A 72,089-nucleotide genomic window follows, 5' to 3' on the forward strand; every position below is an offset into this window, starting at 1 on the left:
TTAATAATGCTTGAGACGCTTTAAGAAAAATACAGTCAGCATGCAAGGAATGAAATAGGAGGGCATGCAGTGTGCCCTGCAGCTTCCACTGCTCCAGATGGGACACCTGCCACTATTAACAACGTGGAAGACTCCATGAGTCCCTCAGTGCATCTGAGTTACCATCTCATGTCGGGTGTCGGACATCAGTCAGTGTTTTTTGACTGCAGATGCAGTCTGCGTTCTTCTCGGGAAAATACCTCTAAAGTGCTGTGTCCTCTGTACCCCTGTGCACACTTTTGGTGGCCATGTCATCGTAATGTTCAGGTCCGAATACCTCATTTGCAGCCTGGAGTCAACTTTTAGAAGCCTTATATGGTGAATCCTATTCTGGAGATTCACATAATCCTGTTTTTCTGATCCCATATTTGATTAGGAAATTTATAGAATTTTTTGTTTCCAAGTTTTACATTTATTTATTGAATATTTCACTTAACATTCTCCCCTTACCTCACATCAACTGTGAAATCTGGGGTAATTCTTGTGCTTTCCCACTTTTTTTCCAGCGGTTCGCCAGGTTTTTTTTAGGAGTAATTTAAATATGCTGATTAGCTTGAAAAGTTAATTCACAAGGAAAAGGTGTTCATTACGTTTGCATGGGATTTTCCTGGTCAAGTTTTTAATGAGCTCTTGCTAGCATTCACCATTGTAACTTTGAAGCAAATTTAAAACTAAAACTGCCACTGCGTAACAACTCATGACTGTGTACATTACTACGGTGTGCATATCATTCATAGGTTTCAATTTGGTAAAGATTTTTGATCAGGTGTGAAATATACAGGCATAACTTACCAATTTTTACAGATGCAAATCAGACTTGCACCTGGAAAATGTTGTGTGACCATTGCATTGCTCCATAAGTTTAGTCGATAGGAACTGTTTTGTCACTTTTGCCTATCCCGAAGAAATCGATACTGCAAGAAAATGAGTGTTTTTGTGCTCATGTTTTATTTATTTTTGGCACATGTGATGTGAGGCTTAGCTAGGTCGCACAGTGTGATCTAGGGCAACATTACGCTGGTGGCGGTGCTGTTTTGTTTTGTATGTTATCACATTAGCAGCACAGACCTGTATCATTAAAGCGGCCTTTTCTCGCGTAGCCTGGCACCGTCTTGCCCGAGGAAAGCGTTGGCACAGAGATCACTTTCTAATTTTGGAGAGCAAACATATCTTGTGTGTGCTGGTGGTGTGCCAGTGGAAGCAGAAATAGACACTGTGTCTATTTTTGCTTCCACTGGCACACCACCAGCACTTGGACAGAAAACGAAAGAGGGAATCCCGTTTCCTGTGGTAGAATGGGCACACCCCTCCTTACTATAAGGAAGAAAGGCAAGCCGCCACTGTGCACTGGTGCGGAAACCTCAAACGGCGCGTGCAGAGCAGATTTGCTCCTCACGGCCTCTGTTGCTTGTAAATAGAGTTGTGCAGTTATGAAGCGCTGTGGTTATACTGAATAAGCAGCTACCTATGTTATATGAAAGCTCTTTAATAATGTAATACCTGCACTTTCACAATTGCTTTATTAACCTTCCTGCTTTCTCAAATTTGCTTGAAAATGCACCATTTTTCCACTATTTTTTCAAAATTTTCTCGGGGGGAAATCCCCCCGAACCCTCCTTAGGGGGTTCGGGCTCGCTCGCTTCGCTCGTTCGCTACGGTGCAGTATGATTATCAGTTTCCGCCACACCACTTTCAAATGTCACCAGCCGCCACTGAGGCCAATGCCTCTGTGCACATGGCATATTAGTGTGATGCTAGGGCTTAAATAAAAGTCAAGATTCCAAATATGCATGTAGTCGGCACTCCGTGCAGGGGAACTCACCTGTCTACGATGCAGGGAACATCCCTATCATAGTGCATTGACAAAATATTGACACTCAAAATATCCCCATACCAAAATATTGTGACCAAAATATAGATGTCAAAAATATCAACATACTTTACTTATAATGGTAAGTACAAACATGTTGGAAATAAATATCGATGTAATTAATATAGTTATATAAAATATAGATTTTTAAATATATATCAAATACACTAATAAATATTAAATACATTAACTAGTAAACTTCTTTAAAAAATGTTTTAATATATATGTTAATAAAAATACCAAATAAGCTTAATTAAATATGTTAAACTCACATATATATTAATTAAAATATATTTAAATATATCTACTTACAAAAAAGATATTAAACTAATAGTTGTAATATTATATTATACTTTAAAAATAATATAAAAATAAATAAATATTTACATACATATATCATTAATATAAAATCTTTAAAAAACAAACCGTTATATTTAAATACAAAAAGAAACATTTAAAAATACTTTACAAGTAGCAAAAATTATTTTACACATTCAAAATCTGAATAAATAGAAATATTATAATTTTAAATAAACAAAAACATAATAATTATACCAATCTATGCAAACTATTAAATTTATAATATAAAAAAGTTACTACTCCCACGTCACACAATGCAAAATTATTAAAACTGGTTAAAATTTTCAAATCTCCCTCCAATAAATGCAACAGTAGTAAAAACGTTGGATTGCGGGTAAGTAATATTTACTGTACTCATTCCAGCCGGAAAAATAGTAGTAAAACTGTTGGAGTGAGAAGGGATATATTTATTATTCCCTCTCTAATCACTACAACAGTAGCAAGAGTGTAAGATTGCGGATAGGTAAAATGTACTATTGCCACTCCCGTCAGTACAACATGAGGAAAAGTGTTTGATAGTGAAGGGGTAAAATTTACTAATCCCACTCCAATAAGTGCAACAGTAGGGATAGTGTTGCATAGCTGAGGGTTGAAATTTACTATTCCCACTCCAGTCAGTACAACAGTAGGTGAAAGTGTTGAAAAGCGGAGGGGTAAAATGTACCATTCCCACTCCAGTCAGTACAACAGTAGGAAAAGTGTTATACTGCAGAGGGTTCAATGTACTATTCCCACTCCAGTCTGGTCAACATTGAAAACAAACAAAATATCTTCAACAAAATAAAATTATTTTAACAACAAAGTTAATAAAAAATATATAAATATGTTGGAAAATAAAAGAAACATATATTCAATATGAAAAATGTTAACATATCACAATCTTAAATACAAATCACAAAAACCTACACATAATATTATAAATAAAATGCAAAAATAATGTTCATACAAATGAACCCTCTCACACCAAAAAACTCATAACCTACACCTACAAAATTCTTTACACTATTAATATAAATATTTAACATCAAACACATCTTCAATAATGAAATAATTATAATTGATATACTTTCCACAATAAATTCCCACAATGCACACAACAATTTCATAACATTTAACAAAAAATATTTACACAATTAACATCATTAATTATTAAATTAATCATTAATATTATTACAAAAATAATAATAATTGCTTAAAATTAATTTACTTCCCACACCATACCCCTATAAAACCCCAAACCCACATCTAAAATCTAAATAAATACATTTATTTGCACACTTAACATGATGAATTACCAATAAAACAAATATTAATAATGAGAAATTCAATTATAATCATTAAACTTAATTAACTTCCCCCACTTTACCCGTATAATTGCCACAACATGCACCTAAAATTCAACGTTAAAAAAATGTATTACCCAATTAAAGTACATATACTCCTATAAACCCAAAACACATCACAACAAACATCAACACGACATAATTAATTTATATTAATTAACAACTAAATATTAATTCGGAATGCCAAGAAATCCGCTTTCAAGGACAGACTGGATAACAACGCCCACAACAGCAAGGAATTATTCAACATCGTCAAGGAATTTACCAACCCTTCAGCCAACTCCAACGACATCACCCCCTCTCAAGCCCTCTGCGACCCCCTAGCCTCATTCTTCCACAACAAAATTGCAGACATCCACAACAGCTTCGACAACCGACCCGAAGACCAACCCTCCCAACCCCCTTCAGGACCCCCACCCCCCCTGAACATCCTCAACGACTGGAAGCCTATCTCCACTGAGGACACCATCCGTCTGATGAACTCTATCCACTCAGGAGCCCCCACAGACCCATGCCCTCACCACATCTTTAACAAAGCAGACTCCATCATAGCACCGCACCTCCGAGACGTCATCAACTGCTCCCTCAACTCTGCAACCTTCCCGGAAAGCTGGAAACATGCCGAACTCAGCGCCCTCCTGAAGAAACCCACAGCTGACCCCACCGAACTCAAAAACTACCGCCCTATCTCACTCCTTCCATTCCCGGCCAAAGTCATCGAGAAAGCGGTCAACAACCAGCTCGCTGCATTCCTCGAAACCAACAAATCCCTCGACTCCTCACAATCCGGCTTCCGAGCCAAGCACAGCACTGAAACCGCCCTCATCGCAGCAACAGACGACATTCGAACTCTACTGGACAATGGAGACACAGTCGCCCTCATCCTCCTCGACCTCTCCGCAGCCTTCGACACGGTCTGTCATAGCACCCTTTTACAGCGCCTCAGAAACATCGGAATCCAAGGAAAAGCACTGGAATGGATCACTTCGTTCCTCACCGGAAGAACCCAGAGAGTCCGCCTCCCACCATTCAAGTCAGAGTCCACTGAAGTCATTTGTGGCGTGCCACAAGGATCTTCTCTCAGCCCCACCCTCTTCAACGTATACATGAGCCCCCTTGCGACCATCGTTCGCCAACACAACCTCAACATCATCTCCTACGCTGACGACACTCAACTGATCCTCTCACTCACAAAAGACCCTAACACCGCCAAAACCAACTTACACGAAGGAATGAAAGAAGTAGCCGAGTGGATGAAGCACAGCCGTCTGAAACTGAACTCCGACAAAACTGAAGTCCTCATCTTAGGCACCTCCCCCTCCACCTGGGATGACTCTTGGTGGCCAGAGGCCCTTGGAAAGGCACCCATCCCGACAGACCACGCACGGAACCTGGGCATCATCCTGGACTCCTCACTCTCGATGACCAGACAAGTCAACGCCGTCTCATCTTCTTGTTTCAACATTCTTCGCATGCTCAAAAAAACATTTCGCTGGATCCCCACCGAAACTCGTAAAACGGTCACCCACGCACTGGTCACTAGCCGCCTGGACTACGGAAACACCCTCTACGCCGGTACCACCGCAAAACTCCAGAAAAAACTCCAACGCATCCAGAACGCCTCTGCCAGGCTCATATTAGACATCCCGCGTAAAGAACACATCACCTGAAAAACCTCCACTGGCTCCCCGTAAATAAGAGGATTACTTTCCGCCTCCTAACCCACGCACACAAAGCACTCTACGAACTTGGACCTGAATGCCTCAACACACGACTGTCCTTCTACACCCCCTCCCGTCAGCTGCGATCCTCCAACCAAGCTCTTGCCACTGTACCTCGCATCAACAAAACAACCATGGGAGGCAGATCCTTCTCCTACCTGGCAGCTAAAACTTGGAACTCCCTTCCCACTCACCTTCGCCTTACTCAGAACCACCTAGCATTCAGAAAGCAACTTAAAACTTGGATATTCGACAAGTAATTCCCCACCCCTCCGTAAGCGCCTTGAGACCCTATGGGTATGTAGCGCGCTATATAAATCTTTTTGACTTGACTTTTTTTGACTTTGCCCCGACACGCACCACACACAGTACAGGTGTGCGGGGCAAGCGTGAAAGGATGCTGCATGCTACAGCCAGCCCGAGCTGTGCAATTAGAAGACATAAAAATAAACCAATCCAGCTAGTTTTTTTTTATTTATAGCGCATTGAAGGACTAACCAGGCATACCGATAGCTTTGGACGCCCAACACATGTAACTCACGGCAACCTGCAGAACAGCCGTAAAACTCAAGCAGCACACCCCAGCTCGATACGCCAGGCAATGGCTTCCAAAAGGACAGTCTTAACATTCTGGGCGCTAAGTCCCGGTGTGTTTTATTTTTTAAATCGAACACTATTCTGTTGCTACAAACATATTTTCCGAATACCACGCCTGAATTTGCTAATATAAATAAGGACTGGGTCCCCAAAACCTGGCCATTGAGGGGGCAGGGGGGTTCACAGCACAAGCCGCACAAGATGTCCCTCTCTTAGAATACTAAGACTTTTGCCACCGTTTATCACCATCAGGAGACTTTACATAAGCATGAAAATCAAATGCAATTAAATATTTAACACAATAATGAGAGTTGTGAGTAGTTTAAAGAGGTATATGCATGACTCAACTGAAAATGTGAGTTATTGAGCCACGCAAAGCCACTTTGGGAGGTCCTATGTGGCTTCATAAATATCAAATGAAGCAGCACAGCACAAATCGCATTCTGCAGCACACATAGATGGAGGAAAATGCCTTTCAGGATTGTTTTTGTGCAGGAAGAAGTACCTTCCTGCACAAAACCAGTCCTACATGCAACACAGGCAGCCTTGCACCATGGAGCAAAGGTGCCTGTGTTGGTGTTAGCAAAACACACAAGATGATGGACGGAATGTTGCACAATGGCAAAACATTCACCCCCAGTCAAAGATCTGGGTTTAATCCATCGTTATTTTGCTCACCAAGCCACCCCAGTTCAGACATGGCCGTATGCAAATCAGTCTTGACCCTGTGCCTCATGGGAACAGTCCAGCCCGAACTGCCAAGCCATGTCTACCCTGGAATGGAATCAAGCATCCTAGGACCGGTTTCTGGCTATCAGCCGCCTTCAGCCAGGATAGCTTGACTCCAGTGGCTTAGTGAGCATGGGACCCACGTCTGGGCATACCCTTCCCAGATAGGGTGAACAGCAAAACACACAAGAAGACCACACAAGAAGACCACCACAGAAGAAAAGTCACGAATGCATTGTTTTCTTTTAAATACGGTGAATTCCTGCCCTTTCTTTGTCATGCAGCACGGTTTAGCAATATGACCTAGTGCACTGCTTGACAAATTTCCTAAAGATGCCACTTATTATCAAAGTATGAACTTATGACACATCCTTTTAGACTGAACTCATGTGCTACCATTTCTAAGTGCCCCTGAAATAATTTTCTGTACCAGCTGCATATCACAGCACCTTATAACCTTATAAACTGATATTCTATATTTTGTAGGAGTCATATTATCGTTCTAATTGATAGTTCCAAACATATCTGTACCGTAACATAGCAGACAATTTCATTTTTGCATTATTAGGAGCGTACCAGTTGTTCTTATGCACTCATCAGTTCTCAATTAGCACTTCTGCGTATCCCTATCAAGTTTGCAGCATACTTGCTTATCTCATATGTAGTAGGCTTTGTTCCACACGGCAGCTATAGGACCGGGGGAAAAAAATGCTTTGCATTGAAAAGGGTTGTGCACATAATTTGTGAATCAAAGTCCCAGCTTTCAGTGTAAAAACAACAGCAACCTTAATACAGAGTACACAGTTAGTGACTGCTTGTGCTGTGGATCCTTTAACACAAATGCAAAGTTAACAGCAAATTGCAAAATCATTTTGTTAAGCGCAGTTGACAAGCACACAACTTTTAGAGTTAGGAAAAAGAGTTTCTTACAGACAAAAGGGTGCAAACTTTACAACTGGCCAGGAGCAAAAAACTAACTAAACAAACTGTAATCGGGTAGGGTGAAGGCAGAAAAGGGTTTTGCATTGCACTGCAATTGGCTTTCACCTGTGTGATGTAAGGTATAATCAAAACGGTTGCTGCTCAAGGAACTGTTTAAAAAAAAAGTTACAACTGCCATCCTCATACATATTAATAAGGTGGCAATTGTCGTGTTATTCATCTCTTAAAATTGCGAATTATGGAGTATATTACGATGGCGGGTGGACAAAGTCCACCCACCACCGTAACGGTATGCGGGACCGTCCGCCAGGAGTGCAGCAGTCCTGCACCTGCAATTGGAATGCTACCGCCACTGTGGCTATGGCATCACCCATTCCCAGCATTGAGGCGGGCGGTGCTTCCAGCACCGCCCGCCACAATGCTGGGAATGCACGTTGTGCATTGGCATGCACAAGGTGACATTCACTGCGCAGTGCCTGCCACCTTTTCCATACCAATGCAGAGGGATACCATAGGTACCCGCCATGTGCACCACCTACCCCCAAACATCCTGGGGCCCCGCTACGAGCCCCCAAAAGCAAAAAACACATGCCTGTCCATGGCGGCAATGCTGCCATGGAAAGGCTGCTCTGTGGCTGGCGGTGTCTTGCAGACACTATATAGAAACAATGTGGACTATCCCACTATGTGTGTGCGTATATTCTTAGTCACTTGTATTAGTGGCCTAGAGACTGGACCCATTGGGTGTTGTTAAAAGACCCCTTACACACCAACCTGGTTAGTGTCATGCTTCATCATCGGGGTCCCAACCAGGCGGCCGAATGCCACCTGGCTGTGCTTTGACGCCTGACTACAGCAGAGCGGATGTTGTGCAACAGTGTGATGTGAGTGAAGGTGAGCTAAAAAATACCTCTGGGAATCCTTACCTAATGATTTATTCTTGGCGGCCCAGGGTAAAATTATGTGAGATGCAACTACAACTGGAACTCTCTTCCTTATGTGCGGCGGTCTACATGTTTCAGTCCTCTCTAGGTATATCACGGGACTTTCTTCAGGATCGAGAGGTGAAGTGAGTGGCAAAAAAAAGTGGTGCCACGTGCTACAGAGTTATACCTACACACTCGCTAAGGTGTGTGGTGCATAAAATTAATAATAAGTGTCCAAGTACTCACGGGCACTTATCAGTAGCAAAAAAATTAATTGCTACAACATGCTATGGCAGTTTGCGGGGTGCACTGCTTTTGCCGTTTTGTGGTGCTGTTTCCTCCGCCGATACACCTGCTGCGGGTCCCTTCGCATACTGGCTGGTGCAGACACTGCCACAATATCAAGCCCCTGTTCCACCCGGTCGACTTGTCGACGGGCTAAAAAGCGGTGGACGGTCTTCCCGTCCGCCGCGGACCCACCAGCCATCCTAATATGGAGGGGGGTCATTCAGGCATGGATGGTGGGCGGATCGCCCCCGCCGAGCTAGCGGTGGCTACTGCCGGCCCGGCGGGGGCGATCCGCCCACCATCCAAATAGACCCCATTGTTACGTAGTCCTCCATAGGACAGTAGAGCTCCACATCAGCCTTTGCAATGTTTTGACATTGCTAACCCATGTGCAAGCTATGTGTTGACATTGTCACCCCACAATACCCTCTATCTTGAATGTGAATACAGACATGGAGGTCTGCTATCCAATGCAGGCACCCTTTATGTGCGAGTGCAATGAGGATCTCTCACTACATAAGTAAGACGATGGTCACAGCACAATTCAGAATATTCCTCCGCTACCAATCCTTTTTCAATAGCAGGCCTAAGGTGCCCAGAAACGCTATGCGGATTTCGACCATTATCAATGCTTTTTATGCACTCCAACCCAGATTAAAAATGATGGGGTCAGGCTGTGTTTGGTTTTTTTGCATGAAGAATCTGCATAGTAAAAATGTCTGCAGCAGATCTTGCTCCCTGTCACACACCTGCAAAGGGAGAAGTTTTCTCTGAAAACTGTGAACAGATGGTCCACAGGGTAATCATTGGCCCCTGTCCTGTACATATACCTAGTGTTAGATTTTCATCTAAAGTCCATACACTGAAACGTAGTTCCTGTCACATGCATTGGGCAAAGTCTCACAGTGAAATATAGGGGGTGATGCTTTTATTCATTATGATGGTCAATCAATCTTCATTACATCACATATTTCCAATTACATACTCCTCACTCATACTTCTGCTATCACTTACTCCTTACTCAGCTGTATTCAATCACTGAACACCATGTCTACGTATCACTTCTCAGACACCACATAAAAGTCACTCACTCACCTGCACATTTCTTTATTATCGCTAACTTGTTTACACAACTTCTTTTGCCCACATCTGAATAAAAAAACCTGTACTCTCTCATTTATGCCTATGCAGATCAACAGTTCTCAATATACATTCTGACTGATCTGTAATCACACACTCAACCCTCTGCATTTGCTCACTATTCATTCACTTTCCCCTAAAACCATCACATGCTCAGAGGTTTGTAGGCATTCCTTCCTCCTTTGCTGACTCACACCTCTTTAATTTGTTATATCAGAGGTAGGGCTTCACTCTTCCTGTGAGTGATTTTTTTCTGTGAGCCTGCTGGTTCCAGGCTGTAGAAAGAAAGTGGAGACTTTCGGGGTTATTCACAAACATAATATACACTTTTGAGTAATTTACGCATGTAGGTTTTCTCTTGAACCTTTGGGTGACTTTACTCTTTTTGGCTGCTATCCAAAATCTGAGTGTAAAGTTACTCAAGTGCAGACTTACACATCTCCATCACCTTTCAAATGAAGCCAAATTTACAAGTGTAATTTAAAGAAACAGTAGTAAATCCAGCACCACACACTGGTACTACAACACCCTCCCTAGAAAATAATAGGTTTAGGGGCTTAAAGTTTTTGAGAGCCTATGTGAATTCCCATGGGATCAGGTACGTATTAGTGCTCCCTATGAGCTCCATTCCCAATTAAACAAGGTACGGGTCAGGGTTGCTCACTCCTTCTCCTATTGTTTGCCTAGGTCATGGAGCCTCATTCTGAATGGCTAAGGAAGGATGTACAACTTCAAGTGTTTTATTGGGGTAATGGTCAAGAAGAGAGAGTGTCCATATCTGCAGATGGAATGCTTCTTTTCGTACAATAACTTAATGGCTCCTTCCCATGCATAATGGATATTCTGGACCCAATTACGAGTTGGGCGATACGGCGCAGGGACAGCACCACTGCCACACTGCCGCCGGATGACCAAACCCATGGTGAGGCCGTCTGATAGTTTAGGAATTTTAGTAAGACTTATAGGTCCATTGTCAACAACTGCTAAATTTGCATGAGCTTCGCTGCCATGAGGCTCCTTTGCGCACACACTGCAAGCATCTATTTCGCAAAACTGTATTTGTGCCCCTTTACACATGAGAACAGTCTGCCTTGCAGGTTCTTTGCTGTGCTCTAAGGTTTAGTCTGCACACGATGTTCAAGGTTAAACAAAAATGCCCCTTGTTATTCTGTTCTGGTCTGTCCCTCGCACCTAGACATAACAGCCTGCACACAGCTGCACCTCTGGAAATCGTGTACTTTAATATTGCAACCACAACCTGTTTTTGCACACCTTTCCAGAGAGAAGACCTGTGTTTGTCCTGCGATGTGAACATTGCATCTAAGCCCTGAGGTATGGGCGTCCGCTGACAAAGGCCAGAGGTCTTCTGTTTTATGATAAACTATCTCATGTCACAGGGATGGTTGTTAGGTCGTTCCGTCCTTTTCCATTGTTTTCTATAACATGACATCCCTGTTTGTATTCTATGGAATTGTAACAATGCTGACAATATTGTGTTTATGGATTCTGCTGCTAGTATTGGCTCGTGTACTGCACCATAGAGCGCGTTAGTTGAAATAAACATGTTAAACTATACTGCATCCCTGATTACTCGCACTGTGGACAAGTATGAGGGGGCCAAGCGAAAGAGTGTCTGGCTCCCATGATTCCCAAGATAGAGTTACGTGATCTGGGTTGTCTAATCATTGGTAGCTTCACTGTAGATGGAGAACGAATGAGACACCGTAGCTAGTCGGTAAGGGATTTTGGGTACAGATGTGTAGGTTGGTACACCACCTATTCACTGAGGTCCTGTTTTCCTGTGCATAGTTCTGTATATGTGCAGAATCCCCACAACATGGAGCCACCAGCCTTTGGTCTGGTTCTTATCTGCAAGACGCTTGAGTAGGTCTTGTGTCTGTCCATGATACCCTCACATCTGCCTCTGGAGTGGCTGTGACGGGACAACCTCCTATATTGAAGTTTTATAGGTTCTTTAAAGCTTGAAGTAAATTAAAAATGGTTACTCTCTCTTATTAGCCCTTCCTGTGCTGCCTGTCTTTAAGTTGTACATCCTACTTTTGTGATGGGGCATGAGATTGCAGCACACAGACGTGCCCCCTCTCAGTGACTACTTAAGGAATTTTGGGGTCCCTGATGCAGGGGTCGATTTATTTTTGTTTTTGAAACAGATCCTACGTATCCGTTCGAAATCTTTTATTCTTGGGTCACCTTACCGGCAGTTAAAGCGGATGATAATCTGTTTCAAGAGTATACTGCCTTTGCGGTTCCGGTCAAGTATCGTCCATATCAGACCCTAGAGGTTCCGCTATTGACTTGGCAACACCGAATTTGGTTTAATGGCGCCTTCCTCACACATTTACACCTGTCTGTTTAGGTGCTTTATGAATTGAATGAGCCTCATGGCCGGTGTTAGCTGGGTATGCACCGCACCCGCCGGGTTAATAAACGCTAGTATCAATGAGTTGCAGGTGTTGCATACTTCCTTAATTTGTTTTCATGGAGCTGTTATACAGTTTGTTTCCCATGCTTTTCAGGCAGCTCCTCCTGGGGTTGTCACGGACCCTGCGGGGACTGGTGATGTGACTATCAGTCCTGTTATGGTTAATTCAGTAATGGGCAACCGTCCAACAAATAAGAATGAACTACCTTATTGGCTTGCCGAAAAATGTGGACAGCTTGAGGCTGTTTTTTTCTAATACCTCTCCTGTAGAGAAACACTGAATTTTTACTATTAGTTTGCCTAAGGATTTGATTCCAGAGTTAGCTGATTGTAACACCTGGGGAAAGGTGTTTGCAGCTCTATACTCGAAGTGTTTCGGTACACCATCCATGATTTTCCTCCCCTTCATGATAAAGCGCGTTCAAGATGAACACGGCACTGAAGTGGCTGTGGAACGGGGGATGCGTCTGGTGGGAGTATTCAATGCGGTGGCTGATTTGATTCTTGCCAATGTCAAGGGCGGTGCTGTAAGCTTCCAAGTCACTAACGGTTTGGCAGCTGTCCCTGAACTGGACAAACCATGTGAATTACCAAGAATTATTGCACAGGCTTATAAAACAATTGGCTGCAATAGTTTGGGAAACAAACCGTTAATCAAGCGCAAACACAGGCTCAGCCTAAGGTTCCATCTGATACAGATGGACGCCCAGTCTTTTCTAAAAAGAATTGGAGAAATAAGAAAAAGGGGCAACAACAACAACAGAAACAAGGCTTGCGTACTAGTTCCCTGTTAGAAATGGGGGTCTCTAGTTGGCAAGGGCTTGCACCTTTGTCCAAGTAGGCACCCTTCTTCCTAGTCAGGATAAGGGAGTTACACTACTAAAATAACCCCTGCTCACCCCCTTGGTAGCTTGGCATGAGCAGTCAGGCTTATCTTGGAGGCAGTGTGTAAATCATTTGCACATAACCAACAGTAATACAGTGTAAGGACTACAAAAGTACACCACACCAGTTTAGAAAAATATCAATATTTTTATATACTCAAGGCAAGGCCAAATACGGAAAAAAATCCACAATACAGTACTTTAAAAATAGATTGTACGCATGATATCTTTAAATTCAAAAAATACGTTGAAAACGCAGTTCCAGCTGACCACGTTGGTACGGGCCAGCAACAGCGTGATGGAGCTGCCCGTGGAAAGCGCCGGGACACTCTTTTAGAGTAGCCGTGCGCTATATAAACTTAGTTTAACATAACATAACATAACAGACTCGGTTACAGTACCTTTCTTATTGCGGCTTACACGGAGGTGCAAGACGGTCATGGCATCCATCGCGGTGGCAATGCAAACAGGAAGCGGTGCAGGACGCGGTGTCCTCTCAATGCGGTGCAGGCAGCGGCTCGGTAACGATCGTCCAGACGGCGCCGGTGAGGCCAAGGCATGCGGTGCAAGGCGAGACGGTGCTCGATGTGGTGCTGGCAGGTTGTGGTGCAAGCCACAGAGCAGGTTGGTGGGAATTGGCATTGGCCAAGCCGGACAGCTGTGCGTGACGAGGCGGTCACGAATGTCGAGCCATCGGCGACCATATCCACCGAAGTGAAGCTAGGCGGTGCGGGCTGCGGTGTCCACAGGTTATGGTGCAAGCAGCAGCTCGGTGGCGGCGGTCGTCGGTGAGACCAGGTTGGCGGAGCAAGATGCAGATGGTGCAGTCTGCGGTGCCTTCAGGACACTAGGTCAGCAACGGAGTCGGTGACAGAGTCGGTCACGGTTCCCTCTCCTCTGTGGCAACTAAAACAGCAGTTCCAGGAGCAATCCCCAGAGATTGGTGAAGTCTTTGCAGTCCCTGAGACTTCTGAACAGGAGGCCAGCTCGATTTCAAGCCCATATAGATACACAGCACAAGTAGAGAAAGTTCAGTCCAGTCCCTTCACTGCCTAAGGCAGAAGCAGCAGCTGCAGGCCAACCTAACAAAGCAACAACACAGCAAAGGGGCAGTGCTCCTCCTAGCAGCTCTTCTAGCTTGTCTTCTTGGCAGGTTCCTTGATTCCAGTGAGTTCTAAAGTCTTGGGATCTGGGCCTCAATATTTATACAAGCAATTGCTAAGTCCTCTGAAGGCAGAGGGTCCTGTACCTAGTCCAAACCAGTTCTGGTCAGTCTTGGAGCACTTTGCTTACAAGGCTCCTGATTTTCCTTTGACAGTGTACGCCAGGGGCTTCAGACGCACCACAGGAGGTGGAGCCAACATTGTGTTAGGCAGGCACAGTCCTATTCAGGTCCCAGGTGCTCCCCTCCGAGCAATCTACATGTACATGTGTCTATTCAGCCCTGTGCTGACTCACCCTGTCTCCTGGAGCCACCCCACCCTCTGTAACTGATAATCCAGACACGCAATACACAACCTTGCAGAGGCAGGTTGGATGGGTAGGCAAGAAAATACCTACTTTCTAAAAGTGGTATTTTCAAACACAGAATGTTAAAACCAACTTCCCAGAAAGATGTATTTTATCATTCTGACTTCAGGCATACTAAACTCAAATATCTATCATGTTCCGTGAGTCAGTTAGGATTATAGGATGTTATAGTCAACTGCCCACTCTGGCATATGGGGAACAGGTAGCCTTGCAAAGGTGAAAAATGAAGTAGGCTGTAATTCACTATCAGGACATGCCACACACATCAGGGCATGTCCTACCTTTCACAAACAATGCACCCTACCCATAGTGGTACCTTGGGCCTACCTTAGGGGCAACTCACAGGTAGAAAAGGGAAAGTTTAGGGACTGGGAAGTGGGTACACTTGCCAAGTCAACATGGCAGCCCCAGGCTGCACACAGGCTCTGCAATGGCAGGCCAGAGTTACACTTTACGGGCTGTTTGTGTGGGTGGCACAATCCAGTGCTGCAGCCCACCAACAGCATTTGAGTTATAGGCCCTGGCACTCGCAGTGCACTTTACTAGGGACTGACACATAAATCAAATAAGCCAATCATGGAAAAACCAATCCATAACACATTTTACAACAGGAACACTTGCACTTTACCACTGATCAGCAGTGAGGAAAGTGCTCAGAATCATTATACCAGCAAAAACAGAGTCAAAACCGGGAGGTCAGAAAGCAAAAAATCAGGGGAAACACTCCAAAAGATGCCAAGTCTAACATTCCTCAACACATGAATCTACTGCGCGTACTTATGACTAGCACGACCGCGCCAAAATTAAGACTCCTGATAGATTTCAAGTCCCTGATCGGCGTTCTACTCGTTCTTCACAGGACACATCGGCTCACAGGCTGGTGGTGGGGATCACCAGGATCCTGGCAACAGTCAACAGGTTGCAATGGGACGTAAACAACCTTGTCAATTTGACTCCAAGGGGAAGCAAGAAGAGCAACCACATTTCCGCGCCCCTTTAAAAAAAAAAAAAGTTGTCGCTTTAACAGCGAGATAAGCCTCAGACAGTGAGAACACTACTACTGGATTGGACTTGGACGGTAACCCTGCTAGACAGCACAGCGGAAGTTACAATAGTGCGGGAGGCACTGCGTCCTTGTCTCGAGGTGACAGCAACTGAAACATTCATTACTGTGGAGACAGTTGACACACGGTAGCCCCCCGGATCGGCTGTATGAAATAGTTTTTCTTATAGAGTGAAACATTGAACGTGTAAATACTGGGATTTTTGGGGAGAATCAGACCACTTCCTATGACATTTTGCTGGCGGAGTGGCCCCCACCTTTTGTTCTGGCCGTGTCTCGCGGGAGGACGAGATACTTCTGAGTGTTTCACATTACGTTACGTTCCCAAAGAGCATGCAGACGCCTTTGCAGCTGAGTGGGCTTTGGCCCTTGCTCCCCTGTGTACTGCAATCAGGTGTTGTCTCTTTGTTAGACAGCATAGACCCAGATGCATATTCGTATGTTAATGATATCTACCTCACTGACATCGACTTATGGCCGCATCTATGCAGAGTTCACCGCATAATTTTGCATTTTGCAGATTACGGTTACAACCTTAATTTTGCCAAGTCTCACATTGCATGTTATGCAGTTCTCTTCTTGGGCTATGAGCTCAACAATGAAGGTCGAGGCCTGGCTCCTCATTTCCTGGAGAAATGTGCACGGTTGCAATCTCCAACCACACTGAAAAAACTTCAGACCTTGCTGGGATTTTTAAATTTCAGGCATTCTTATATTCCCGAATAAGCCCAGCATGTCAAGCCAATTTATGCCTTGATACAACCTACTTTTTCAAAAGCCAGCTGGTAATCGGAACATTATGCTATATAACTTTCTTTGCAATCTGATTTGCTTGAATCTAAATACTTGTTGATGCCTGATAACCACACTAACCTGGTGAGACCAATCGTACCAGGCGCAGTGGGTTTCACTTACTTGACGTACAATGAAGGGGACACAGTGTCAATCGCATACAAATCACATTTGTATACTTCGACCGAAATGAGGTTTTCAACTATCGAGAAAGTTTTGACAGCTTTCCAAATGGCGGTTCTGAAAGAACGCGCCCTGGCCCAGGAAAAACTCATTTTGGTAGTTACACCTTACCCTGCCTTAGAGGCAGTAACAAAGGCAAGTGTGCCAAACTCAAAAGCTTTACATCCCCGTTGGATACAATGGGCTTCTTCATTGACGTCCCCGGATGTCACTTTTATCTTTGACGCTTCTCTTCAGACACAGGAGTTCTTGCAGTATGAACATGTTCATCCACCTTCTTTGTCTTTACTTCCTTTGGAAGACTATGCGTGTATTATTTACACCGATGGTGCGGCTCAACCGGCCACAGTTTCTAAACATGCTTATACAGCAGCATGTGCTATAGTTGCAGGTACAATGGTGAATGGAGAATTCAAATCTTCTATGGTGCACATGCAGGCACTGGGAGACTGTAATGCACAATTGGCTGAGCTGCGTGCCTTCGTTCTTTCGCTCGAGTTTGCTGATCCAAAAGTTTTGACTCTTATTGTCTGCAATTCTTATTACTGTGTTCAATCTTTCAATGACAACTTATTCTTTTGGTCACAAAATGGTTATCGAGATTCTAAAGGCAGCACAATGAAGCATAACATTATTTGGGCTTGAGTGGCAGATCTTAAACAGCGTTTGCCACTCACACATGTTATACACACTCTTGGCAATCAGCGTGTCGGGGCACACGCTGTTGGGAATAGTTTGGTTGATGAAGCAGCCAAATCTGCAGTAGCCACGTGTTCCATAGCAGCCGTTACTAGATCCATGACAAAGATTGATAATGACATTTTGACAGTGATAGCTGCAACAAAGGAGGGCCTTAATTACTCGCAGGGTTTCCCTTCAAAATATTCTTATCAGTTAACTCTCGAACAAGTTCCTTTTGCTAGAATACCTGAAAGTGGAGTTCCGCTGATTCCCAAAGCAGACCGCAGACACACTTTAATTAAAACCGCACACAATGGCATGGCTTCGGCACATGCTGGGGGGTCTGCTACTGTCTGTATTTTGCAGCAGAGGGACTGGTGGCATGGTTTATATAAACAGGCCCGCAATTATAAGCTTTATTGTGATATTTGTCAGCAGATTAAGCCATCTGTGGTAACACATCCTCCACAAAGACCACTTAGCATTGCTAATCGGCCTTTTGCTTGTGTGTACCTTAATCACTATGGTCCTTTATCTTCAGGCACTACTGGGGGTTTGCTGAAAGCAGTTGGCAGACTCAAGATTTGGTTGGCCAATGCGGTGGAGCATTTCTATGGCCCACTAGGTCATAAAAGAGCGAGAAAATCCCAGTCCCAGCCCTTGTTTTCAAAGGAGCTAAAAGAACAAAAAACATCATGTAAAAAGCTAGAGTGCTACTGGAGACAGGCATACTGTCCTCTAGCCAAACCAGCTCTCAGGAAGGCTCAGAATAACTATTATTATATGGTGAAGATGGCCAAAGGCCACTTTTTTGCTGAGCGTATTGTCCATTCGAAAAATAATTCAAAATAAATATTTTCAATCGTTCAAAGCTTCCTAAATCCATGTGTTGAACAGATGACTTCTCCAGTCTCTAATGCTTGGTGTGAGCAGCTTTCGAGGTATTTTATTGACAAAATTAAAGCCATACAGGATAGCTTTGGGACTGTCAATCAGCCTCAGGAGATTCATTCCTATCACAAATCCATAGTTTCTGTCCCATCCCGCTGTCTGATACACTGACAATACTTAAATCACTTAAATCAGGCTCTGATACTGACCCCTGCCGAGCAAGGTTATTGGCGGCAGTTGCAGATGTAGTCAACCCAGAAGTCAACAAAATTGTCAATATGTCCCTTTTGGCTGCTATGATCCCACCTGAGTGGAAACAGGCAAAACTCCTCCCCTTGCTGAAAAAACCTTTAGTTAATCCCGCCACCCTGGCTAGCTACAGCCCAATCTCACTTCTCCCGGCTATGGCGAAGGTGTGTGAGAAGGCCGCTCATAAGCAGCTCTCTGAGTTGGTTGAGACCTCTGGCACCCTCTACCCTGCTCAGTCGGGCTTCAGGGCCTCTGATAGCGCCGGGACAGCCCTGGTTGAGATGGCGGAGGCTATTAGAGAGTGCCTGGATGCCGGCAGCAGAGCAGCTCTGGTGCTTTTAGATCTCTCTGCCGCGTTTGACACCTTGCCTCACCAACAACTATTGGCAAAGTTGTCTTGCATCGGCATCTCGGACCAGATGTAGAAGTGGATAGAATCCATTCTAGCTAACAGATCACAGCAAGTGTGGCTGCCCCCTTTCTCCTCTACTCCAAGAAATGAGACCACGGGAGTCCCTCAGGGCTCTACATTGAGCCCTCTTCTGTTTAATGTCTATATGACACCCATTATTTACTCGGTAGAGGAGCTGGGCGCTAAGATCATAGCTAATGCGGATGATACCCAGCTCCTCTTCACGTGGAATAAAACTGACTCCTCTCTGATCATTGCTAAAAACTGTCTTGCTGAGGTCTTTAAATGGTTAGCAAAGGTCCAACTGAAATGCAATGAGGAGAAATCGGAGGTGCTCCTCTATGGTTCCTTCCCCCTGCATTTCAGAGAGGACATTTGGCCAGTGTGCTACCCCCTGCCCAACTCTTCTGGGCATCTGGCGAAAAATTTGTGGGTTTGGTTTAGTGAGGGCTTGAAATTTTTTCCTCAGATCAATAAGCTGGCGGGTGTGTCCTTTGGCACACTGACACATTTAAAGAAGTTCCTGCCCCTCCTGCCCAAAGTGGCTAAAGAAATGGTGACCCGTGATCTCACCCTGTCAAGGCTGGACTTAGCCAACGCCCTGTACATTGGTCTCCCGGCACACCAGCTAAAGAAGCTGCAGATTGTCCAGAACGCGACAGCCTGAGCTTTATTAGGTACGCTAGGCATATCCAGCGCTAGTAAGACCCTTCAGGATCTGCATTGGCCCCTGGTTGAGCAGCGAATACTTTTCAAGGCTCTTACACTGGCTCAGGGTGCCCTCTATAAGGCAGGGAGACGCTTTTCATTCTATGTACCACCCCGACATCTACATTCTTCAGGCCAATGCCTTGCTGTTGTTCCTAGGTATCACCTGACCAGACTGGGCAGCAGTTCCCTTTCTGTCAGAGCGGCCCATGGCCTGGAATGCCCTGCCCTTTGAATTTCAAAATATTGTGGACCTCAGGTTGTTCAAAAAACAGTTAAAACCCCGATTATTTAAGTTCAGTTCAGTTCAAAATGTAAATTTATTTGGACCATTGTCCTTAAACAGGGAAAAACATCATAAAAGGAATACATTTTTCCATAAAAACTTTAAAACAGTGTATAACTTATATCTCATTAAAATAGAACACACGCGACTTAAACTAATCACAATTCCAATTTTGTTTAACTTTTTGCATAAATCTCCCCAATGCACAAGCAATATCTGAATTCATCATTTCTGTTGGGAGGACACTTGCAGAAAGTCTGTTATATATACTCTATTTTTTTTAAATGGGGCGTAAGATCTCTTTCCGTGGTTCTAAAAACTTTGGGCAATCCAATAAAATATGCATGATATGGCATGTAGTTCCCAATAGTGTGTTTATAATTAACAACAATCCTAACACAAGGAAGGGTGACTGCAAAAAAGAAACCTGTCAATGCATTTCAGAATAAAATTCTGTTCTTTTTAATAGATTCTCCAATTAAAAACAGTTATCATAAACAAATTATCTTAAATTTACACACAAATTATATACAATTCATAAAATATTGTCACATAATTTTAAAAAACTGGTGGGAACACAGAATTCATAAAATATCACATAACATTAGACCTAATAACGAAAAAGTGGCAATCAATATTGTTCCCAATATACACTTACAGTTCCCAGTGCTATCTATCGTCTCTTTTATTACTCTAGTATTACAATAGCAAAGATTCAATCCAATTCTTAATCTTAGGACTTCTCTCCTCAGCCTCCTGTTTGGTAGTCTAGCAATATAAGGAAAGTGTACATCTTTTAGCCAGGATTGGGTCATAAACTGTACTGACTTTTTCGTCGCCAGGTAATCTTGGTCCTCGGCTCAGGTTACTTAATTTCCAACTTCCCTAAGAGCCCTCCTCGCAACCTCCATTTGAAAGGTCACAGGGCTTACATCCAGTCTCAGCAGTTTGCCAGTTAACCTAAGGGAATTTCTAACCCCTTTAGCCCATGATAGGTCACTCATCATGGCATCCCTCCTGCACCATTGCGAGACTTTATGATCTTCTTCAGAGCCCAGGTGCTGCCAGATTCTAACTAAGGCCATACAAACTGTTATCTTCCATGAGGTTACACATGTTTCTAACCTTACAGCTTGCACCATTGCACATTTAGGGAGTGAAAATAGATTTTTCAAAGCTTTACCCTCCTTGGCGTCCCAACCATGTTTACCGCCCAAAAACAATAACTCGGCCCCATATAGACATTGCGGAGGGACCATAGCTAAATATGCCTTTAAAACAGCCTTTAAGATTTTTCTCCATAGATTCCGTTAAATTTCTTTAGGCTGTTTATCGAGGCTGCTGACCTTATTTTTAATGCATCAAGGTGGGTCGTCCATTTCAGATTTTTCTGAAACCACATGCACAGATACCTATATTCCTCTACTGTTTCCAGCTTCACAGAACCTAAAAACCAGTAATACCTTATTTCCCTTCGCCCAAAACATAAAATCTTTGGGCCCGATTCACAGAACTAACTTAAGACAAAATCCTAACCTTACTACCATTTTCGTATTCACAGAAGGCACTTACTCATTTTGGTATTCACAGAAGATACTCACTCATTTCGGTATTCACAGAAGTTAGGAGTCCTAACTTTAAGACTCCTAAATGCCTTCTGTGAATACCGAAAGTCTTAAAATTAGGATTTTCCTCAATTTAGTAGTAGTAAAGTTAGGACTCCTAACTTTAGGACTCCTAAATGCCTTCTGTGAATACCGAAAGTCTTAAAATTAGGATTTTTCTCAATTTAGTAGTAGTAAAGTTAAGAGTCCTAACTTTACTACTACTAAACTGAGAAAAATCCTAATTTTAAGACTTTAGGTATTCACAGAAGGCATTTAGGTGTTCTAAAGTTAGGACTCCTAACTTCTGTGAATACCGAAATGAGTAAGTGCCTTCTGTGAATACCAAAATGAGTAAGTGCCTTCTGTGAATACCAAAATGGTAGTAAGGTTAGGATTTTGTCTTAAGTTAGTTCTGTGAATCGGGCCCTCCGTTTTATACATGTTTACTACTAAGTTTTTAAAACTACAGTACTCATAGAAGTTATTCAACTTTCTTTGTAACCCGATCTCTGTATGGTCGAAAATCACGAAATCGTCTGCATATAAAAGACATGCTATATGTTACCCATTTATCTTAGGGCTTGCCCCCCTCGCTCTACCTAAAATTAAGGGTAATCTGCTATAAAAAGTGAAAAGAGTTGAGGGGCCAAAACACACCCTTGTCTCAACCCATTTCCAATTTGGATTTTTCTAGAGATACTCCCATCTGTGTCTAAAATAATCCGTGCCCAGTTTGCAGTGTGCAAAAGTTGTATTAGGCTCAACAAGTATCTAGGAATATCGTAACCAATCAACGTCTCCCACAACTTCCCACAGTCCACTAAATCAAATGCCGCGCGGAAGTCCACGAAGCAACAGCACAACCTACCATTCTGTTCCATGGACTTCCCTGCAATGGACCGAAGTGCGAAACAGTGGTCGACTGTCGATTGGCTCTCCTTAAACCCCCCCTGTTCTGGGGGTACAACTTGATTCATCTCTGACCAATCCTTTAGTCTTTCCAGGATAAATTTGGCAAATACTTTTTCGACTATATCCAATAGATTGATTAATCTATAATTTTTTTGAGAATTAAGGTCACCTTTTTTATGGATAGGCCTTATAATTGCGCCTCTCCAATTTTCTGGGATTTGGCCTGAGGTAAGTATCCCCTGGAACATTTTTTTAAAGAAAAAATCCCACCAGTCCGACCTCTTTTTTATCACCACCACAGGGAGATTGTCTGGGCCAGCTGCACGAGTCAAATTTAAGTTAGATATAATTTTTTTGACATTAGCAACAGAAAAATGATCATCCATTTCTTTACTAACTCCAGATCATACTATTGAATTTAGACATTCAGTTTCTTTCCAGTCCCCATAGATTTCCCCCAAGTATATCGCCCACTTATTTTCAGGAATGACACATTTCAATACTCCCCTTACTTTACTTGAGCTTTCTTGTACCAATCTCCAAAACCCTTTCACATCCTTAGGGGCCCATTATGATGTCGGGCAGATTGCCTCCTCCGGGCTGGCGGTAGCCACCGCCGGCCTGGCGGAGGCAATCCGCCCGACACCTATGCCCAGATTCCACCCCGCCGTATTAGGATGGCGGGGGGGGAGTGTGGCGGACAGAAAGACCATCCGCCGCTTTACCGCCGCGGTCGCCTTGGAATAATATGGTGGCGGTGTGGACACCGCCAGCCATATTACAATGGCCACTGAGAGGTGCCTTTCCGCGGCAGCAATGCCGCCACGGAAAATCAGGCAGTGTGTGCTGCGGGGCCCCCTGCGGGGTCCCCAGGTGATGCTGGTGTAGGGGGAGGACAGGGGGGTACCTATGGTACCCCCCCACATGTGCATATGCAAAGCACCAGAAACGGCGCGGTGCCTGCCGCTTTGCACATGCAAATGCGTGCACAATTGTTTTGCATTGTGGCAGGCGGTGCAGAGTGCACCGCCCGCCACAATGCAAAACATGGAGGACGTGCCCGCCACAGTGGCGGGCACATCCTAATTCCCCCTACGGGACCCCCGCCCTTATGGCGGGCGGTCCCGTTCTCCGTTAGGGTGGCGGGCGGACAAAGTCCGCCCGCCATCCTAATGAGCCCCTTAGACTCTATTGCGATCAGCAATTTATCCCAGCAACTCTCTCTATAACATCGTTTTTTATTCCTCACCAACATTTTATAAAGTCTCCTTTGCTTCTGGAGATTATACAACAATTCTACTTTGTATTTTGACCTTAATCTTCTTTCCTGTTGCCTAATAAAGATTTTGGCCTTCCTACATTCCTTGTCAAACCATCCCCTCCCTTTCTAATATACTGTATTTTCCCTCTCACGTCTGGAGTTTCCTTCTTTAATTTTTACCCTCAGACATTCCACTAACACACTAATTGAGTTCTCTAACCAGGAGCTGTCATATATGCTCGGGATATCTTCTACCAGCAACGTCTGTTGAACAGCTACTAGTTTTTCCAAATATTCCTCCGTAATCCGAGTTGTTAGTCATCTGGGGTAATCAACTTGGACCGGCAACACTGTATCCCTTTGTTTTTTCTTTAGCTCACACATTTCCAACCTCAACGGGAAGTGATCGCTACCTTCTTCACATAGCACCTCAATTTTTTTGATCAACTCAAAATTCCAAGCTTGTATATAAACATAGTCGATTGGGCAGAGTTGCTGGCCTGACTTAAAGGTTCCCTTTGCTGGTCTATCTACATCAAATCTACCATTTGCACAAATCAACCCGAAGGCCCCCAACATTTGACCTAAAGTCGAGTCATGTTCTGACATTGCCACCCTTGGAATTATTGCATTCTTAATTTTGTAGAAGTGAAATAGATCCTGACACAATTGATCTTTCCTCACAGGGTTTAACTTATGATTAAAATCACCAAGCACTAGCACTACATCTCTTGGATAGTTCTCAGTCATAGTTGACAGATCTTCATTTAATTTTTCCATATCATCCTTGTACGACCTCTCTTCCCCCTTCTGAATGTACACATTTACAATGATAATACCATCAAACCGTGGGTCTGGGTTCAACAATAACACTCTACATCCTATCACCCATTTACATTTTACATTCAACAGAACCACTTTCTTGGCAATTTTGGTCGATACCAATGTCGCTTGCCCTCCTGAGGGTCTACCAAAGCGTCTTCTTACCGCTACCTTTGTCTGTTGAACAAACCCTACACTTACTTGGGTATCGTCACACAGCCAGGTCTCTTGCAAGCACACAATTTCGCAGCTCTCAATGATCTTTTTAAAATTTGCCAGATTTTCTATTCTTTTAAACCCATATATGTTCCAGGATAGCACTGTTAGGCTGTGCGACGACCCAGATACCTAGTCAATTTCATTTAGGCTCCTGTTTATATCATAATCAGGAAATGCCAAGGCTCTATGTCCATTTCCAGCTAATATTGCTTCTTCGCCTAACTCCTGATCCCTATTTCTTATCGTAATTTCTATAGCATCCTTTTATTCCCAGCAGGCACCAATCATTCTGACCTGCCTTTGTCCCAGACCTGCATGGTTTAATAGGAATGGTCTCTCCTGTGTAATTGATCCTTGCATTTCTATCTTTTTAACCAATCTAATACCTTCTTTATGTAACTCTGGTTCCGCCCTAATTAATGCTGACTTAACTAATTCAGAATAAAGCAGAACCATAGTGACTTCAGTCCCCTTATTGTTCACAGAGAACCCCACTTCTTTAAGATCTGCTGAGCCCGTACTACGTAAACTTTAACAGTTTGCAAGAGAGAAAAGCAATTGGGATCTATTTAGCGGGATTAATTTCCTCACCTTTTTCCCCCCTTTTCCCTGGTCACTCGGCTCAAAATATAACCATAAATCTGAACTACCTCTTACCTCTAACTCTCGGGGGATCCTTAATGGGTCCCTTATACTTATACTTCTCTCATGGAGGATACCAGTCTCGACATGCCCTTTGGTAGAGCTAATACTTTCACCAACTTGCGGTCTCACTCCACTCTTATTAGCCTTTTAACCCCTGGTCTGGTACCACACAATCCTCATCAGGACTATATTTCTTGTTCTTAGGATTTCTTAAGCCTTTTTTACTTCTGCCTACCGTTTGGGGCTCATCAGAGGCAGTTCCTTTACCTAGCTTATTTTCCATTAACTGGGCAAACCTTACTGACTCTTTTTCACCCTCTTGTTCTTTCTCAGAAACTTCATTTATTGGTCTCTGCTGTGTAGAAGGTTGGGTCCATCTAATTTTTTTCTTACCCTCCCACACTCGTGGACGTGGGATACGTAGTTTGAAACCCCTCCTCTCACTCCTTTTTTTTGTTGTTATCATTGGGTATATTGAGACGTACACACTAGGTTCAGACTTCTCTATCGGTATATTGGGCAGCTGTCTACCCCCCTCTCAAAGTTCCTCCCCAACCGGTCTAACCATGGAAGGCATAAGATCTTTATTTATTTAAGTAATCTCGTAGCCAGGTCAGCCCACTTCCTTCTCCACCATTTGGCTTCCGCGCCAGGACACTTCCGAGAAGCCTTGCGCATTATAAATGGAGGTTAACATAACATTAACATAACAGATACTGCATATAAATATATTTTAGTTGCAGTGGATTTGTGCACCAGATTTTTTTGGGTCTGGCCACAACACAGTGCTGTCGCTCGAACGGTCATCAGGGATTTGCGTGTATTTGTAGGGATTTTTGCCTGTGGCACCTTTCATTCGGACCAGGGTCCAGCGTTCGCCTCTAAGGCGTACAAAGATGCTATGAGGTCCTTGGGGGTGCTGGTACAATTTTTGTCTCCATATAGGCCTGAGGGCAACTCAATTGTGGAGCGAATGAACCAGGACTTAAAGCACTCCATGACAGCTAGATTCTTAGGTACTGGCAGGAACTGGTTAGCCCATTTGTAAGGCATCTAACATGTATTTAATATTCTCCCTAGAAGACCTCTGGGTGGGCGGACCCCATGCGAAATATTCTTTGGCATCCAAATGTTTGTGCCAGACCTTGATGGTGTAGATGCTGCGGTGGCTGCCGCAACCTTTGACATATATAATCATTCTGCTATGTTACAGAATCTACAAGAGACCCATGCCATCCTTGCTACTGAACATTTGTCTTCAGCAACTGATGCAGCGCTACAGAATCCAGTGGGCTGCTGGCTTCCTAAAGTTGGAGCTCTGGTCTGAGGAAAGGCGGACAACAAAAAAGAATTTGGACCCTGTTATCGTGCTCCGGTTCCAGCAATTTTACCTCATCTACCAAATTTTACCTCATCTACCGGTTGCAAAGACAACAGATACATCTCAGTGGACAATGTCAAGTTACAACATTAGGCTGATTCTGAATAGTGTGACACTTGCTGTTTCCTGTCCCACAATTTCAAGAACTCAAGAGTCTATAACGTGTTCTAATTTGCCAAATGACACTGCTATCGAGATGGTCACTGTTACTGAGCCTCCTACCGTCCCTCGTACATCAACAGATATGACAGATGCTGAATACACATATCCAACAAGTGACTCTGCATGATTTGCCGGATACTCCTTTACACTGTGGTAGATTTTCATTTGACGTATCCTCCAAATCATCAGGTGACCCGACAAAATTGACAATTTTTTTATTTTGGTTTAAAAAGACTTATTTGGGGGGGGCATGGCTAGCAGCCAAGCATGGTGGCTGTGTAAAAGAGGAGCTCCGTGGTTGAAGCGGCCCCATCCATTAATCCGTACCTCAAATCCATCACACAGCAGCCTCTGAAGGCTGATCCCAAGGTCGGAACCTGAGCGGCACCGTCCGGTGCAATCCCAGTGAATTTCCAACACCCAGAACATCAGCAGCAGTGCGGAGTCCGGTGAGGCCTAACCACGCTTCAGCAGCACCGGTCTCAAGTTATCGCATACCCGGGCGGAAGTGAGGGCACGGCGGCGACGACGACCGGAACTTAGCCTGATTCCGGCGGAGGAGAGAAGTGTCTGCAAGGCACAGTCCGGAGCGAAGAAACAGCAAACTTAGGTTGTGCACCCCCGCCCAACCAGAGAAGACTAACACGCCCGCCGGTCACTCGCTTACCTGCAACAACGCGACGGAGGCATAGCTTGCGACCCACCACCCCGACTGGGCGCGAGGCACTGGTTGCCGAGAACGATCCGGCGCAGGTCCTCTCCTTGCACGACATCTGCCCCCCCCTGCTGAGCATAGCCGGGAGACAGTCGAGACGAAGCCATTAATTGCGAGCGCACACAAGACTCGGAAGGAGAGGGTGTCCCGTTGAGACAATACCCACTCACTAGATTGTCCTGCATAGCCCGTGCCCACACTTCACGACCCGGCTGTGGGAAACACGCAAGCCACGCGGGGGAAACACCAATTCTGGCAGCAGACGGCGGAGGCCAGTGGGGAAGCGGAGGGGTGAACTCTGCTTGAGGGCATCTGGAGAAGCACACGCAGAGAGACTGTGCAAAGGCCCATAGGCGGTGACGAAAAACCACTATGCGAGCCCTGGATTCATAGTGGCGCACCAGCTGCCTCCAATACAGTGGGCTTCACAATACCAGTGACGGGGGGGATGCTGAGTGAGTGACTCCCGACAGTACAGCCATATCTACAACCTCTAACATAGGCAGACCTACTGCATCCTCTAAGCGCAAAGACTGCAGCGATACTATACCACATTCAAGGCCATACCGGAATACTTCTCAATATAACTGCTGTGACACGGAGTGACAATTTATGTGCATATACTGGTGGGGAGCCACCCGCAACCTGAGGACTCACCATACCGACTGTCATGTCAGGCAGAGGGCCTAGAATTACCATGGCACAGGCCAAACTAGACAAATATGCCTATGATAAAGGCAACCCGCCACAACCAGAGGGACGCAACTCCACAGGTAAAGGCGTGGAAGGAGACGGAGCCAAGAAGGTGACTTTGGAAGATATAATGAAGACCTTGTCTAGCGTACAGACAATGGTAGGGTCAATATCCACCGACGTGAGCCTATTGCGGGCGGACTTTCACAAAATGACGGAACGGGTGGCACAGGTGGAAGTGGTCACGAAGTCTCTTGTCCAAGATACCTCGGAGTTGCAACTAGCGATGGAGCGAATGCAAACAGTCAATAAACAACTGCAAGAAAAGCTGGATGATCAGGAGGGGCGCTCGAGGCAAAATAACGTACGAATTTAGGGAGTGCCGGAATCCGAAGGCAAACGAGCGATGGACCTATATGTCGAGGAACTGATCAAAACCAAGTTGCAACCCAAAGGACTGTCACATTTTTTCTCTGTGGAAAGAGCGCATAGAGTGCCTGGCGGGGTGCCTAAGCCGGGAGCGGCACCTCGACCAGTGCTAGCCAGACTGTTCAACTTCATAGATAGAGACGCAATACTCCAGGCAGCGAGGATTTTTCCACCGATCAAGATCCAAAACTCGACACTAGCCTTTTCCCGGACTACACGGCGGAAGTGGCCCGTCGTCGTAAAACTTTCACAGAGGTCAAGAAAGCGCTAAGAGCGAAAGAACTACCTTACTCGATGCTGTTCCCGGCGAGGCTAAGAATAGTTGACAACAACAAGACATGGTTCTTCGACACACCTGAGACCGCACAAGACTGGCTGGAGGGCTGGCGACCGGTGGGAGCACCCCGCCGCAGCAACAAGGGCCAGAGAAGCCAGCGACATGAGCACTTACCGGAAACACAAACATCAAGACGCGATAGCTTGGAAGACCTGTCGGCGATGTGTTAGGAACAAGGCGAACACTAACCAGACTCCTAACAGACTAACTCAAAGGGCTATGATGGATGGCATCTGCTGTGAAGGGCGTGTTGCCCTTGGATTCTAACCGGGAGAGGCTAAGGAGGGCTGATGGGGCGGCTGCCATCATGAGACTCCTTACCCCCACAAGCAAGTACAATGGTTTGGGATAGGGATAAGCACTCTGCTAAGTTGGGGAGGCGGGCGGTTGCAAGTGCGTGGAGCAGGGAGGCAGGGAGGGGGGTTGAGGGGGGAGTTTAATTGTTATTGTTCATATTTCACACGCTATGGCACGACACGACGAGATATTACTACACACCACACAACGAGACGGCAGAGATACTGTAATGTTGCGGGAGAAAGGGCTAGTTACATCCAAACCACTCCATTATGTCGCAGACCTTACACTCCACAGCCCATGATGGCTTGATGCGGAAGACCACGGTTCCGCCCCTAAGAATGTTGACATGGAATGGCCGGGGGCTGGGAGAAAAAATTAAGAGGGGGCTGGTAATGTAAGCTATCAAACGACAAAACCCGGCACTAGTCCTACTGCAGGAAACACATCTCACAGGGAGGGTATATCAGGCACTAGACCAACGGGGCTACAAAATGGTAACACACTCGGAATTCACATCTGGCTCCAGGGAGACGGGTATCCTGCTGAAGAAAACCTCCCCATTCATTCTTTTGCAACACAAAATAGATGACCAGGGACGCTTTGCAGCGGTCCATGGACAGTGGGAAGGCCGGCTCTTAAATGTGGTATCTGTTTATATACCACCTGCCCTTCAAACAGTGGCCCTACCTGCATTGGGGAGTTCCTGCTGGATCTTCCGAAGGGAGACATTATTGTTGGGGGAGACTTCAACTCAGTGGCAAACCCACTACTAGATAAATTCCCGGCACAAGCGCATGCGTCTAACCCCACAAGCTTCCACGGTTTCTTAACAGCATTAGGCCTGCCAGATATTTGGCGACACAAACACCCCACTACGACACAATATACCTATCACTCGACAGTACACAATAGTCTGTCCCGTATAGATTACTTTCTGCTCCTGGGAAATGGGATACACGCGGTTGACACCATAGACATACTCCCTAGGGGCATATCAGACCACTCACCAATAGTGCTGACTCTCTCCAGCCAAGAACAGACTAGGAGGAGAATATACCCAATTTACCCTAATTTCCTGAAAATCCCCCAAATCAGGGCAGATCTTAAGAAAGCGACCAAACTTTACTTTGCCGAAAATGAAAAGTCAGTGACCTCTCCCTCGATTCTTTGGGAAGCATACAAAACAGTCCTTCGTGGACAAGCAATAGCCTCCATTACGGGGCACAAAAGGGCACAACGGAGGGAACTCTCGGAGCTAGAACTAGCATTGCACACAGCGAATGTAGCCCACATGACAGACCCCACGACAGACTCAGCACACATTCTGCAATTACACCAGCAGCGGTATAGAGACGACATCCGCCTACAAGTCCCCGATAATATCTCGGCTACGTCCCACAGGATCTATGACGTGGGAGATAAAGCCGGCAAGATGTTAGCCTGGTTGGAAAAAAAGGGGGGGAGCAATAGAGCCATACAGCAATTACATACTACGGAGGGTCACCCTCGGGCACACCCCGAGGAGATTGTGAATATAATGGCGGACCACTTTGAAAGGGTGTATACCCCTGACTGTGAAGTCACGGAGGGCCCAGCCCTGGACTCCCTTAATCGCATTGTGACCAGGACGCTTCCGCAAGAGGCAGTCCAGGAGTTGGAAGCTGACCTCACTATAGATGAAATACAACTAGCTATACTGGCAATACAATCCGGAAAAGCCATGGGCCCCAGTGGGATCCCCATAGAATGGTATAAACTCATGTCAGATACACTCAGCGGACCGCTGCTGGCTATGTACACGGAAAGTCTCACAAAGGCGGAACTCCCACGGGATCAACGAACGGCCACGATAGTGGCAATACCTAAGCCTGATAAGCCACCGACACACTGCACGTCATACCGCCCTATCTCTCTGATCAATGCAGAAGCGAAGATTCTCGCGAAACTACTTGCCACTAGATTAATGACCCATCATCCACTGTTGATCCACCCTGACCAATCAGGTTTTATGCCACACAGGAGCACCACTCATAATCTCAGACGTTTACACGAAGTGCTGGTGCGGGCTCCGTTATTACTAGAACGAGCCGTCATCCTTTCATTAGACGCGAGAATGGCGTTCGACATGGTGGAGTGGGGACACTTATTCGCAGTTCTGACCCGCATGGGATTTGGCCCCAAATTCGAAGCCTGGATACGCCTTCTATATGCCAATCCTGTTGCGCATATAGTGGCCAACGGTCACATTTTGCGCACAATCCAACTGGCGCGGGGGACCCTACAGGGATGCCCCCTTTCGCCCCTGCTGTTTGCCCTGGTATTGGAGCCGCTGGCGGCACTGATTAGAAGTACAACATTCCTGAAAGGCATTAGCTGGAAAGAGGGGTGGGAAGATCGTGTGTCATTGTACGCCGATGATATGTTGGTATATCTGACGGACCCAGAAAGAAGTGTACCGGCATTACTGACACTGTGAGACGAATATGGGGCGACGTCGGGATACACGCTAAATTGGTCGAAGTCGGTCCTGTATGTTCTGAAGGGACCGGCGCCCACACTCGACAGGGACTGCCCGCTCACGAGAGCCACGACCCCCTTCAAATACCTTGGTATATATATTACTGACAATCAGACGGAATTCTATGACAGAAACCTGAAACCACCACTGGACCGGCTGCGAAACGATGTGAAGCACTGGGCACAGTTGCCACTTACGCTTCTTGGTAGAGCAGCACTCTACAAAATGATGGCCCTCCCAAGATTCCTTTACGTCCTAGAAAACTCACCCTACCCAGTCACACCACGATACTTTCAACAAGTGACAACGTTGGTGTCCAACCTGCTATGGAATAACCGACCTGCACGTATTGCCAAGCTGAATAGAAGTTGGTACGAGGGAGGGATTGCACTGCCAAACCTGCAATTATATTACTGGGCAGCCCAACTCAAAATAATTAACCAATGGATCCATGCACCCCGGGACGATCCAGCCTACAGGGCTGACTGGTTTCAGTTGGCCATGGACGGCATGCTTTCGAAGCTCTATAATAAAAGTCAAGTGGCGGGGTTATTGCATCCAACTAGACACACAACCATAATATGGCACAAAGCACAGGCAAAGTTGGGCTGGAAGGACACAATTACTAAGCTTACCCCACTCTGGGACACCAAAGCATTAGGACAATTAAGAAAGAGTAAAGGGTTTAAACAATGGGACAACATAGGGATATCCACGGTGGGAGACTTATGGGATAGAGGGGCAGTAATCCCATTCACTCAACTCCAGCAACAGTATGAACTGGGTCCAACTGAAACCTACAGTTACGTCCAGATCAGACACGCACTACTGCAAGCAATACCAGCGGAGACTGACATCCCGGAGTCTTACCCATTAGAGGATAGACCACTCACTGACTACATGCAACATAGCGCAACTTCCCTTACTTATAAAAAACTATTGAATAACCTCACAGACCCCACACTGAAACTGCGCGAGAGATGGGTGGAGGAACTGGGCGCAATAGACGATACGGAGTGGAATGAAGCGCTGGCGTCCCCAAGGGAGTTGGGCATCTCGGCTAGATTCAGGCTTGTACAATTAAAAATCCTACATCGCATATATTATACGAGAACCACCTTACACAAACTCCAGAGGGCACCGCATCCCTATTGCCTTCGGAACTGTGGTGCAGAGGGTACCTTGTTCCATACCCTTTGGGACAGTCCATTAATAGCAGCCTACTGGCGCCAGGTGCTGCGCACGATTTCACTAACACTGAGGGTGTCACTGACTCCAGAACCACGTCAATGTCTTTTGAATATTTGTGATCCAAGGGCCAGATGTAGGAGCATAAATACCGGTCGATTCCGGCCGTTACCGTCCGGTATTTAAGAATTGACATGTAGGTGCATTTATTTTACAGATTCGGTAAATTTACCGAATCGGTAAATTTACTGATTCTGTAAAATACCGAATCGGTAATTTTACCGATTCGGTAAATCCAAATGTAGGTGGCACTCTTCTGAGTCCCAAAGGCCTTACAGAATCCGTATTTTACCACCCAATCCAATTGGGTGGTAAAATACCGAATCCAGGTGTGCATGCACATGTGTGCATGCACACCTATGCCATGTGACAGACAGACGTGCCCTTAGGGCATGTCTGTGTGCCACATGGCACACATGTCTGTATTCGGGGTGCTAGAGGGTGTCAAAGTGACACCCCCTGCACCCTTGCAAAAATCGGTATTTACCGAATCGGTAAATACCGATTCGGTAATGCCCATTGATTCCTATGGGCTTCAAGGCCCATAGGAATCAATAGGCATTACCGAATCGGTATTTACCAATTCGATAAATACCGATTTTTACAGATTCGGTAATTCAATTACCGAATTTACCTAAATCTCCCCCCTTCTATTTTACCGATTCATAAATACCGAATCGGTAAAATTCGGTATTTATGAATCGGTAAAATAGAATTACCTACATCTGGCCCCAAATGACTTATCCAGGTATGGGTTAATATAGGGTACGTTGGCCCTTATGGTGGCGAAACGAGATATTGTGCAGAAGTGGGCGCAGCTGAACTACCCACACTGGCGCAATGGAGCAGGAACATGGACTTATTGATGTTTACTGAAAGGGCGGTGTATGTGACTAGGGCCTGCCCTCGGAAGTGGAACAAAGTGTGGTCTAATTGGAATGCATATAGGGGGGAATTGTGTGACCCGCTGCCAGAAGAAGATGACACCACCTCAGATGAAGAAGAGGAGGGGGACAGGGACTGTGTCATTTGAACTGCTAACCGTAACAGATTACAGGGTGAACTGCCTCTCATGGCAATGTCTTTGTCAACCCCGATTATATAGTACGGTGCATTTAGATCATTGCAGAACTATTGTCGTATTGATTGTCAACGTGTGTGGTTAATTACAATGAAAATAATAAAAATTGTTTTAAAAAGACTTATTTGGTTACTCCATGGACATACATTTGGTTGACCCTATTTTTAATTCTTCTTTTTATGTCCATTGGGTTTTTAACTGTATTTTTTCAACTCATCCAAGGTCACTACTTGCCTGAACGCTCTGCTGCAAACTTTGTCGATGGAATTGGGCCCCACATACATCTTCACACATCATTAAGCGTGACCAGACTCTTGTTAACATTTCAGCCTTCCCTGTTTCGGATGGTATCATTTGGGATAAAGTGGGTTTCTAAATTCACAGTCCGACAGAGCTGATCAATGTACTGTATGTCTTTATGGTCTCTATGGGTGATGTGGTTACACAAGACATTCATTCAGATGATTGGGATGTGCATGCGATTCAAGCTTTGTTTTCAGATTTAAAACATTATGCTGCTTTTAGTGCTGAAGACTTGTATATGAATTCTGCTAATTATGCTAACCTCTTCTGTTATCAACATTACGGGCATCATTTCATACACAAGATTAGTACATTACATCCTGTCATAAATTACATACATTGGGAGCATTGCCCTACGCCAATAAGGGGCAGCTCGAATACATTAAAGAAAAAATGTACCAACTTTACAGAATTTAGCCCATCCAATCCTGAATCTGTCTCTTTCAAAATGAATAGCCACTCCTCTCAAAAACGTATGTTGACACATAGTAAATTAATATATTCTTCTTCCTTTCGCCATAATCTGGCCCTAAAGGGTTATGAACATTGGAAGGAAACCATTGATTTAAAATCAATTTGGGGTTCTAAAGACTAGCAGTTGCGAGAATCCGAAGCCCTACATCGTGCGTGCCTCATCCCCACTCAAATGATATTTTTTAATAATACTATTGACCAAACCACATGTTTTGGTTTGGCGACTACTAAACAAATGAACGCCCCAGCCATTACGACTTTAGCTGAATATAATATTTGGCGCTCACACACAAATTACACCATTGAAAATTTACAGAGTTTATTGAGAAATAATTAATTTAATGAATCTGCCATGGGTCCTCTAGGTTGGTTAATCTGGCGTAATAGTTCAAAAGCCTGCCAACTCCGTTTTCTTAACTCTAGTTTATGTTATAAACAAGACAGGCCAGACCCTAGATTTTCTGATTCACATGCTGTCACGACCTACTCTGTTGGTAAACTGTGTCAACAATGGTTACAGCATTCAACTCTGTTGTCTGTTAAACACCATTTATCCTTGCTATCCAATAATATTCATTTGGCTGACCATGTCTTAGGACCGAGAGCTCCTAGAACAAAGAGATGGATATATACTGCTTCCAATGTAATTTGGAGACTGTCACAAATAGAATCAGCATCCCGTTCATGGTAAATAGACTAGGCAAACTTGGAAAAAGTTTTAGCTATTGTCGACAACATCATTAATACACTGTCTTCCCGCATTTATACATTAGAAAATATTGTTTTCTCTGTTATTAACATTGTGCAAGAAGATGTTTCTCTGTTATATCATGGTCAAAATCAATTACGCTCAGTAATGCAATTTGCATGGACTTTGCAAACATTGAAAATGGGAAAAGTGCCATGTGCTTTTTTTGAATGCTACCTCTTTATTTTCCCCGTTTAATTTGACAGACAAACAGAAATTTATGTCCATTAAAGATGCAACTTACACTCTTTTGCACATTGAAAAAATAGACCCTTACTCTTTTCTGCATCGGAATCAGATTTAGCGGTTTGGTTAATCCATGGGGTTATATGTTTACCATTCTCACTGTTTCAATTTAATTCCTGCATGAAACATTACCCTGTGGGCCGTTTTGAACCTCTTGGAGGTGCATTTTTACATGAACTGTGGTTTCTGCCTTTCACTTATCGATGTTTAAGGGACAACACCGAGGTTTACCTAACCGGGGAGGATTGTGATTCCATTGTGGGACTCTCCTAGGTATGTAAAAACATATAGTTGCACGGGGCTTGTAATCTTTTAGCTCTGAATCTTGCGTGTGCTTTAAAAGGTAAACCAGATCCAGCCATTATTCCCACGTTCATACTGCTTACTAACGGTAGCTATATTATTTTAAATGACCAAAAATGCTGTGGCTTGCAGGCTGGCATTCCTTACATTGTAACGGTTTCCCAGCATGCGATTTGTTGCCATAATGTGCTTTTCCCACCCCGCATGGTACCGCTGGATAGTCCAGTGTGGCCTTCAATTCCAATTCCAATTTGAAGGAAGATTTTAACAAGCTGAGCAGATTAAAGGCGCTTTTAATGCAACAAAAAGTTGCATTGACTTCCGCACGTGAAACCTTCACGCTCCAGGTGGCTAGTGCGGCGTCTGAGATTCAAACACTTTTAAACACAAACCTCCCACTACATTTTGGGGAGTTGATTTTCAGTGCATCTCATACACAAGGCCGGGCTCATTTTTCTAAACATGTGTGTTCTCGCCTTGTTACTTCGTTTCAGACTATATTTTGTGTGATACCTGCATTCCTTCATTCTATCTTTTCCAGAGTCTTTGGCGGTTTACCGTTCCTATTGGCATTGGCAGCAGGTGTCCTGCTTCTGTTGTGCCTGCAACGCAATGGCTGCTCCTCTTGTGGTACTGCACAGGCCAGGCTGGCTGCAACTGCTTTGTAACCGGATACATGAATTGTTTGGTACACTGCCTCTTGCGACACTCAGTGTGTCTTAGGGATTATCGTTTCATTTGGCTTACTTTACTTGCATGCAACCTGTGTTTTCGTGCCTCCGCTGTGATTTTACGTGGGCCTTGGAGTTATGTCTCACCAACACATCATGTCCAGTCCCGGATTTCGATCGGCTAATGAGCCCCTTAGTTGCTCATGAGCAGAAGTGTACTGGGAACGGCCTGATGGCACATACTGCTGCACTTAGAATTGTTGCACAATGAGATATCTGTGAGGCTTCACAGAATCTCCCACTACAGATCTAAATTGAATATCACGCAAGTTATCCATCAATGTTAATGAAGGCACCCGACTATGAAGAATATTCTTGTTCCTTCAGCTTAATAAATTTGATGGCATCTCACTTTTCCACTGACCAAAATGATGTCCTTCTGGAGGGTATTGCATTATTTAGCACTTAAACCTTGATGGATTAATCAGGTATATTTTACCTGTAGACTTTTGCTGGGTTTCCGGATGCCTTGATTTCAACAATTTTTTACTGTCACTTCCTCCTCTCTTTCTCGTCTTTTGCCTTCCTCCAGGACTTGTTATTTTTTTTTTTGCACATTCATTTTTGCTTTTTCCACATTTTATGGACACGCTGATTGCTATCTGCTCAGGCTTTTTGAACTTTGCTTTCTTGTATGATCTACATACGATGGCCATATCAGGGGGAGGGTGTAGTAAGGCTTATAGGTCCATTGTCGGCAATTGCTAAATTAGCGTGAGCTTCGCTGCCATGAGGCTGCTTTTGCGCACAATAATGCAAGCATCTATTTCGCAAGACTTTATTTGTGCCCCTTACACATGAGCACTGTCTGCCTTGCAGGTTCTTTGCTGTGCTCTGAGGTTTAGTCTGCACACAATGTTCAAGGTTAAAGAACAATGCCCCTTGTTATTCCGTTCTGATCTGTCCCTCGCACCTAGACATAACAGGAAATCATGTACTTTAATATTGTAACCACAACCTGTTTTTGCACACACAGAGAGACACCTTTCCAGAGAGAAGACCCGTGTTTGCCCTGAGATGTGAACATTGTATTTAGGCCTTGAGGTACGGGGTCTGCTGACAAAGCCCAGAGGTCTTATGCTTTATAGAAATTAGCTCTTGTCACGGGGAGGGTGGTTATGTTATTCCATCCTTTTCTATTGTTTTCTATAACATGACATCTAGTTTGTATTCTATGTAATTGTAACAATGCAGAAAATATTGCGTTTATGCATTCTGCTGCTAGTATTGGCTGGTGTACTGCACCATAGAGCACATTAGTTGAAATAAACATTGTAAACTATACTGCGTCTCTGATCACTTGCATTGTGGACTAGTATGAGGGGCTAAGCGAAAGAGTGTCTGGCGATTCCCAAGATAGAGTGACGTGTTCTGGGTTGTCTAATCATTGGTAGCTTCGCCGTAGACGGACAACAAATGAGACACTATAGCTAGTCGGTAAGGGATTTTGGGTACAGATGTGGTAGGTTGGTACACCACCTATTCACTGAGGTCCTGTTTTCCTGTGCATAGTTCTCTGTATCTGCAGAATTTCCGCAACAGAGTTTCCTCCTGTCTGGCGAGCATTTTTTGGTATTCCCATGGCGCTGCCTTTAAAAACAGTCACCGACGTCGGAATGCCAAAAACAGTTCCTTCAAGGCATGGACTGAAAAGTCTATGCTGTGCAATAATTGGTGTGCCTGCACACTGGGGCACTTGTTGTGCCCCCATGTGCATACACAGGGCACAGATTCATCAGGGGGCCATGTAGGGCCCCCTTTTCCCTCTCTACCAGGGTTTACATGCAGGAGGAACTGAAGAGGAAACTGGTCTGACTTTGGCAGTCCTGCCAAACATGTGGATGCCTCCTGACCACCGCAACAACGCTAGGAAATGGCGGTGTCCGGGCAGCTGCAGTCAGGCTGTGGCAGTCCCACTGTCCATCTCATAATAGGGCAGTGGGTAGACCGCCACCACCATGCCCACATGAGTCTGTACCTGGTACGTGGACCACCAGACTCGTAATCACCTCCTCTATGAATTCATAGCAATGTCTCTGGTTTAAGAACAAATTTGAGGAAAAACATTTATCCCAAACTTTTAGGGAATCCCCTTCCTAGTCAGCCTCTATTCACATACAGGTGGGAGGAAAACATTTCAGATACCTGGGAATGTATATTTTGAGTAGACAGACCTGTACAGCCATTGGGAAGAAAAATCATATCTCAATTATACCATATATTAATCAATAATTAATCTCTTTATAGATCTGAAAACTAAATTGGAGGAAAACATGGGCACCTTAGATGAAGATGACTGGATGACAGTCAAGATGGCGGTTACACATTTTGCAATATCCTGTCTAATACAATGTAATGACTTCCATAAGTGTTACTATTATTCAATGCATCTTTTGAAATATGTGCCGAGCATTAAATCCCTAAAGACTGATATACAAGATATTTAAGGGCACATATATTCACGAAATATGGGAATTTCTGGTAATATCACAATATTCTTGAAGTATTGCACAGATATTGGGAGAAGTGGTTGGCAGAAGTGTTTGCTGGGATCGCAAACGATGCTAGTGTGCCTTAAAGTGGGTCTTTTAACAGTCAAGAGAGATATTGGTTGACACTTGCACTTAAAAGGGGCTCCATGATTTGAAAATGTACAAGGGATATGGACCACCGTGCCAAAACTAAACAACTAGTTTACAGAGTGTGGCTCTTTCTCCAACACCATGTGTACCGGTGAAGTTTCTTAGAGATTTGTGGGATATGGATGAAGGTTGGACAAACCTTGGACTGTGTAATTGTTTTTGTTGTTCCAGCAACATAAATCCAATAAAAGTGCTATATAAAAAAGTAGTGCTGCATACATTTTATTTTATTCTACATTTAATAGAAATATACAAAATTGCTTTGCTTAAAATTTCTCATAACACTATTTTCACTAATTTACTTTGATATTTTTCCTATACTTTCCAACAGAGAGATCTCAACCCTGACTACCAATCCTCAGTAATGAGCATCATTTTTTAAAGGACAGTTTCACTGTGATTCATTCCACAGAATAAGCAAACAATACTATTACAAAGTAGCAATTCATTTAGCTAATATGCAATTGTGGATTATTTGTTAATTTCCATTGTATGCTTTTGTGCATATGTTGCAAAGTGAAAGCTATTGAAGTTTTCTAGAGAATATGCAACATTTTGTGCCTTAGTGTCCTTATGAGTAAAGGTGTTAATAAGGACGGAAAGATATCAAATTATTTTAGTTAGGGTCTGTGATTTCCCTTTGCCTCTTCCGAGATATATTTATTCTTTTGTTTGCCTTTTTATAGTAAGCTGCGATACCATTTTGAGATAGTCATTCGGTCTTATATTCAATTGCCTCCAGATGCGTAAATTCACTAGGGCTAACAACTCTCTCTAGCCACGCCCTTATCTAAAATTCTGAGCAGATTGTCAAAGGTATCACTGTTTATAAATGTGCACTCAAACATTTAGCTCCTTACTTCTGTGGCCTTAGCTGGCTGGACTGAAACATCTTTAATGATCCTTCCATTCAGAAGCCTGTGATTATGCTCTTATAAAACCCTTCTGTATTTTGTCTCTCATACCCAGTTAATCATCAGAAAAGTCTCCTCCACCTTAAGCCTTAAATCACCTCACATCACTCTCATTGTTACATTTTGCTACACTGAGACAAGTTTGCACAGCCTATTGACATCCTCCATCAATATTCCGCAGTACAGTTCTCTGGGAGGAAAATAATATTTTGCCAGAAACACTAAGGGCCAGATGTAGGTGGCCCAATACCGGTCGATAACGACCGAAATTACCGAATCTCGGCCGTTACCGACCGGTATTGGGCATTTGGGATGTTGGTGGCCTAAATTGCAAATTCGGTAATTTACGGATAAGGTATTTTAAGGAATCTACCGATTCTATTGATCTATTAATCTATTGATTACCAATTCCTTAAAATACCGAATCGGTAAATTACCAAATTTGCAATGTAGGGAGCACTCAAAAGAGTGCTTTTCCTATTTTAGAATTTGTTATTTACCACCAACTATAAGTTGGTGGTAAATAAGGAATACCTGTGAAAATGCAAATCAGTGCAATTTCAACTGTGCCATGTGGCAGACATACACGCCCTTAGGGCATGTATGTGTGCCACATCTGCACACAAGCACGAGTCAGGGGTGCAACAGGGTGTCAAAGTGACACCCTGGCACCCTTGAATGTCTCCCCGATTTTACCGAATCAGTATTTACCGATTCTGTAATTGCCATTCATTCCTATGGGCCTCCAGGCCCATAGGAATGAATGTCAATTACCAAATCGGTAAATACCAATTCGGTAAATACCGAATCTTAACGATTCGGTAATTTTTACTGATTTTTTAGCTACATAGCATTTACCGATTCGTAAATACAGAATCGGTAAAATTCGGTATTTTAGAATCGGTAAATGTACTTTACCTACATCTGGCCCCAAGTCCCTCATTACGGGACTGGCGGTCCGAGGACTGCCGAATGTGCAGGAGCATGGTGGTGGTGGTCCAGCCACACCAGCAGTCCGATTCTTGCCGAGCTGCCCACCCTCCCACCACTAAAAGTCATGATCTGACCTTTAGGGGCTGATTACGGTGTCGTCAAGAAGAGCTGGGGATGGGATTCAGCATTGTCGAATCCAATTCAGAACCCTTGTTTCCTACCAAATCAGTCATCTTTCTGGATGACCATGTACAATGCAAGGAATCTGAATCGGTTCTGAATGGCATTCTGGTAGCCCAAGTCATTTGGAGCCGAATCGTACAGCCCAATGAACGAGCGAGTACGATGACCGATTTGGTCAACCGTTCCCAACTGGTTTGACCAAGACACAATGGCTTTCAGATTCAGCCTTGGGGGCTCGTTGTGGGCCCCCCCTCACCCGGAGGCAACTGAATGTGACTCATAAGTGTACCAAAGGGACCCCTTTACCCAACCATGCACAATGTGGCAGGCACCATGGGGTGCCCACCCAGGGTGTAAAGTTTTCCCCTACTACCCCTTTTTCCAATGGAAGCCTGTGTTCTCGTTCAGCACACAGGCTCCTATTGAAGTCAATGGGAGTCTGACCGAAAAAGTCCGTAGCATCCGGACAAATCGTAATTGGTCGGTTGGACTCCCAGAATATACATAGTTCGAAAAGCATTCCTAATCCGATTTGGTGGGAATGCTTTCCTAACTACATCATAATATGCCCCTAAATGTGGAATCTGTCTGTATACCACCATTAAAAAAGAAAAAATAGAATTTAAATGTTTTTTGATCTCATGTTACTACAATGGCCTGACTACTTCTGTCTCTAAACAATTTATATTCGGATTGTGCAGTGTAGATGAGGGCAAGTACTGTTTGATCATTTAAGGGTCATGCATTTTATAAGTATTATATCTGGTATGAGCATAAGAAGCCATGTAAATAAGTCATGATCCTTCTCCAATGGGAACTGTCCTACCCCAAATGCCAGGCCAGGACACCTATTAAAAAAGCAGGCAACCCCAGACTGAGTAACTACCAGGGGCAGAAAATAATTCAACCATTTCACCCATTACTTTTGAGTTTTTCCCTGTCATTCATAGCACGCAATGGATTGATGCCACCATTCCACCCACAGGAATAGGCTGACATGAAATTCCAAGAAAGAGCCCTCTTCTCCTGAGGAGAACCATCATCCATACTAATATAATAAAGACAGAGACCTTTGAGGCGGGTAAGCTCTGGAACCACAGCGCCAACCGGAGCGCCGCATGCAGCATTGGAAAGGTGAGGCAAGGCAGATGGAGATAGGCTACATACCAGTAAAACATATACTTTAGAAGGGCAAAGTACGTTGTTTGACAAAGTAGTCCCTTGGAAGTAGCACCAGCTCTGAGGTGGGCGTGTGGGTGGGCGTGTGCATTCAGCATTCACCATTGTAACGTCTGAGACTCCTGCAACATGACCGTGAGAAAAGCATTCGAGCACGACGTCAGGTGTGTTCGGCGAGGGTGGGCTTGTGCGTTACCCATTCAGCATTGTAACCCATGGAGACGCCTGCAGCCTGACAACAGCGTCCTATCACAGTAAGATTAGCGTTTGTGCACGTCGTGAGGTATGAGTGCCGTTCAGCGTTGTTGTGGGCGTGTGCATTCTGAGACGCATGCTGCATTGTAAAGCGGGGGTAGCGTTCGGTTTGCCATCGGACGTTGCCACCGTGTGTGGTGTATCTGTGCACCACGCCGTCTGTGGGGAGTACGTCAAGCGACCAAGCCAGGATGGCTAAGGGGCATTTGCACACTGTCGCTTTCGGAGAGGGGAAACACACGCTCAGCCTTCGTAGAAGCCAGGACGGTACGGGGGTCTTGGCGCACTGTCCATACCTATTACAACCATTGCAGACATTTGTTTTTATACTCGGGCAACGTCGGGACGGGTCGCTAGTGACCACATAAAACACCAAAAAAGGGTGATAATGTTATTGGCCTAACAACGGCTTACTAACCACCACCACATAAAGTATGATCGTCATCAGGCTTTCTTCTGGATTCCCAATGTATATACTTTTATAGTCATTTTAATTTCTTGATATTTGTTTCTTGGAACAATTCATCTTGAGAATCGCTTTAAGTACATTCGTTTCACAGGTACAAGTAATGTCATGTAAAACATATTTTGCATTTAAATAATTAATCTGACATTACAGAGGTTAGCTGTAATTGTTTTTTGTAGCAGGAAGACTTGCAAGCTGAAAGTTTGCATATGAACTGATCTTACACACCAGACTAAAGAGAAAACAAGAGATGAAAGTTTAATGTTTACTGTGAAACGGCAACAAATGTGTGTGTCTGCATAGTGTGTCTGGCTTTGTAATACTTGGCAGAGAAAGGGTTCGCTTATCAAATGTTAGGACACACAAACTCGTCACAGCTGTCTGTAGTAGCTCTTACATGCCGGTAGAGAAATGCCTCAGTAGGTTTTGAAGTAATGGCTCCATAGATATATCCAAAATCCATTTGAGAGCTACTAGAGCAGTGACTGGAAGTGGTGTTTCTCTTTGGTCCAGAAATGGCTGTCAGTGGTGCAACGTGGGAAATATATAGTCTTATGGGTCAGATGTTACCTTAGATTATTACAGGTTCTAGTACATGCACCTGTCAACACTATGCTGGTATAATATAAATTACTGTTACCTCTACCTTCAAGTGATAAAGCTGCTGAAGCAGAGAGAAAAAGAAGATGAACAATGTGCAAGAATTCCTGACTGTGTTGGGGTAAACTGGAGAGTGTTTCTCTTCCTCACCTTAAATATCTCACTAAAGGCTGTTCGGAGGACTAGGAAATCTTGCCTGGTCCCTGGTAACACCACAAGGAGTGCAGCCTGCTGTGGATTAACTTGTTTCCAGTGCTCGGCATCTGCACTTCTGACAGTCTGCCACATGGTAGCACTGTTTTTCTCATTTAGAGGTGAGCACAACAACAGTTGTTTATTAATTAATATGCATTAAGACAAGCATTGGCATAGTCAATAGATCTTACCTTTGGGACCAAATTGTGTTTGGCCATGCTGCACAGCATCCCAGGTTCTATGCCGCATTGCTCAGGAATGTTTTAAAATAAAACATTTTTGGGGTTGTTGGCCATGTCATTCTGTAGATGTGTGGACAGGCATGTGTATACCTACATAGTGATGATGTCACTTTTTTCTGCTTTAGTTACATATCTAAGTTGATCAGTAAGCAGCACAGGGTCCGATGGGGGACGTACCACAGGGTGTGAGGGGTGGAAGCAACAGATTGTTGGGAAGCAACACAGGAGCGTGGGGTGGAACAATGTGGGAACGAGAGGCGGAAGCAACATGGGGAGTAGGTGGGGGTTCAAATGGGCAAAAGAGAGAATTGTGAGATGGCTCAGTTAAAGTACACATGCGAGAAGGCAATGTGGTGGAATCTGGGAAGACTCACATGGGCGTGAGAGGAACAGGAAGGGTGGTAGAATAGAGAGGAGAGAAGCTCACAAGGAAGACAGCGTGAAAACACATGCACTCTCGTGGAGTGCTCAAGTAAAAATATAAAGGTAGAGCCTCAAAAAAGCAAGCAGTGGAAAGACATGGTATTGTGGCAGTGCTCCTGGTTAATGGGTCGTGCACCGCCTATTCTTAAATAATGTCGACTGTGCTCATGGGAATCACTCCCCTCCTGGAGTGTATCTGTTTAACACATCAAGCTGCACACCTAATGACCATAAGTGTGTCTCCCGTGGCACGGGAGACACACTTATGGTCATTAGGTGTGCAGCTTGATGTATTGTGGCAGTGCCCCCAGGAGGGACAAAGACAAGAAGAGGAAGGAAAGTCTACACATGCTGATGAATAAAAAGCAATTAATTGAGTCCAAATGTAGCCAACTATACCAATATGTCTCACAACTGACAGTGCATGCACTGTCTTAGGAGATCCCTAAAAACTGCGGTGGGTAAGCTATTCACAAACAGAGTGTGGTACCTGAGCATTCAAGACACTCAAGTAAACAAGATTAAAGTTGACATCCTCTGAGCATGGAGGTCTCATGACTCAAACACCCCTGTCATCCTCTACCTCAGGAAATCCACTATAGAAAGAATATTAGTATACCAATGAGTGAGATAGTTATTATTAAGGGTCCCTACTGTTCATTCAAGTGGCAATGAGCTCATTGGTGAAGAGCCCTCAACGCAGAGTGATGCAATGGGTATCACCAACCAATAACACCATTAATAAGCTTCAGTACTCATATTAGTCACGTAAACAGAATCCAGCTAGAAGGATTTAACAAGAGCAAGATGAAGACTAAATAACCATTACATTAATTTATTGAAAAATAATTAGGGTTACACATTAAGGCACCCCTTCTCCTTAAATGGGCCATGTAAACCCCCAAACATAACAGTAGCAAATTCAAAAGAGGAAAGGGTTTCTGATGTTTTAGCCAATCTTACAGGTGCACAGTAAAAAATGCCTACGTTGGCTACCTCTGAAGTCGTTAAAGCATCCTGAAACACAAGGCTGTGGTAGGCATGGCAGATATCCCCAGACTCACACACTGAATGTGCTCTTTCCATTAAACACTGTGAGTAGTAAATCATATGTAAATAAGACATGCATATGAAAGAAAAAGGACAAGAGAGAAAGAAAAGGGCTACGCCCACTACAGCACAGCAAGATCTATATATATCCCAAAGTATGGGTGGGAATACTTTGAGAACGCTATTGGCACCATCTCTGCCTAGAGGAGTATTTCCCTCTCATATTATGCTATTTGCAGCATGGTCTATCATCCCATCTCCTATGGAGTGTTTTACTACAATGTATGACAGCCTATTTTACCATCACAAAAGTGTTCACCTCAACATTGTTCCATATTAAATTAATGACAACGGGGCTTGGGCGGTGAAGAAGGGCAACACAGACAATGAAAGGAAGGAGGGTGGCTGGGAGAAGGAAAAACCATTCGCAAAGACAATAGTTCTGAAATTGTCACACATATAAATAAGTATTTCAGAATATAGTTATAAAGGAAAATAAAACCAACACATTGTTTGTTATGGAAAGAAAAAAAAAGTCAACAGCTCATTTAACCATGCTTATTTTCAGGAGGATGAAGTGCATAAGCATTCTATACAGAAGACCTAAAAATGACACTGGTTAGGTTGGATTAAAAGGCGGTGTACATGGGGGTGGGTAATAACAAACTGTTGTTCGGCATTTACATTTAGAGTGACCAAAAGGCAGAAATAAGCTGGATGTTGCTAAATAAAGGTAATCCATCTGGGATTAAATTGCTTCTAGGGCACGGCTCATACCCAGTGGTGACTTATTTTATACTTTGGTTTCTTATAGCATTCTTGGAGCATTCCAGCTGATTGTGAATACGCTGCAGCCCAGGGATCTTTCCACCACCTCAAGCTCCAGCAAAAAAACTGCTACAGACCAACATGGTTACAGTGGCACTACTACTGTATGGAGCTCAGGATGTCTCTGAGGCATCAGACAGGTAGTGAGATGTTTATGGGCTGCCACCCATCGCTGTATGTATAGTAGTGTAAAAAAATTAAATGCAGTACCCTGTCTCCACTTTAAAGGAGGATTTGTGATGTCTGACTGAAATGTGACTCCCAGAGCTCCCTCCCCACTTTTCTCATAAATACCCTTAGCTTTCTACACATGGGCAAGATGAGGAATTCAGAGACATGGTAAAGGTGTGGCCAAAGGATGTGGCCTTAGAGGCAGGGCTGTCATCTTCACAAATAGGGAACCATGTTTCAGTTTCAGAGGTGGCTCAAAATGTTCTAATTCTGGGCACAACACTTAATCTCCCCAATCTCAAACTAGCTATTAACCATATATAACGGGTTAACATATGCATTCACCTTTTCCCTCAACATGTGCAGATTTGAAAGTGTATTGCCTCGTGTTTGTCTTTTGCAAAATCTTAACACACATTCGCACCAGAGCATATTGTCATTCTACACAAAGGAGCATGCTTCAAATAACATGACATTTATAATAAGGGCTATAAAAACCCAGTTGATGTCAGTCTGTGTAAATCCATGGACCAAAAATAACTGTAGACATTTTATGTACCCATGAGTTTCTCCGTTATAAAGGCCTGGTCCTTCTAGACATGGTAATGCAAATTGGATAACAAGCGTGGAAATGTGTGCTTTTCAGAACATTAATTTCAGATGCCATCAGATTGAAATGAACAGGACAGCACACTGTGTATGGGCTGCATCTCAGTTAGAGAGGTATCATACTGATAACTGCAAGTCCTACAAGTCTCTGTAAGACTCTGTATGGGAGGGCGGGTGGGAGGAGACAGAGCTCAGTACAAGATTTACAGGCCTGTTTAACAGCTCACTGAGCGAGTGAAAACAGGAGCACTCCAGGCAAGGGCTCTGAAGAAAAGCAAATGAAGTTCCGAAAATGGTCATTAAAAGGGAGGATTGGATGGATAATAGTAAATTGTCCCTGCTCTCCAGGAGGACTAAACACAGGAAGAAGCATGACGTATGCCATGGACAAAGGGGGAGAAAGTTTAGGAGAGTGACAATGGAGCCAGCAAATGGGAAGCCTATGGGCGGGCTGAAGACCATAAAGTATATACAACATGCCTCATCAAGACTGCTCAAACGTTGTCTAGTCGATACCTCAAAAATGACTAATACTTGCCGATAAAGCCATTATTGTAGCTTTAGAAGCTTGGAGTAGTCAGAACTGTCACACTTGTAACAGTGTGATAGTTGGTAGCTGTGCTGATACTGTGATTGGAAGAGCTGACAGTGGCAGTCGGCGGCACATGCATAAGTGGCCTCATGACGAGGGCCCTGGCACTTAATGTTTAACAAATGAAGCACTGGAGTAGAGAAACGTGTTTTTCTGCTTGCCTTCATAGGCATAGGCCGGTGTTCAAGGAGAAGTCTCTGAAGAATTGAGAGCATTTAGAGCACAGGAAAAGAAGCTGGAGACATTTTGTTGAACGTTTTAAAAGTATGTACACTTGTGTTTTGATAGCACATGTTCTGAAAAATATTCGTGGAGACATTGATTTGTTTGAGTACCCTAAAACGAATGCACTGCTGTCCCAAAGCTTCAGGTTTTCAGTATAACAGCCAGAACACGTGTGGTTAAAATTCTCTTGTACAGACTATATATGAAAAAAAAGCTTCCATATTTGTTTTTATAATGTCTCCTGGCCCACTAATCATATGTGCTTGCTGAAATCTTATTTCAATCAGGAAAGTACTACCTCTCTTTCCAACCAAAATGTTCTTAGATTTGAATATGTTTCTTTCTTAACTACTATTGGTATTGGTATTGTTTGTACTGCTGTTCATAGCCCACATGCATTTTCTCTGTGGACGGTTTTGATACTTGTACAGAGCTATAAAGGATGTTCAATTTTGTTTATATCATGTTAACTACCGCTGATGAGGTGTTGAAGGCATTGGGTGAGCTCAATATTCCTCACGTAAACATGTATGTGTTTCTTGGCCCTAGATAGTCTTAACTGTGTGGAAACTCAGACACAGCTCACATAGAGAGTGAGGCTTCTATCCACCATCGATTTACTATTGGTTTCCTACTTCCTATGCTCATCAGGCAGCTCCATCAGCAGTCTGTGCAGGTAAGTGCAGTGGAGCGATGGGGCGGGGATAAGGCGGGGCAGGAGGGGGGTCGACAGATAACAGAATAGTGAAAATCAAATAAATAATTCCTATTGCATCATCTGTCAGCTTCCCCTGCCCCTTCCCACCGCCCCACCACCCTTATCTGCATGAACTGCTGCTGGGTAGCTCACATTTTCACTTCAAACTTCACCTTTCCGCTTCTCTGTAAAAGCGCGATCATGATTCTTCGCGCCTCTTTTGCTCATCAAACATCCAGTCTTTACCCCACCACAGACTGAACGGTCCTGAGTTCTACCCCTCTCAACCCCTTAATGATAAATGTTATAGTGAGTGAGCAGTGGCGGTCCGTTCAGGTAAGAGCAGTGAGGCGGGAGGGGGTGAGCAGAAGGGGGGAAGTCAACAGATGACAGAATGGGGAAAATGAAATAAAGAAATAAAGAAATAATTCCTATTCCATCATCTGTCATAATATCCCCGCTTGCCCCACCCCAGTGCCCCACCACGTTTACCTGCACGGACCGTTGCTGTGCTTAAGTGCAGTTACTCTGCATAAATTTACCCGGATTTGCGTAGTGTTAGCATGGAAGCCCTGAATATTTTTGATTGGGTATTAAGATATTTACTTTATTTATCATACTCTTAACAAGCAATGTTAATACCAAACAGAGGGCCTTACAGTAGGCGTAATGTGGCCAACTCAAGTTATGGCATATAGATCGCCCGAGGCTCAATGTGACATTTAATTTTGTTTCCAGTTCTTTCCAATCCTGATGTTTCAATTCACAATTGTATCTCCCTTCTCATCTCATTGGTCTATCACCATTATCATCATTGTTGAAGTGAAATTTTTAGAGTCCACCACACCCACTTTGAGCATCAGGCTTAGTAGAAGAATTGATGGTCATGTACTTCTACCACCAGTAAAGTATGCAAAACATCCGAAACAGGACATGTCAGCAATGCATGTTTATGCTCTTTCATACTTGGGTGTGTAAATATGGCTGAATACTTTGAAAACTTAGCAAAGAGCAGCCTGTCTGATGTGAAAATGTAGGCAGCTATCAGTTGTTGCAGATTATATAAAGCATGCCGTGTTTTGTTTTAATAGGGTGATTAATATAAGCACACTTTAATATACAACATTGTCCATCACCAAATGATCCTAAAGGAATGAGGGGGAATCTTCTTTTGGCTTTTTTATTGCCTCTCACCATTTTGATATTATCATCTCTTGTAGTCTTCCCTAATTTCTTTTTTTTAAAAGATGCTTGAAGTCTATCCTTGATACTTCTATAGGGAACGGACAGTAAACAGAGAACACAGAAGGTGTGTGATTGTGTGAGAGGAGGTCTAAATTGTAGGGAATCAAACATAATTGATAGGGTCTGACAAGGTTTTTCTTGTCTGCATAGACTTTCTTAGGGCCTCAAAACACTATGGAATTAGTATTGCAGAAAGATCTGATCACCACTAAACTGATGCTCGTTGTATACCAAGCACTACCAGGCACATATTTCCGGATCTAAGGATTAGCCTTCATCAGTTGACATGCAATATAGGGTTTTCGCACATTGGTTGTGTACTTAACTGCGCTCCTGTGGTATTTATTTCCAAGGACAATACAAGAAATATACAAAGACACCATCCTCTTCATTACTTGATAGTTTGATCTTATTCCTCCTTTGTTGATCTGAGCCAAAATCATTAAATTTATTAAAGACATCCCGCAGCATTGTAGGCCCATAATGCTCTCGATCTCATGATCACTCCAATCAATACAGGTTCTGTTGATTATTGTCACATTATTAAAAAAATATGAGTGAAATCCAATTAGCCTTGGCCATGAGTTGAGGGCAGCTTAAGTCTTTGATATCATCTCATCCAGACATTGTTCCAGTTTAAATCTACCTTATATTGGTTTTTTTTAAGTTTGAGTTTATTGAGAATCAGAAGAAAAGAACAGTAATAATCAGAGTGGGCATGTCCATCTTTACTTACTTTGCTGGTTTGCTGCTGGTGGGGACACTTGCGAGTCTGAGGGCAATCCGCCTCCCCTGAGGAACTTTGCATCAACATCGTGGTCTCCCGCTGCCACTGTTCATAGCGGCCACACTCTGGTGGGACTCAGAGTCCCAGAGTGCAACACTGCCAATCATCAAACCGCCCGCAGCTGCTAAGGGCGGATGCGTCCCCATCGCGCTATAAAGCTCTGCCTCGCGCCTCGCAGAGCGGGGGTTGTCTTTTTTTACTTGCTTTGCTGGTTTGCTGCTGGTGGGGACACTTGCGAGTCTGGGGGCAATCCGCCTCCTCGGAGGAACTTTGCATCAACATCGTGGTCTCCCCCTGCCTCTGTTCATAGCAGCCCCACTCTGGTAAGACTCGGAGTCCCAGAGTGGTACACCGACAATCACCAAACCAGCCGCAGCTGCTGAGGGCAGAGGCATCCCCATCGCGCTATAAAGGGCTTCCTCGCACCCCGCTGTGCGGAACGTGCCGGCGAAGCCCAGGCCAAGGGCAGGCCCGTCTGAGCCCGTCCCAGACCGATCGAGGCTGGGCCCCACCTTTAATCTGCTTTCTGCTAGCCCTAATCTCCCACAGAGCGCTGTTGAATTAGGGACAGCATTCGGGGGTTCCATAGAGTAAAACTCTAGATCTCAAATCATTTGAAGTTTAGTGGGGTTAATGCTTGCTCTACTCTATTGATCAACATTAGTTAGTCTTGTTGTGAATTGGGGAGGCCTAGACAGTAAAAAATTATGGGGAAAAGCACCCCCACCGCTCACAAGGCCAATTACTGGGCAGAAAGCCCCTATGCCAACCCCCACTGCCCAACCGACTGCTATCGACAAAATGTTGCAGCAGGCAATAGGAGCGGTCTCCAGTGAAATAGAATGCACTGAATCACCTTCCGTCTCCTCACCCACGCACACAAAGCCCTACACGATCAAGGCCCGAGCTACCTCAACAACCGCATCAACTTCTACGCTCCCAAACGCCACCTCCGATCAGCCAGTCACGCCCTCGCCGCCGTCCCCCGCATCCGAAGAACGACAACAGGAGGAAGGTCCTTCTCCCACCTGGCCGCCAAGACCTGGAACTCCCTCCCGACCGACCTGCGCCTGACCCAAGACCACCTCTCCTTCAGGAAGAAGCTCAAGACCTGGCTGTTCGAGCAGTAGCAGCACCCCCCCCCCCCCCCCCAAGCGCCTTGAGACCCTCCGGGTAAGTAGTGCGCTCTATAAATGTCCTTGATTGATTGATTGATTGACTGAGCGATGCCTCTGATTAACACCAATAATCCCAAGCACCTCACCAACTATGGAGTCAGATGTATTCTACTCACTCCAACCACTAGCTGTCCCCACTACTCTAGAACTGTCGTGCACTGAAGAAACCATAATTTTGGAAAATATTAGTAAGACTGGCACCGGTGGGGGGGGGGGGGCAAAAAGGAAAGGAACACCTCAGAAGCAAAATTACCACAAGGGAGGGAAACATGCGAAACATACTCCCAGGGTGGCGCCAAACCAACCGCCAGGGGGACATGTTACTGATGAAAGTAGTAACAAAACCTCAGAGCCTCCAGTATGGGTATTACATTTGGCAACGGAGCTCAAAATATACTTCGAACAGTTCATAAAATCTGAACTCGAAGTTGCAATGAGACGTATTGATAAGCTAACCACACTGATGGATTCATGGGGGAATAAAATCAATGCCATTTTGCATACCATCGAATCTATTAAATCCCCAAATTTGGTAATTGCCTCCCAACGAAACCAGGTAACCCCACCAGTTTGTTTTCCACCACCCCTCCCTGAAGGGCAAGAATTAACTGTGCAAATGAATGTGCCTACTGGGACTAACCCACTAGCTCAACAAAACCAGGCACCAACTATTCTCCGAAATAGATTGTCCCATTACCCTGATAACGCTCATGAGTCTAGGTCTATGGCAACTACCTCAGGCCCGAACAACAGGCACAAAGAACCTGTGAAGCAGACATTAGGAATACATCTCAGCCTAAGTCAAGGGAAACACATTCTACACTTCCCTGTACAGATTTGCCCCCAGCCTCAACCCCTTATGTTATCATACTAGCTAGAGTGCCAGAGCTGGAAATAGGCTGAGGGGAGTCATATCCTGAATTGAAAAATAAAATCACTTATTGGTTAAATGAATACAGACCACTCCCCTACTTAATACAAAGCAAAATCATATTTACACGCAGGGTTAGCTGGCTGGTGCAGAGGCGTAAAGAAATTCCGGGGGACTGTGTTCTGATTAATTTTAGAGCCATCAGGGTGGTCCAACATATCCTTGAATGGGGAAGTTCTAGGGAGACAGGAGGAATCCAGACACTCCCCTTGGGATACTTCTATTCCCTAGCCCCTTTTTAGACAGAGTGGGAAGTGTGCACAAAAAGTGGGAATCGAGAGCCCAGAGTGGTAATTTGCTAAATATGGGCCGGGGTTGTGAAAACATCATGTCATTTAATATCCACATCAGTAATAGATCAAGGGCCAGATGTAGGTAAACCGATTTTACCAATTCTAAAATACCGAATTTTACCGAATCGGTATTTTAGAATCGGTAAATGGTATGTAGAAATAAAATCGGGAAAAAATACAGATTCGGTAAAATTCGGTATCGGACAATCGGAAAATACCGATTCGGTATTTAGCGATTCTGTATTTACTGAATCGGTATTGCCCATGCATTCCTATGGGCCTTTTGCCACATAGGAATGCATGGGGAATACCGAATCGGTAAATACAGAATCGGTAAATAACGAATCGGTAAATACCGAATCGGAAAGCAAACAAAAGTGAAACTTAAGTAGGCAGCCAATCAGGTGCTACCACCCTCCCCCTCCCTCCCAGGAAGTGGCTACACAGGCAGCTGCAACTAAGTAGAAGCTCCTGGAAAGGCAGTTGGAGCTGAGCTGAGTCACTGAGCAGCAGAAAGGGTTTGGTGCACTTTTAAAAGTGTAAAATGGCAAGCAGCAAGGAAAAAGAGCCGCCTGAGAGGAGGAGGAAACTCAAATTCAGCAGCATGGAGTTGCAGGTCCTTGTTGAGGAGGTGGTGAAGGTGCACCACAAACTGTTTGGCAGGCAGTCCCTCACTGTGGCAGAATCTGCCAAAAGAAAAATCTGGCTGGACATTTTGGACAAAGTAAATACAGTTGGGGTGTCCACCAGAGACACAGAGGACCTGAAAAAACGATTTTATGACCTCAGGAGTCAAACCAAAAAGAAATTGGCTGAACATCACAAGCAAGCATAAAAACTGGTGGAGGCAAGAACCCAGCACCCCCCCTTACTGACCTGGAGGAGATGGTGGCCTCAACCATTGAACCGGACAGTGTCTGCGGACTGGGAGAAGTAGACAGCTCAGCCAGAGCTGTAAGCAAAAAAGGTAAGAGACGTGCACAGCATTCCCCCCCATACCATCATCCTTACCTGTACCCTTTGTGGCCAAGTGAACCCCAGTCCAGTACTGCTAGCACTATACAGGGCCAATGCATGATGCGATATGTAGTCAGGAGATGTAATAATATGTCATACAGCACAACAACCAACTAGTGAAAGAAATGACTGCATAGAGAATATAGCCAATGTGATACATATTTAATTGTAGTGACTGTGAGACAGTAGCGCTTAGCTAATGTACGCTCATATGTCCACAGGTGAAACGTCTCGCAGCCGATCGCAGGAGACTAAAGGCGCACCACCTGAGAGGGAGGAGAGTCAGAAAGCAGGTCCAACTACCCACACCGTACCACAGGACACAGGTGCGTCAAGTAGCCATCCTCCTGCACAAGACTCAGAAATGCCTCATGATTTCCTGGCGTCCCCTGGCAGATCTCAATCCCCTCTGTTGCTGTCATCCCCAGAAATGCCAGCATCACAGCATGATCCCACACCTGCATCACAACCCAGCAGGAGGCATGTTGTGGCCCCACTCCTAGAAATGGAGTCAGCAGCAGCTGACATTGAGGGCGACGAACTTGCCTGCAGATGTCAGCACTGGTACAAGGCACTCCAGTGCAGGGGTGGCCCATAGTGGTGCAAGACGCCGCAGAGTCCAAGAGAGGCCAGCAGATGCACCAGTTGAGGGTCCAAGTGTGTTCCGTGGACTGGAGGGGAGCATGGTGAGAATACAGAGGATGCAGGGAAGAGCCATCCAGGCATGCCAACGACAAATGAGGTCCCTGAACATCAACATAGGAGAAATAGGAAAGGGCATCAGTGAGCTGGTACAAGTCAACAAAGAGATGGCAGCAGGGATGCGCGGAATTGGCAACTCGGTGCAACTGCTATGCACCAAACTAGACACTGATTTCGAGGCAAGGCGCAAAGACAGGCAGCGTGGTTATGGGCTAAATAAAGCCATCAACCGCCTGGCCACTGCCACATCCCTGTCATGCAGGAGAAGCAGTAACATGCAGGAGGCTATGACCCAAAACACCAATGAGGTCACTAGGGGCATGGGGCGCTATTGAGGCGCTATTAAATGCCCAAACTGTACATACAGCTGCTCTGGATGTGCCTGTAAGTGAGGAGAGCACTAGCAGGAGCAGCATAGGAAGCACCCTTGTCCCTGAAACAAGGAGGAGCAGGCGCCACGCTGAGGCCTCAGGCCAGCAAGACAGTGAGCAGGGTGAGCAACCTACAGGTGTTACAGGGAAGCGAGGAAGGAAATGACTTTTAAAGTTCATGGTGAGGTGAACCAGGACTGACATCATTGCAGTTAAATACTTTTTGTTGTACAGTTGTGCTTTAATAACCTACCTCATTACCAAATTAAACTAGATTTGATGCATACTCCACCTGTCTGTGTCTCCTTACTTACATAAAAGTAGTTGCGTGTGTGATCTCATCCCGCCTGTGTCTGCCATCAGTAGGTGTTGCAACACCAGATGCATGTGGTTCAGGCACTGCTTCCTCATCATCATGGTCCTCATAATCTGAGAGATCCACTGCTGTGCCCTTCTTGACTGCAAGGTTGTGCAGCATTGCACATGCTGTAATCATCTTGCAGCAGATGATTGGTGTGTACTGGCGGGCACCTCCACTCTTGTGGAGGCAGCGAAACCTGCTCTTCCACATGCCAAAGGTGCGCTCCACAATGTTTCGGGTTGTTTTGTGTACCCTGTTGTATCTCCTCTGACTTGGTGTTGTAGGGTTGAGGTAGGGAGTGAGGATGAAGGACTGGAGGGCATATGCACTGTCCCCTAATGGCAAGAGAAAAAACATTACTCACATGCACACACACATATCCACCTGTAATACGTATCAAGGGAGTTTCACACAGTGTGTTACCTAGCAAGTATCCTTCGCCAAATTCCCCTGCTGTCAGGCGTGCGTAGATCCCACTGTTTTGGAAGATGTAGGAGTCGTGGGTACTCCCGGGGAATTTGGCTACTAGGTCAGTGATCATGTACTTGGAATCACAGATCACCTGTACATTTATGGTGTGGGTGGACTTCCGGTTCCGGTAAATGTACTCTGTGGCAGCAGGTGGGCATATTGGTATGTGGGTACCATCAATACAGCCAACTATGCTTGGGAAATGCGCCATCTGATAAAAGTCTGTCTTTGTCCTTAGCAGTTCTGCATGCGTTGCAGGGAAGCTGATGTAGAAATGCATTCTCTGCAACATGGCATCAAGGATTGTTTTAAAGAAACGTGACAGACAGCTCTGGGACACCCCACCTACCGCAGCAACCACACTCCGGTAACTCCCAGATGCAAGCAGGTGTAGGCTGCACAGCACCTGCACATGGGGTGGGATGGTGTGTGCCCTTGTGGTTGGATGTTCCAATAGTGGGTGAAGGTCCCTGATTAGGTCCAGGATAGTTTGAGATAGCCAGCCTGTACCTTTGTAGGATCTCTGCCTCAGTAATCTGGAATAGAGTGATCCTCTGCCTGTACACCTGCTCCTCCCTCCTCCAGACCCTCTCTCCTTCTGCCTGTAGCCGTATCCGCCTCGCAATGACATAGAATGCCGCCATTCTGGTGAAAATGTGGCATTTTGGGGCCTTTTTTATACCATGCACCTGTTTACCACCTGATTTGAATCCATGGTAAATACTGACTCTTAAATACCGAATTTCATGCAAATTCAGTATTTAAGAGGTTTCCTACATCTCAGAAACTCATTTTTACCATTTCTTATTTTCCGAATCAGTAAATTTACCGATTCGGTAAGGTTTCCGAATCGGTATAATTTCCGATTCGGTATTTTTTCCGATTCGGTAAATTTACCGATTCGGAAACTTTAAAGATTCGGTATATTTTCCGATTCGGTATTTTTTCCGAATCGGTAAGGTTTCCGAATCGGTAACTTTACCGAATCGGTAAATTTACCGATTCAGATTTTTTCGGGTCCCCTACATCCCAAATGCCCAATACCGGTCGGTAACGGCCGAAAATCGGTAAATTCGGCCGTTACCGACCGGTATTGGCCTACCCACATCTCTGCCCCAAGTCCCTTAAATTTGGTTGATTGCCTAAATCCTACTTGTAAAAATTTGACCTACATTAATAAACAGCCAGTCTAGCCCCAAAACTGTGAAGGATTCGAGAATGGTGATCAACTCCCTGAGAAAACCTATGAGGCTATTACAGCAGTTAGTACTCCTAGTGATTCTGTCAAGACGCCTCAGGACTTTGACTGTATCCCATAGGATGAGGCAGGGACTCACGACCAAGCTAAAATTCTGTATCAAGTAATACAACAGGATGGGCGTCCCCTGCACACTCAGATTTCAATCTTAGAAGAAATACAGAACACCAAGATTCTTTCCTGGAATATAGCAGGTCTTAGCTCAAAAATGGATCTCCCAGATTGGGGAGACTATATAGATACCCACGAGCTATGCCTCTTCCAGGAAACATGGCCAAGGCTAGATTTGCATAGAGTAGGATATGTTGCATACTGTATCCCAGCCGTCCAAGGACTTAGGGGGAGTCCATCAGGGGGCCTTTGTACCTGGGTTGTCATACATCTGGGATGCAATATTAAAATAATAGACACCCTCTCTTTCCATAATATACTGAAGATTGCTATTATCAACATCTATTCTCATCCAGTGAGGCAGGGGCAAACCTCACAGACCTTAGATTGTTTGGCCACCTTTCTTTATACTTTACCAGAGTCTACCCACGTTATTATTGGTGGGGATTTCAATTGTTACTTTTGAACCCCTAAGTGGCATTACTACTACCATTACAAGTGAGGAAGATTCAGCTTGGTCAATTCCTGAATGTAACATCTACCTAATAAGGGGTTGGACCCCTTTAGTTCGGCAGATGAACTCGGTTACACTTAGCCACTCACTTAGGGCATGTAATGGTCGATTCTCCTCTGATAGCCTGGGTAACTTCACTTTTAATAAGTTGGGACAGGCATCTACAATTGATTACATCTTGGTAAATGTTGAACTATGGCACAAAACTATAGATTTCTCAGTCAAACCCTGATGTGAAAGTGATCATAACCCGTTGGTGTTAGAAATAGCTCTTCCACAGCCCAAGGATCATCAGAGTACACCGACAAAACCTGTTCCAAGTTTAGTTGCAATTGAAGAAGGTAGAAGAGTACGTTGGGGAACATTCGTACAGTCAACGTAAAAAGTGGCCACCTTGTATGAACAAATCACTCCTTTTTTAGAAACCGCATTCCCAGTGTCCTAAAATATGTTTTTAAATCTGGCAGAGTTTTTTTACAATAGTGACAATAATAGTTCTGACCCTAAACCCAAACATCCCTGGTACAACAAAACGTGTAGGGAAGCTAAGCACACCCTATTATTGGTGCTTTAAAGAGAATGACAATCTACGTATTAAAGAAACCAGGGCACAATATAAAAAAAACCCTAGCTGAAGCAAAAACAACATGGGAGATGGATAAATGGGAAGCAATTAAAAAAGCTTTAGATAACCGAGATATGAGAGGCTTTCGGAATCTAGTGAAAACCGGAAAATCCGAAGGCAACTCCAAAATTGAACCAAACTTGGGGGAAGAAGTTTGGAGATCCCATTTTAAAATTTGATATTCAAGGGCCTCAGATGGAGCAATAGCTGCCAGGGAACCAGTAATAGATAAAACCCCCCTAAATATTAGTGCCCCTACTTGTACAATGAAAGAGGTTACTGTGGCACTGGGTAAATGCTTCCAGCTAAGGCACCGGGGCTGGATAGAATTCCTGGTGACCGATTTAGAAATGAACAAGCAATGTGGGCACCCTACTTATGTACACTATTTAATGCTATCCTATAAGGTATGGTGTTGCCCCCGACCTGGGCAGGAGTAGAAATTATTCCTATTCATACCCCGCTCAATCTGGCAAATTATCGCCCAAAAAGTCTCATAGACGTCACTCAAAAGATATTTGCCTGTGTTCTCTTGGGTCGATTGCAATCATGGATGGAAGAAAATAACATATTAACACCTCTCAACCTAGTTTTAGGACTAAAACCTCAACCATGGATCAGATCTTCAAGTTGCAATTGATCCATTGGAAAACTGTAATCTTGGAGGGTGGCACTTTTTACCTAACCTTCGTGGATTTCAAATCCGCATTCAATATGGTGCAGCATGATCAGCTATGGGGCCTACTCCATGATATGGGAGTACCAGCCTACCTATGCCACCAGCTGAAGCACTTACATCAGGATACGTATGCGACAATAAGATATGGTAAGAAAGGAGAATTGACAGCTCCCGTCCCTGTAGAGAAACAGGTGAGACAGGGATGTGTTTTAGCCCCGACCCAGTTCTCCCTCTTTTTAAATGGTCTAATTGAAACTCTACTGGCAGTAAAAGACATAGATTCACCAAGGTTAGCGAACCGCAAAATACCAGCTTTTATGTTTGCAGACGATACGCTGCTACTGTCCAAGTCTCCTATGGGCATGCAGCAGGTATTGGAAGAGTTCTGTTTATTCTGCAGGAAGAGGGATTTGTAGATAAATCTCCCAAAAACAAAATATATGGTCTTCCATGCTAATACTAGCTATGGCCCACACCCCCAAATGGAAGGCAGAGCCCTAGAGAGGGTGTCCATCTTTGATTACCTGGGCCTTACACTTAATGACAAGAAGAATGTTAATTTAAAACAGACACAGTCCATAGGGGGCATTCTAAAAGTACATACAAATTGCACTCAGAAAGTGGAAGGTCCACCTGCAGAAATATATAAAATAGAGGCAAGGGGAGCGTCATTATTTGGAGCAGAACTCTGGGGCCATTGCCCATCCAACACATTATCTATAACAGAGAACATCTTCCTTATGCAGCTGTTGGGTCTTCCCAAGAGCACCCCCCTAACACAATTAAGGATGAATCTGGGTATTGGCCGCATTGCTGACATAATTGCTTCCCGACCACTCCTATTCTGGTGCCGTCTGTGGAGTATGCCTGAGCTAGTAAATTATAGGGAGGAATTGAAGGATTTTTTGACCATCTTGGGACCATGGCAGTCCCACATTAGGAACACATGTCAAGCACTGGGGAGGGCGAACATGGGGTTAACACCAGAAGAAACCTGTCCATCCATTCCCAAATAGTCCCTATTCCTTGCCTATAAAGAACATACACTTGGCCATATTATCGCAGAGCATTAACTCATGCAGTCTGACCTCCAGGTTTCTGGATGTCAAACAGCAATACAAGTTAGAGTTGGCCCTGGATAGTATTCAACCCTTTATGGCAAATAAATTGTTCCTACAATTTAGACATGGGGTGCCCCCGCTCTGAGCACTTACAAACAAATGGAAGGGAGCCATTTAACTAGACTGCCCAATTTGTACTTTCACCGAAGAAACTGAACGCCATGTTCTTCTTTTTTGTCCTGCCTATAGAAGGTCATGGTCCAAGTGGGTGCCTCAGCTCCGTAGAAATGTGGGGATCAGATGCCACACTGAGGCCTTTAGGCTACTAAAATATGAGACACACCCACTATTTGTTTTTGCCACTTCTAGGTTCTTATTTGCGATGTGGTGTATACGTAGGGGCATTATAAAAAAAAAAGAGCTTGGAAACAATCTAACTGTGCCCACCCATTGATTATGCTACTAAGCTACATTTGCACATTTTCTTAACTAGAATAACTGTTTTGAAACCTTTCCTTGCTAAGCTAGTTTACCATTTTAATCATTTTAAATGTACATATTGTAATTGTTTTTTAAATTTTTTTTAAATTATGCTCATAGACTACTAGGTAATGATTGATATCTAAGGTTTTTAACAACAGGGTGATGAGTAGTAATGGGGTCAGAAAACATTTTTTAAACTTGCACTACATTACCTTTTTCGTTTTAAGGATACTTTGTATTATTTTAAAGTGTATAACTTTTGTGTATTATAAGTTCTTGTAATACATGTAATGCTATAATCTTTTGTGCTTTTATGGCTGTATAGCCGAAATAAAGTTTTTTTGACTGACTGACCGAATAATCAGAGTTTAGCAAGTCTCAGTACACATTGGAAATATAAAGGTATACGGATATACAACAGTTATGACAGTCACGCTGTATGCATAAAAAGAAGGGGAAGAAAAAAGAAAACCGAAGAGGAAGGGACAAGGGATGAAACAATGAAATATTAACATTTAGTCGTTTTTTGGAGAAAAAACAGGATATAAAGCTAAACACTGTAAGCACAATCATACCTAGAAAATAAAAAATTATGTGAATGTAGTATAAAACATATAGGCATGAACATCAATATCTTAGAAATTTAAGAGAAAGACAACAAGGTGTATTTACGGCAGTTTCTTAACATAGTCTGAAGCATTTACAACTTTAGAGGTGGACCAAGATAAGTGTTTAGTAAGCGGAAGCCCCAAAAGATCTCTTTTAATAGCTAAAGAAATAGGAGGGACATAGTTGGTATCAAATCTGTGATGGAAACATACAGCATTCCACCAAGCTCTAAAAGTAATTGTATCTGCTTGTTTCCAATTTGAAGTTATTAAATGAAAAGCTACTGACAATAACAAGTCTAATAGCTTGAGATTTGAAGGGGTTTATGGCCAATGAGGTGACAAGGAACCTAAGAAAATATTGGGCAAGGAAAAGGGAATGTGAACTTTAAAAATCTTCCCAATTTGGGACCAGACTATCAGCCAGAATTGAAAAATAGTGGGACATTCGGATAGCATATGTTTTAAATCAGCATTAGCGCAAGAACAGGACCAACAGGTAGGTGAAGTGGAGGATGAAAAGGATGCGAGTTTTGCAGGGAAAAATAATAACAAACTAAAGGGCTCTTTTTTTTTATTTTTAGCCACAGTGTATCCCAGGTGGAGGTAGGCCAACATTGTTGTAAATCCGTTTCCCAAACCAATTCAATTTCTAATTTGAGTCTATCTGAGGATGATAGTAGACACTTATAAATGGAAGAAGCTGAGTGGGATGAGTCTAATATAGTAAAAAGATTGGAGAAGGGTAGATGGCAGTTATCATGCAAAAGTTAGGAAATCCAAAGCAAGCCCTTGGATCTCCAGGATTTCCAGTAAATTGTATGGTTTTTAATATATAACGATATATTATACCAAATAGGTTGATGGAAAAGAGAAGAAGATGAGGAATAAGAGGAAGGTATAAGAGGAGATAACATCTTACGGGTGTAAGAAATGATGGAATTATGTAAAAAGTAGATATTATTGGAGAAAGCGTGAAATTTCTGAAAGGTAAAAGGGAAGATTAGAAATTCCCCAATTAAAATCCAAACTGGGGGATAAGTGGGGCGATCTGACGAAAGTCAGCGGGAAGCTTGTTTTGGAGAAAAAGCAGAGTGATAGGATTTGAAGTCTGGATATTTAAGGCCTCCACTAGATTTGTCCTTTTTTATGGAGGATAAGCCTATGCGAGGAGATTTATTTTTCCAAAGAAATTTAATTAAAAGAGAATCAATTTTCATAAAATAATATTCTGGAATGTGCACAGGAATCATGGAAAGAATATATAAAATCAAGGGGGTAAGAATCATCCTAATTGAGACTAATCGGCCCCGCCAAGAGAGAAAAAGAGGATGCCAACGTGCATTAATATCATTTGAAGTCTTGATGATATGATAAAAATTTTATTTTAAAGTCTCCGAAATGGATGAGGAGAACCAAATTAGATATTTGAGCTTAGAAGGTTGCCAGGAAAAATCTGTGAGGGCAAAATAATGCTTAAGATATAGGACATTTAAAGGTAAAACTTCACAATTATCCGGATTAAGGCAGTATCCCGATAATTTAAAAAAACTATCAACCTGATGGAGGAAAGAAGAGAGAGAAGTATCTAGATTGAAACAGTAAAAGAGTATATCGTCTGCGTAGACAGACATTTTGACGTGATGTGTACCAAGCTGAAATCCAGAGATCTGAGCATCTTCTCTAATCTTAGTTAGAAAGGGTTCTAATGCTATTACAAATAATAAAAGAGATTTTACCATTTACAAAAATAGAAGCTCTGGGACCCGAATATAATAATGAAATTAAGGAAATAAGTTTGGGGGGAAAACCTATCCATTTTAATGCATGAAACATAAAATCCCATCCAATCCTGTTGAATGCCTTTTCAGTATCCAAAGCTAGAGCAGCAAGAGGATAGTCTAAGAAGGAAGCTTTGCTAAGAATGTTAAAAAATACTCTAGAGTTATCAGAAAATAAATGGCCCTTTACAAAACCAGATTGTTCAGGTCCGATAAGTTCATGTAAAATAGGGTTAATGCGTAGTCCTAACATTTTTGTAAAGATCTTATAGTCAGTATTGACTATAATTGGACGATCATTTTTTACAAAGGTTGGGGTCTTTATTATCTTTTGGAATTAAACATATCATAGCTTCTTGAAAAGTACCATGAGATGATCCATTTGTAATAAAATAATTAAATAAGAGTAAAATATTTGGAAGAAGAAATTATGCAAAATGTTCATAGAATTCAACAGTAGATTCATCGGGTCCAGGGGCCTTTCCATGTCGTAGACCCAATATCGCATGGGTAATTTCTGCTAAGGTGATATCTAATTCCAATGAGTCAAAGTCAATATGCTGGGAGGGAGGGGGATTTATAGATTGAAAATATTAGGATAAGTCTGCTTGAGCTGGTTGAGTCTCTGGAGTATATAAGGTTTTATAAAAGGAAACAAATTCATTTAAAATATCATTGTCTTTAAATAAAAGGGATCCAGTAGCGTTCTGTGAAGAGTCTATTATAGTTTTTTTATTTATTTATTTTTAGGCAATTAGCCCAAATTTTTCCCATTTTATTTTGGCCATCGTAATACCGAGCTCTGCTTTTTAAAGGTATGAAGAAGCGGCTTCTGTAGATATTCTATCAAAAGTGAGTTTGGCATCAGTGAGATTATTTAAAGAAGATTGAGTGATAATAAATATACTCTAATTGTTTAATTTTATTAAGTAAATGAGCAGTTTGTGGCTCATTATAAAGTCTCTCACAGCTGTCTTAAAAGAGTCCCAAATCATTACAGGGGAAGAATCTGGGGTAGAGTTAATGGTAAAAAATTCTGAGGCAAAGTTACCGAATTGGCTAGAGAAGTTAGGGTCCACAAGTAATGACTGTTAAAACGCCATCTACCAGAATGTGGGACAAATGGTATTAAATCAAAATCAACAAAAACTGGTGCATGATCCGATATTAAAATAGATCCTATCTCAAAGTGGAGAACGTGTTGAGCTAAAGATTTACTTAAAAAGAGGTAATGAATATGGGACCGTGTGTGGTGTGGAGGTGAGAAGTAAATGTATTCCCGGAGATACGGGTTACCTACGACGTATAGTAGAGGTAAATTGTGAGTGCATTTTAGTGTTTACAAATTTAACTGGTGAGTATCTATCGAATAAGGGGTCATGAATCTGAGTGCAATCACCACCATAAATAATATAGTCATTGTCAAACAGAATACATTTATCAGATATCTGAGTCCAGAATACCTTGTCAATGGAAACAGGGCCATAAACATTAAAAACAACTAAGGGTATTTTGTCAATAAGAAGTTTAACAATAACCCAACGACATTCAGAATCAGATTGTTGGTGAACAACAGAAACATGAAATCTTTTGTGATAGAGAATCAAAACACCATTTTTCTTACCAAGTGCTGGCGATGTAAAAACATTTCCTATCCAACATCTCTTAAGTTTGGAAGCCTCAGTTTCAGATAAATGTGATTCCTGGAGTAATGCAATGTCAGTGTTTAATTTAGCTGAATGGGTAAGCACTCGTTGTCTTTTAATAGGGTTACCTAAACCCTTACATGTGGTAACTCGGAATGTAACCAAAAGGTATTAACATGAACATACATTAAGCATACAGTGATAAAAACAATCATTACATTTAGATAAGGTGAAAAGAGAAAAGTCTGGCTTGGTGATAAAAGGAAGGAAAAAGGATGCAGCAGGAAGAATAGAGGGAGGTAAAAAGAAAGATAAAGTAGTGATATATGGTGCATGAGAAGAAGGAAAAACATACCAGAAAACAAAGAGACAGACAAATTCAAGCAAGAGAACAGAAAGTCAGTACATGTAAAATAAATGACGACTGAAGGACAACGCAAAACAAAACACAAGAAGATGACAACGACACCGCCGGAACTCCACCGGATCCCAGAAGAATCAAAGGTGAGACATCAACATATGAGAGAAGCCACAAGAGAGGCATAAGAGGAGAAAAGAAATATACACCAGTAGGAATGGGAAGAAAAACAGTTAAAAGATCTTAACGCAATAAGGAATACACAAATATAAACATAACAAAAAGCCAAAGAATTACATAAAAGGGAAACACTCATCTGTTTAAAAAGAGAAAAAAAGCATTTTAGACTAAAGAATACACTTGAAGAGATAATAAAGAGAGAGAGAAGGTAAGACATCTTGATGCAAGAAACATTACAAAAATACAAGCAAGACAATAATCAAGAAACTACATAAACAGGAAACAGTTAGATATGTCGAAATAAAATAACAAATCAAGTAGATTTTGAAGTATCCATAGCCGCAGCTCCATGTTGACGAAGGAATTCCTGCAGTACAACTGGATCATCTAATGTGGTAGTCTTTTCCTTATATGTGGCTTCAAAAAGGCAAGGATGTATTAGTACAAATCTGGCATTTAAAGAGCGCAGTTGATGACGAAGATCAAGAGATTTCTTTCGACTATCAGCTGTAACTTTAGCCACATCTTGAGAGAAAAATAGACGTTGACCTTCCCAGAAAATGTGCTTTTTGGACTTGTCTGCAGATAGGACTTGCAGAAGGTCTGTATATTGCAGGAAAAAGATGATGATTCTATGTGGTTTTGCAGAAATCTGGGGCCAAGTCTATGAGCTCTTTGGATGTTAAAAGAAGTCATATAAGAGCTTAGGCAAAAATGTTTGAAAGAAAACGGGCTGATTGGAACCCTCATAGTTTTCGGGAAGACCATCAATTTGAAGGTTCTTTCTGCGGTTACGATTTCCCAAATCCTCTGATTGTTTCTTAAGTAGAGAAAATTCAGATTGTAGAGTTGAAATGCGAGAGCATGTAACCTGAAGAGAGTCCGTTTTTCTTTCCACAACAAGCACGCGCAATTCCAACGAGGACTATTTATCGTCCAAGTGCTGCAAAGTTTTATAGGTTTCCTCCATGTAGGGTTTTAAAGCACAAATTTCTTCGAGGATTATATACATGGAGGCAGATGATGAGTTTACAAGAGAAGGAGGATCCTTTTTTGGTCGTTTGGTCGTTTGGTAGAAATCGCTGGTAATTTGCTTGAAAGATGTCTGTCGAGTGATCAGGTTTATGAAGAGAAATGTCTTCCATGTCATTGAGAGCAGAGTCAGAGTCTGAGCCCAAAGTAAGCTTGGAGGGAGTAAAAAGCTTTAGGTTTCTTAATCTCCCCATAGAAGAGACAAAGAACATTTGGAAGACACTGCTTAAGGTGGATTATGAGGAGAAAAAAGTTTCAGATCAGTACTGAAGACACAGGGTCTACCTTAGTGCTTAAGCTCTTTAGTGTATAGTAAAAAAATAATAATACTGAAGCAAGAACTCAAAAAACATTGTTGTTCCCTTTAAAAATGAAAATGACTAGTGCGAATAAGTAAGGGAGAGATAAAGCGCAGGAAAAAGGCATCAAAACATGTTGTAAAAGAGGCGTCTTCACTGGTAACTATTCAATGAAAATTGAATAATGATCAACGTCTTTTGTAAAGTTGTCAGAACTTCAATGTGAAAGGCACTCAAAAAACGAAACTCTGGTTCAATCACCATGAGAGAGTCAAATCATTTAGGAGGCACAAGGTGAGGTGAGAGAGTCACAAAATGGCGGCAGTTGCAAATAAAGCACACCAATTCTCTTGAAATACCAGTTAAGTATCAAGTTAGATAGAAGATAAAGGAACAGCATTTGCCTAACTTGAAAAAACATTCACCCAAAATGGCAGCCATTATGAAGAAAAACAGCTCGTTTTATCAAAAATGCCGAAAAAGGGAAAAAATTCACAGTTAACGGGTCAAAATGCTTCCCTCTGTGAAGTAAAGCTAAAAGGGTACATTTTCAGTCCATGAGTCGCTCTCCCTTTGATAGAGAGCTTCTTTAGGAACGCCGGTGCGGAGCTCCGGTATCACCCCGCCTTCTTAATTGGCGTCCAGGTCACGCCCCTTATATATTGCTTATTCTATGATCTTACTAGAACTGAGGCAGAAAATGTATATTCTACTACTCAGCCTGCCTCATAATGATCTGGTCTCATCACCAACATTTGAAAATGAGCAAAAAGGAGGGAATCTCAGGATTGGTCTTCCTCTTCCTCTGTCAGGGATGGAATGATGATTTTTCCATTCTGGCATTTTCCAGTTGGGCTGGAGTCAGAAGGGAGGCTGCAGGGCTGCTTTCAGACGTGAATGATATGTTGTGAGTCAGCCATGCAGGGGTGACTTTATGCCGGCCCAGTCCAAATTTTATTCATGGGGTGAATAAAGGGATAAAGTCACTGGAATCTAAACAAGTTTCCAGCCCCCCTTCTTTTGCTATAAAGTCTCAGTTGTCATTAGTTGAAGTCAACACCATCTGTGCCTGATTAACTCTCTCTTTTGGGTAATGTTTTTGCTGGTATTAGGACTCTGCACACTTTATCACTGCTAACCAGTGCTAAAGTGCTTGTGCTCCCTCCCATAAAAATAGTAAAATTGTTACATTCCCAATTAGCATATTTAATTTACTTATACGTCCGTAGTAAACTGGTTCTCCATGTACCCAGGGTCTGTAAATGAAATGCTACTAGTGGGCCTGCAGCACTGAATGTGATACCCACTTAGGTAGCACTTTAAACATGTCTCAGGCCTTACTTTGCAGAGCCTGTGTGTTCAGTTTACACTGCCATTTCGACCTGACAAAATAAACCTTTTGCTTGGCTCAAAACTTCCTTTTTACACATATAAATCACCTCTAAGGTAGGCCCTGGACCCCCCAGAGGGCAGGGTGCACTGGTTTTAAAAAGCAGAACATGTGCTTTTAAGTTTTAAATGTCCTGGCTGTGAAAAACTTTAAAGACTTGTTTTTCACTACAGCAAGGCCTATATTTCCCAAAGGATAACATTGGAATTACATAATTTCATTTTAGAAGCACAATTTTCAAATGAGAAGATGTAAAGGTTCAAATTTGGTGTCTTAGGTATCACAATTTAAAATCCAAATGTATGGAGAAGTCGAATTTTAAATTGCAATTCTGAAAATGCAACTTTAGAAGATTGGCATTTTCTTACATTAGCCATTTGGTACCTGCTGCCTGAATCTGGTCACATGTCTGGGGAGGATGACAGTTGGGCTTTGTGATTTCCCCTAGACAGCCGCGCCCAATGGGAGCGTACATTTGACTTGATGGGCTATCTGGCAGAATGGGAGGGAGATGCTGCACCCAGCCCAACTTACATCTGAATAGACTGTGCCTTTTACCCCAAACAAATGCTTGCATACTCATCTGTAGTGAATCTGGAGCCAGGGCAGTGCCTCTGTGCACTTATAAGGTCTGCCTTTGAAGGCTCCCCTTCTTCAAAGGCACCACTGGGTATTAGTACTGGACCTCAGACACCACCACTTCAGTACACTTCTGGACGTGTGGATACCCTGCACTAAGAAGTACTGCTGTGCTGCTGACGGACTGCCACTCTGATGGACTGCTCTCTGTTGGATTCCTACTTTGCCGTGCTGACCTACTGCCCTCTGCCTGGGTGAGAGGGACTGGACCTGCATCACTTGAACCCAGAATGCAGAGTGACTCCAAGGGTTTTGGCATGCCTCCTGATCTGAAGTCTCAGGGGCACAAAGGACTTTTACCCATTGTACCTGCACTCGCCCATCTGTGAGTCTACAATGCAAAGTGGTGCCACCGCAGTCCTGGACCTTTGGAAGTGTGCATATGTGCTTGCCAGCAGAACCGAAGTATCTTCTCTGCTTAGCAATGCACCCCCAAACAGAACTGATGCGTCTGCTCTGCAGAGCTATGCATACCCATGCAGAATGGACATATTGCCACTGCTATGTGGATTGGACCCATCACAAAAGACTTGTATCGCTGCAGCCTCCCATGTCTTGGGAGAGATCCATCACCTTTGATAGAGCTCAGGCTCACTCAAATATTTATCTCCAGATTGATGAATCGTTATAGCTGCATGAGAGGTAAAGGGAGAAACCTGTCACTTGTTAACATCTCAATACATTGTAATCAATGTGGTCACACAATAACCCACTCGACAATTTAATCTGAGTTCAGTAGATTTTAATTATAAATTTAGAAACAAATCAATAAAGGCCAATCCCAACATGATTATACAGACATACAGAAAGACTTAAATAAGTCCAAATCTCCTAAAGAGATTTACACTATACAATACAAAGCAGACAACTAACTCTATAGCTATGATACAGATGGGCAGGAAAAAGAATTGACTATTACATTTCATCATAAGCATGAACAAGCTATCTCTCTCAACACTACCTTAAAAGGGCAACCCTCAACTAAGAAGCAGTTGGTAAAGGTAAAATCAGAAAGGTGTCAGATGTCCGAGTTGTTGGTAGAAGGCACTCTAACCACGGATCAAGAAGCATAAAGCCACACAATCAGGAGCAGGAATCTGCTCTCAGTGAAATCCTAAAATGACTTCCCCTGTCCCTCACTATGTTTCAGCATACAATATCAATTCCATTCATGGTAGATAATCCCATGTGATCCTTACTAGTGAATTTACATGACCCGGCACAACTGGCTCCTTGCACCACCTTTCCCACATCAATAAATTGCAACTTAGTTTTTCCTTGGTCATTCCTTTCCTCTTCCATCATACTCACTTCCTTGCTCATTACCGCACTGCTCCTTGACAACTTTGCCTTCTCAGGCTTTGCAATCTAATAGAAACAAAACCCTCCTATGCTAACTAATGAAGCTTTGTCCATACCTGCAGTAGAAACAGAATACAAGCAAATGCATTCTGCATTGAAGGTTAAATACGAATCACATGCTAGATATAAGCCTGAGCATGAACTGAACTGGTTTCTCAAGGCCCACTCTAGTCAATTTTAACAGTGCACAGGATTACAGAATAGGTGCACATTTCTACGTGCATAATAAATGCAGCTTTTTAAGACACATATGAATTGTAAAAAATTACACAGATGTCATTTTAAATGTACCGTCATAGAAATAATTCTTATTACATGTGTAAATGTTTAATCGCTTGTTTACACATACACATTCTAATTTATTAACCTTACAATGGGACACATTCTGTTAACTTCTCCTGTCACATTAATATATAAATGTTACATATACCTTCATTAATAATGTTCTATACTCAAATTGTACAAGTGAAGTACTCCACTCTCCTTTCTAATATTAAATCCACAGAATATATTCAAGTACTGAATATTTATGATTATTATGCACTGTTAGTGTTAGAAATGGGGTTTCTGGTTGGCTAGGGTATGCACCTAAGACAGGCATAGCACACCACTCTAATCAGGCAAGGGAGTTACACACCTAAGATTACCACTGCTCAATCCCTTGGTAGCTGGGCAGAGCAGGCAGGCTTATCCCAAAGGCAACGTGTGAAGCGTTTGTGCAACACACACACCACACACAGTTATATAAAAATATCCTTTGTATTATATATATATATACTAGCTGCCCGTCCCGACGTTGTCCGGGGATGAAATGTTATGTGTGTAATGTTTCACAGCGTTTTTTATATGTGCCTCCTTAGCTGTCCCGTATTTACATCTCCTTAATTCTGTGTGCGTCCTCAGCTTTACGTTTTTAAGCTTTCGTGTGTGCAAGTGTGTTGTGTTTGATGTTAATGTGACCATGCCCCTTCACTTTGGAATGTTTTTAGAAGGTGTTCGTCTGGTTCTGCATGCAGTGTTAATAAGTGCGTTGTTTATATGTGGCTTGTTAGGTGGCCCGTATTTGCAGCTCCTTCGTTGTGTGTGCGTCCTCAGCTTTAAGCAGTGTCCGGCGTGATTACGTGGTTGCGAGGGCTGGTTTGAGGCCCCGCGCATTGTCTTTCACGTTAACGTGTGTACGCTGAGAGTGCCCTACGTGATCCCGTGCTTGCGAGGGCTGTTTTGAGGCCCCACCTGAGCCACGGAGCCCTAGTAAATTGTGAAGTGTCTTTGATCGTATTGTACGCTGCCT

This window comes from Lissotriton helveticus, chromosome 6 (genome assembly GCF_964261635.1).
Source record: "Lissotriton helveticus chromosome 6, aLisHel1.1, whole genome shotgun sequence".
Lineage (NCBI taxonomy): Eukaryota > Metazoa > Chordata > Amphibia > Caudata > Salamandridae > Lissotriton > Lissotriton helveticus.